Raw genomic sequence first — 72089 nt, 5'->3', positions numbered from 1 at the left:
AAAAAATTAGGAAGCATGCTCATATGAAATCCAAGTAATTAAATTACCATGTGTATATAAAAAAAAGAAAAAAATTTTAAAGGGTCAAAAGAATTCCCCTAAATGCAAAATAAAGCAATGCACATGGGACAAAATTCAAAAATAAGTTTGATACATGAGCATGTAATACAAAAGTGGAAAAAATTTGGGTAGCTAGGTAAAGAATTTTAAATTTTATAAAATATGTATATGTTAGGTGAGATCTTAGACTAATCAAGGATTCACTCTGTTAGCTCACTTAGCCTTATATGTACATCCTTACCTTTTCCTCAGCCCCATTACAACCCTGAAAAGACCTCATGATGTTTGCATTGGTATACCAAATATTTGTTGATTGGTTAGATGAAGAACAAAGTTTAGAAAGCATGATTAGAGAAGAATAGAGTGATTGACCCTAGACACTTGAGAGATTAGAGTGATATACACTACCGGTGAGGGTTCAATGCTTAATTCTATGTTCCCTACTTTCATTAGCTATCTTCTTACAAGTTTATTTGCTTTTTATTGTGTAATTTGAATTAGTGGAATTTAATTCATATTTGTCTTGAAGAACTTATTTACTTTTAACCAAGTAGGTAGAAACATTTTGCATATAGTTGCATTCACATTCATAGGTTGCATTGCATAAGTCTTGCCTTTCCCTACTCATTTATTTGGTCTCCTTGAGTTTAGAATGAGGACATGCTAATGATTAAGCGTGGGGAGATTGATAAACCACTATTTAATGGTTTACAATGTGTTTAATTGTGTGGTTTTATCATGGTCTTTACCCACTTATTCATATAATTAGCATGCATTTATATTTCTTTCCTAGTTTAGTTCTATGATTGAACACATGCTTCTTCGGTCTTAATTTAGCTAATCTTAATCCTCCCTTATTACCATTCGATGCCTTGATCTGTGTGTTAAGTGTTTCAGGCTTTATAGGGCATGAATGGCTTAGAGATTGGGAAGGAAGCTTGCAAAAATGGAAGGAACACAAGAAATTGAGGAGATGACCAGCGAAAAGTCACGCGGTCGCATGGCTCACGCGACCGCGCGAAAGGAAAGAAATCAGAGTGACGCGTTCGGGTGCCTAACGCGACCGCGTAGATTAGAAGCTGCACGAACGACGTGAAAGCATTGATGACGCACACGCATGGTACGAGAAATGCTAAGTGACACGAACGCGTGGACGACGCGGACGCATGACGTGTGCAATCTGCAGAATTACATAAGTCGCTGTCAGAGATTCTGGGCCGCATTTCAACCCAATTTTCGGCCCAGAAACACATATTAAAGTCAGGAAACATGCAGAGACTCAACATGCTTTCATAATTCATAATTTTATGTTTTAGATGTAGTTTTTAGAGAGAGAGGTTCTCTCCTCTCTCTTAGGTTTTAGGATTAGGATTCCTCTTAAAGGATTTAGGATTCAACTCTTCATTAGGTTCAATATTTTCTTTACTTTATATTTATCTCTTACTTTAGATACTTTAATGCTTTTATTGGTATTTGATTTATGTTGCCCAATTGGCTTATGAACTTTTCATGTTAGGATTAAACATTATTGAGATGTTTTCAGATTTATGATTTCAATTCAGCTTTCCACATTCTTGGCTTTGGTTAGGAAATCAGTAACTCTTGAGTTATCAAATTCAACGTGATCGATAACCGCTATCTTTACTAATTAGCTTGAACTTCTATAATCCCAACCTTTTCCTAGGAATTGACTAGGATTTGAAGATCAAACTAATTAGCCACTTGACCTTCCTTTGCAACAGCAGAGGTTAACTAAGTGGAATTAAGATTCAATTTTCGTCATCATTGATAAGGATAACAAGGATAGGACTTCTAATTTCTCATACCTTGCCAAGAGTTTATTTTACAGTCAATTATTTATTTTACTTGTCATTCATCATAATTGTTCTTCATTCTTAAAACCCCCAATTTACAAAACACATAACCAATAATAAGAACATACCTCCCTGCAATTCCTTGAGAAGACGACCTGAGGTTTAAATACTTCGGTTATCAATTTATTTAGGGATTTGTTACTTGTGACAACCAAAACGTTTGTAAGAAAGGTTGATTGCTTGGTTTAGTAACTATACTTACAACGAGAGTTTACTATTTCTTCAGCAACGCCCATTTAGGTGCAGCCAGAAGGAGCAGCACGTTGGCAACTTGGAAACCAAGTTGGCAACGTGCTAGTGTGTATCCAACAGAGTTGGCAGCTTAACCTTACCTCCTTCAAGGATGCATAACTTGAACCACAGAGATCCAATTGACATGCTTCTAGTTGTGTTAGAAAGTTGACATCATGAGCTTTTCAATGATATATAATAGTTCATAATGTAGCATGAAATGGAGGCTCAAATCAGAGCCATCTTTAAGCCCCAAAAACAAGAAAATGAAGTTGAGAGTAGAGGAGGGGCGTTGTCACAGGCGTGTCCAGCAACAACGTGGGCAGCAACGCCCAACAAGCCAAGTTTCCAAGGATGGGCATTGTCACTGGCGTGTCCAGCAACAACGTGGGCAGCAACACCAGGAAGCAACCAGAGAAGAAGGATTGCATGTTATTGCTGGCGTGTTTGGCAGTAACGTGGGCAACAATGCCTATGCAAAATTGGCAGCCTGACCTTGCCCTCTTCAATGGAGTATATCTTGAGCTACAAAATTTTAAATGAGGTGATTTTATTGGCATTGGAAAGTAGACATCAAGAGCTTTCCAACCATATATCATAGTATGGGATTGTAGTCCATTTGAAGCTTCAAAAGCTGGCTTCATTTAGAGCCGCAGAAATTGAGCATGTTGGCACAAGCGTGTTTGCCAAAAACGCCTGCGATTCTGGCAGGCTGACCATGTCTTCTTCAATGGAACATAACTTGAATTACAGAGATCTAATTAAAGTGCTTTCAGTTGCATTGAAACGCTAACATTCAGAGCTTTCCAACCATATATAATAGTCTATAGTGGAGCACAAAATTTAAGCTCAAACCAAGGGCAACTTTGGGCATCAAAACTGAGTTCTAGAAGAAGAGAGCCAAGTGTTTGGCAACAACTTGGGCTTGTGAAGGCGTTGGTGCCAATAACGCCCATGTGACTCTCTGGAGCTTGGTTTTGGTTCAATCAAATTACTTCAAGGTCCATCCAACCTCAAGCAACCAAAGCCCATAAATCTCAATCAATCAAGGCCACAAGAATCATCTAGAATAGTTAATTTTTATTTTGATCGTAATTTGCTTTTAATTTCATATCAATTTGTAATTTAGGAGAGCCTATATAAAGGCCATAGTTTCATAGAATAGAGAGGGGAAACTCTGGGCAGAACACACACACTTCATTGACACACTCCACTGGGAATGGGTCTTCGGACCCCTCTCCTCATACGCTCTTCTTCTATTTTCTCTTCTTTCTTCTTTAGTTTGTAATTCTCATTTATGAATCTTTAATTTTCAATTTTGAATTCTTAATTCTCACTCTTTATTTTCATGCACTTTAATTTCATACAATTTAGTTTTTATTAGAGAGCAATGATTACTTAATTCCCTTTGCATTTGGGAAAGAAGCTCTGTTTCAATTTAAATTGAATTGATGTTTATCCCTTTTTCTCTTCTTCACTCTATTTTCATACTTGGATAACTTTTAGAATCTTTGTAAGAGAGTTTTGTTCTTCAAAGATCCTTGGATCTATAGAATCCTGTTATGAGCCTCGAGAGAGGGATCATAGGATTCAGTTTAAGCTCTCTTGGCATAATGAAGTTGATTCTTCATTTAGAGTTGGTATGTGACATATAACCACTCTAATATTGGGGTCTTTGGATTTATGTAGTATGAAATTAGAAATCATGTTTATTTATCTAAGAGAGAGTCTTTTTGCTTCATAGATCCAATTACTACAGAGAGGAGGATTGGATCTACTTGAATTACATGTGAACCTTGAGAAAGGGATCATGGAATTCAGTTTGAGGCTCTTCTCTCATAATTCTCTTGATCAATACACTCTTAGTTGGTACGTGACATATAACCCCTTTGAGTTGAGGTCTTGAGGGTTGTGTGGCTCTAAGATTAGAAATTGAACTTCACCTCTTCTCATGACCAATTAGATCACGAAAGTGGCAATTGATTATGTTAAGAGAAATTAAATCACCAAGAGATTGGGGTTTAATTATTCATAATCCGCCATGGATCTATCTTACATGATTGAGAAGGAGTGAGACCCATTGATTCAATAGGAATCAACATCTCCAATCCCTCATGTCTGCCATCTTTACTTTCCGTCATTTACTTTCTTGCAATTTATTGCTTTCCTTTACTTTCATGTCATTTACATTTATTATTTGCTCATCACTCTAAAATGATTGTCTAACTAGAATAATCAACTAACTATTGATTGCTTAATCCTTTAATCCTCGTGGGATCGACCTCACTCTTAGTGAGTTTTATTACTTGATGCGACCCGGTATACTTGCCGGTAATTACGTGAATTCTAATTTTTTTGCGTATCAAGTTTTTGGCGCCGTTGCCGGGGATTAATTGTGATTAACAATCTACCGGTGGTTGATTACCTAGATTAGACATTTTTTTCTCTCTGTTTTAGTCATTTCTCTGTTTTTAATACTTTCTTTTCTTATCCCCAACTATTTGTGTTAATGCCTCACCAAGAAAACCTTACTCATGACAATCTTTTCTCTTGGTGATTGTGTTATTAACATACAACAATTTCTTTTGCTTAGTTTCATTCCAAATAAATGGGCATATGATTGCATTCTAAGTTTGGTGTTGTCTTGCAACAAATTGATTTTCAATCTTCACTAGGTACTTGCATTATTCTCAATTGAAAGTGGCATCCTAAGTTTGGTGTTGTCACTTATTTTTCATGCTATGTACCATACACACCACTTATTAATGCAATCACATTGTCTCTGTTTTACTTCTTGTGTCTTTATTGTATCCTTAATTTTGCTTGCTTAAGAACATGCATTACTCACATTTCATTGTGCAAGACACTCATGATCCATCATAGACCCTATCACCACTATTTTAATTGTTGCTTGAGGACAAGCAATCATTCTAAGTTTAGTGTGGGAATGGTAAGAAAATGAGGAAAAGGACAACAATAATGAAGATGAACTATAAGGTGGTAAAGTTCCTTTCTCCTCTTACTTATTTCCAGCACCTTAAATTGCATGACTGTCTTCTATTTTCTTTGTATGCATGTGTAATTACTCCTTGTGAATAAGCATAATTTGGTATTTGATTTGTAACATGTTACTATGATATCATGATTATCATCTTGAATTTTACTTGCACCCAATATCTCTAAGAATGCAACAAAGAAATAATTCTTTTGAAAGGAAAATGTTGAAGAATTTTATAAATCTTGGGGCAAGTAAAAGATTAAGAGGAGTGGAGGTTCTGATTGTATGATTGTGTATTGAGGCTACATGTTTGTGAAAACTTGCATGGAAGCTCATAGACAGGAAATGAAATTTAGAGAAGTATTATGAAATTTCTCAAACATCTATTGATCCAAGAAGCAGTAACAAAAGAAAACAAAAGAAAAAGAAAAACAAAGAACAAGCCCAAGGCTCTAACCATCAATTACTAGGAATAAAAAGAAAGAAACAAGAACTCAAATAGTTATTGTCCTAGTTAAATGCTTATGGTGGATTTGTGTCAAAGAGAGAGGCTTGAGCAAGTAAATCCTAAGGGGTGCTCCAACACCTAATACCTTAGACCAACTGATTTGGGCGTATTGATTGAAAGCTTATCTAAAGAGCCGCTTTGAGACATGACACTTAGAGTCGAGGTCAAAATCCAAAAAGGAAAAATTGTCAGAAAATAAGTGTTGCTTCAAGGTGATAATCTATAAAGAGACTTCCATATTATCATTTAAACAAAAGTCCTAAGTTCTAAGACTTCCAAAATGTGAGGACTAATGAACACTAAAATCCTTGCATGAGCATACAAATTAGAGTTCACCCCACTGTCACTTATTCACTTCACCCACTAAGGCAATTCTTCAATACATTCCAATTAAGAGAGTTCTATGTGCATAGTTCTTTTCTTGCTTGGGGACAAGCAAGATTTAAGTTTGGTGTTGTGATTCCAGGGCATCTTGGCTAGTTTTACTAGCCATTTTTTGTATGCTTTAGGTTGGTTTCATGCATTTTCTTAGGCAATAAGCAAGTATTTGGATGAGAATTGTATGCATGCATTGATTCAATTAAACATTGTTAATTATGTGCATTTTCATGAGATTTATGCAAGAATTGTTTGATGTTATGAATGATGCAAAATCTTGTGATTTAGCAAGGCTTTGATGCATGTTTTTGGTTGATGATAGGTGAAGCAAGAAGACAATGGAGCAAGGAAATCTTGGAGCAAGGAGGAACAGCAAGTTGGCAACTTGGAAACCAAGTTGGCAACGCCCATTTAGGTGTAGCCAGAAGGAGCAGCACGTTGGCAACTTGGAAACCAAGTTGGTAACGTGCTAGTGTGTATCGAGCAGAGTTGGCAGCTTAACCTTACCTCCTTCAAGGATGCATAACTTGAACCACAGAGATCCAATTGACATGCTTCTAGTTGTGTTAGAAAGCTGACATCATGAGCTTTCCAATGATTTATAATAGTTCATAATGTAGCATGAAATGGAAGCTCAAATCAGAGCCATCTTTAAGCCCCAAAAATAAGGAAATGAAGTTGAGAGTAGAGGAGGGGCGTTGTCACTGGCGTGGCCAGCAACAACATGGGCAGCAATGCCCAACAAGCCAAGTTTCCAAGGATGGGCGTTGTCACTGGCGTGTCCAGCAACAACGTGGGCAGCAACACCAGGAAGCTACCAGAGAAGAAGGATTGCATGTTGTTGCTGGCGTGTTTGGCAGTAACGTGGGCAACAACGCCTATGCAAAATTGGCAGCCTGACCTTGCCCTCTTCAATGGAGTATATCTTGAGCTACAAAACTCCAAAGGATGTGATTCTAGTGACATTGGAAAGTAAACATCAAGAGATTTCCAACCATATATCATAATATGGGATTGTAGTCCATTTGAAGCTTCAAAAGCTGGCTTCATTTAGAGCCTCAGAAACTGAGCACGTTGGCACAGGCGTGTTTGCCAAAAATGCCTGCGATTCTGGCAGGCTGACCATGTCTTCTTTAATGGAACATAACTTGAGGTACAGACATCCAATTAAAGTGCTTTCAGTTGCGTTGAAAAGATAACATTCAGAGCTTTTCAACCATATATAATAGTCTATAGTGGAGAACAAAATGTAAGCCCAAACCAAGGGTAACTTTGGGCATCAAAACTGAGTTCTAGAAGAAGAGAGCCAAGTGTGTGGCAGCAACTTGGGCAACAACTTGGGCTTGTGAAGGCGTTGGTGCCAATAACGCCCATGTGACTCTCTAGAGCTTGGTTTTGGTTCAATCAAATTACTTCAAGGTCCATCCAACCTCAAGCAAGCAAAGCCCATAAATCTCAATCAATCAAGGCCACAAGAATCATCTAGAATAGTTAATTTTTATTTTGATCATAATTTGCTTTTAATTTCATATCAATTTGTAATTTAGGAGAGCCTATATAAAGGCCATAGTTTCATAGAATAGAGAGGGGGAACTCTGGGCAGAACACACACACTTCATTGACACACTCCACTGGGAGTGGGTCTTCAGACCCCTCTCCTCATACTCTCTTCTTCTCTTTTCTCTTCTTTCTTCTTTAGTTTGTAATTCTCATTTATGAATCTTTAATTTTCAGTTTTGAATTCTTAATTCTCACTCTTTATTTTCATGCACTTTAATTTCATGCAATTTAGTTTTCATTAGAGAGCAATGATTACTTAATTCCCTTTGCATTTGGGAAAGGAGCTCTGTTTCTATTTTAATTGAATTGATGTTTATCCCTTCTTCTCTTCTTCACTCTATTTTCATACTTGGATATCTTTTAGAATCTTTGCAAGAGAGTTTTGTTCTTCAAAGATCCTTGGATCTATTAGAATCCTATTGTTAGCCTCGAGAGAGGGATCATAAGATTCAGTTTAAGCTCTCTTGGCATAATGAAGTTAATTCTTGATTTAGAGTTGGTATGTGACATATAACCACTCTAATATTGGGTTTTTTGGATTTATGTAGTATGAGATTAGAAATCATGTTTGTTTATCTAAGGGAGAGTCTTTGTGCTTCATAGATCCAATTACTACCGAGAGGGGGATTGGATCTACTTGAATTATATGTGAGCCTTGAGAAAGGGATCATGAAATTCAGTTTGAGGCTCTTCTCTCATAATTCTCTTGATCAATACACTCTTAGTTGGTACGTGACATATAACCTCTTTGAGTTGAGGTCTTCAGGGTTGTGTGGCTCTAAGATTAGAAATTGAACTTCACCTCTTCTCATGACCAATTAGATCCCGAGAGTGGCAATTGATTATGTTAAGAGAAATTAAATCACCAAGAGATTGGGGTTTAATTATTTATAATCCGCCATAGATCTATCTTACATGATTGAGAAGGAGTGAGATCCATTGATTCAAGAGGAATCAACATCTCCAATCCCTCATGTCTGCCATCTTTACTTTCTGTCATTTACTTTCTTGCAATTTATTGCTTTCCTTTACTTTCATGTCATTTACATTTATTGTTTGCTCATCACTCCAAAATGATTATCTAACTAGAATAATCAACTAACTATTGATTGCTTAATCCTTTAATCCTCGTGGGATCGACCTCACTCTTAGTGAGTTTTATTACTTGATGCGTCCCGGTATACTTGCCGATAATTACGTGAAATCTTAATTTTTCGCGTATCAGTACGCACATGTGGCAAAATCAGCAAGTGTGTGTACGCACATATCTGTGCATACGCACAGGTTCTTGCGCGTGACCTCATTAATGAAGCACGTGGCTTGATGACAAGTCATCATATACCCATTTTTCAAGCTAATTTTACTTGTTTTGTTAGTCTTTATGCACTTTCTTGCATCCTAAGTAATTGATTTGGAGTGAAAATGCATAACTTCTTTAAATCAAACAACCACCATGAAATTAATGTTAACTCATGAGGTTTAAGCTAAATTTAATTGATTTTTAATTGATTTATAAGCCTTGTGAATTTAGTGATACTTGGAGTGGGTGTTTTGGTTTATTGTAGGTGAAGAAAAGAAGAAAAGAGAAAAGTGTGGCCTAAGAAAGCGTGGCCTAAGAAAGCGTGGCCCAAGGAGAAGTGTGGCGCATAATGGAGGAAGCAAGCATTGCCCTCCACAAGGGCACACTGCCCTCTAGGAGGGCAACATAAGGGAGCAAGCCAAGAAGAGGTAACTCTGCCCTGCCCACGACAAGGGCAGAGCACAAAATAGTGCCTTGGATCAAAGGAAGGAAAAACCTTGCCCTGCCCTCCACAAGGGCAGTATCGGGCTCTCAAAAAGGAAAAATTCAAAGAAAAAGCCCACCATTGCTTACCACAAGAGTCGAACACGGAACCATGAGGAAACAAGAAACTAAGTCTCACTTTGGTGCCAAGAATATCAAAGAAAAGAAGTAGCGTGTGCGTCACTCAAGGATCGAACACGGGGCTTCAATTTGGAAACACTGCCCTGCCCTCCGCGAGGGCAGGGCAGCATTTTGTTGTGGCGCACCAAGGCACCACTCTGGCGCACCAAGGAGGCTTCGGCAGCATCAATCTGGCGCGCAGGCATCAAGAATGGCGCACCAGAAATTTCTGCCCTGCCCTCCGCGAGGGCAGGGCAGCATCCTGCGCACCAAGCTCGCACCACGCGCACGCACCATGGGCCAGCCGCATCAATTTTCTGCCCTGCCCTCCGCAAGGGCAGGGCAGCTTCCTGGAAGCAATTGATCTTTGGCCAAAAATTGAATTAAAAATCCAATTTAATTCATTTCTTCACCAAATCAAAAGCCCATCCAAATCCCAAGATCCAAGAATAGAAAGTGTATAAATAGGAGTTAGTTTGATGTAATTAGAACTTTTACATTTTACCTTTTACTTGACTTTTGAATTTAGCACTTTCTTGGGAGCTTTGAATTTTGCAACTTCTCTTGGTGACTTCACTGAGATTTCAGAGAATTGGGGTGGAGAATTGATCTCTCTTCTTCCTCGTTCTTGCTTGGGCACTTTTATTTTTCTTGTTTTGAGTTTTGGGTGTGAAGAATTGAGGAAATTCTGTCTCAATCTCCATTCAAAATCTCTTTAATTCCTTTCTGCATAATTGAGTTCAATTTCAATTTCCTTTACTGCTTCTTCTTCTATTTCTTGTCAATTGCTTTGTGAACTTGGATCCGGGAAGGCAATTGAGATCTAGGCTTTGCTACCTAGTCTCTGGAGTCCTGAGATCCCAATTTACTTTTGGTTCTTCTGTGAACCTCTGCTGCAATTACTTTCCTTACTGTTTGAGCTCTAATTGCTTTCAATTTAATCTCTGCTTTATTAATTGTTGCAATTCAGTTCCTCTTTGTTTAGATTCTGAGATCCCATTCCTCAAATCCCTTTTACATTCAAGCAATTTATATTCCTTGCATTTTAAGTTACTGCAATTTACATTTCTTGCACTTTAAGTTTCAGTCATTTAATTTCTTGTTCTTTAAGATTCTGCAAGTTTACTTTCCTGCTCTTTAATTTACTGCAATTCTCCCCTCTCCCTTTACATTCCAAGCAATTTAGCTTCTGTTAAATACAGACCACTCAACTAAAACTTAATTCGCTTGACTAAATCAACCACTAAACTAAAATTGCTCAATCCTTCAATCCCTGTGGGATCGACCTCACTTATGTGAGTTATTATTACTTGATGCGACCCGGTACACTTGCCGGTGAGTTTTGTGTCGGATCGTTTTCCGCAACATCAAGTTTTTGGCGCCGTTGCCGGGGATTGAAATAGATTGACAATGATTAAGTGAAGTGGAGGTCTAGATTAAGCACTTTTTCTTTTCTGTTTCTCTAACACACTAACTGTTTGAATTTTTGCTTAAACTAACTAAAACTTCATTCTAGCTATAGATTGAAGTTTTATTGATTTTCTGGATCTGTGTGTTTATTGTTGTGTGTTTGTATGTCAGGTACAGGAAGATCTTCCCCATCCTCTCTGAACTTGACCAAAGGACTCTTCGAAGAATAAGAAGAGCTGAAAGAGGAAAGAATGTTATTGGAGAGGAAGAATCTGAGGAGGAATTCCAAGAAATGGAAGGAGATCCATCAAATCCCAATCAACCAGAAGGAGGAGCCAATAATAACCAACGACAAAGAAGAGTACTGGCTTCCTACACATTTGCAAATGCTAGACACTGTGGGAGTAGCATTCTTCCCCCCAATGTCAATGCAAACAACTTTGAACTAAAGCCACAACTCATCACTTTGGTTCAAAACAACTGTTCTTTTGGAGGAGGACCATTGGAGGACCCAAATCAACACTTATCCACCTTCTTGAGGATTTGTGACACTGTTAAAACCAATGGTGTGCCTCCTGACAGTTACAAGTTGTTGCTCTTTCCATTCTCTCTCAGAGACAAAGCCACTCAATGGCTAGAAACGTTCCCAAAGGATAGCATCAACACTTGGGATGACTTGGTGAGCAAGTTCCTTGCCAAATTTTACCCCCCTCAAAGAATCATAAGATTGAAGACTGAGGTGCAGACATTCACTCAAATGGAGGCTGAGAATTTATATGAAGCATGGGAAAGATATAAAGCTCTATTGAGAAAATGTCCACCAGAGATGTTTACTGAATGGGATAGGTTGCAAAACTTCTATGAAGGACTTACTCTGAAAGCCCAAGAAGCACTTGATCACTCAGCTGGAGGCTCATTACAACTCATGAAAACTACAGAGGAAGCTCAAAACCTCATTGATATGGTGGCCAACAACCAATATTTTTTCGCTCATCAAAGACAACGCCAACCATCACAGAGAAGAGGAGTAATGGAGCTAGGAGTGGATTCAATTCTAGCTCAGAACAAGATGATGCAGCAGCAGATTCAACAACAGTTTGAGCAAATGGCCAAAAGAATTGATGGCCTGCAAGTAGCAGCAGTGAGCACCACGAGCCAACCATCAACCACATGGGTGCAAAGTGAAGAAACCCAAGAGGAGCAACAGTAAGAGCAAGTCCAATACATGCACAACCAAAATTCTGGAACAAATGAAGTCTATGGTGATACTTACAATCCATCTTGGAAGAACCATCCCAACCTCAGATGGGGAGACAACCACAATCAAAGCCAATAACCATGGCAAAGAAACTCAAGTCAGAACAATTGGAAAAGCACAAACCACAACCCCCAGCCAAACACTAACCAAAACACATACAGAAAACCACAAAATAATTACTCCAACTCTAACCATCACCTACCTAATAACCACCCAACTAACCAAAACACCTATCATCATCCATCAACACCCCAAAACCAACCAATCTCACAAGACTCTCAGAGGATCACTAATCTAGAGCTGCTCATGGAGAAAATGATGAAGAACCAAGAATTGACAACAAAGAACCAAGAAGCTTCCATGAAGAACCTAGAGAGGCAGATTGGGCAAATCTCCAAACAGATTTCTGTTGAAAAACCATCAAGCTCACTACCAAGTGACACCATTCCTAACCCAAAGGAAGAATGCAAGGTCGTGCAACTAAGAAGTGGAAAGATGTTAGTGGATGGTAACCAAGGAGCAACCAAGAAACTTATGGAGAATGACAATGAGCCAACAAGGAATGATGAAGCCATCAACAAGGACATGACAAGCAAGAATGTCCCAGAAAAACTCACAGAGGAAAATAACCAACCACAGAATCTGAAGAAGGGAAAGCAGATCATGGAAGAACCGATTCCAAGACAACTTCAAGGGGAGAAGAGCTTAACATCACCACTACCTTATCCACAAAGATTCCACAAAGAGACAAAGGATCAGCATTTCCACAAATTTCTTGAGACTTTCAAGAAGCTGGAAATCAACATACCTTTGGCTGAGGCATTAGAGCAAATGCCTCTGTATGCCAAGTTCTTAAATGAGCTCATCAACAAGAAGAGAAGATGGAATGAGAAGGAGACCGTGATGCTTAGTGAAGAATGCAGTGCACTCATCAAAAAGGGACTCCCTCCCAAGCTTGAAGATCCTGGAGGTTTCTTCCTACCCTGCACTATTGGAAGCCTATTTATCAACAAGGGGATGTGTGACTTAGGAGCAAGCATAAATCTAATCCCATCTTCTTTAGTGAAAAAGCTTGGCATAGAGGAGGTGAAACCAATACAGATGTCCTTGGAGTTAGTGGACCAATTAGTAGTATATCCTAAAGGGCTGATTGAGAACCTTCTAGTTAAGATTGACAAGTTCATCTATCCGGCAGATTTTGTGATCCTAGATTCTTCAGAAAATGGAAATGACTCCATAATACTTGGTCGACCATTTTTTGCCACTGCTAGAGCCATTGTGGATATAGAGCAGGGAGAGCTAACCCTCAGGATGCATGAGGAGAGCATCACCTTGAAAGTCTTTCCAGAATTACAAAGGAATGAAGAAACAAGCAAGACAAGTGGTGACTTCCTTCCAAAGCAAGCAACCGACAAAACAATAGAACAGGAGAGTGAGCTTGTACAAAGAGGAGAAGGAATTCAAAAAGAAGCCGGGATGATAAACAAAAAGGGGGGAATCATAACTCAAGTCACTGTCAAAGGAGACAGATCAACAAGGAAGAAAAAGAAGAAAAACAGGAAGAAGGCTTACAAAGGGTGGAAGAACAAGAAAATTCCAACTGAGGGATTTTCCAAAGGTGACAAGGTACAATTAGTATATCAACAGCTGGGAACAGAAGATTATTACACTGTCAACCAAGTACTTTCTCTTGAGCATATGGAAATTGAGCATCAAGGCACACAGAGAAAGCTTACAGTGAGAGGTGACAAGTTGAGGCATCACCAACATCAACCACCCTAAAGGGAGTTCAATGTCAAGCTAGTGACAATAAAAGAGCGCTTCATGGGAGGCAACCCATGATTTAAGATTTCTGTCTTCTCTCTCAATCTAATAAGCTATGATTTCCTGAGTATGATTTTGAACTTTCATATTTGATAAATGCATACATTGTTTTGAAGCACATGTCAAACTTCTAAGTTTGGTGTACCTTAAGGCAGACCCAAGTTCATTTTTCAAAAAAAGGGGATTATTCTTAGAACATATGCATAATTCTTTTGATGAAGCATATGACCAAACACTAAATCTGGTGTCTGCATGTGTAACAATGTTCAGAAGATCATTTCCCAATCATGGAATCAAAACCATACAGAAAGGGATCATGCATCAAATTTTTTTTTATAAAATACATCAATTGTAAAGAATGGTTTGCATTGCTAAGCCGTCCCCTCAATAAAAGATAAGTTTGGTGTTCACCAACTTTTAGCATCTTTAATTAAGGGACACAATTGACCATAAAAAAAATTTAAATAATAAATAATAATAAACAAAACAAAACAATTCTTTTCCTTTAGTACAAATCAATTGCCACGACTACATTAATGTTCTAAGGCTAGTTGTTTTGGTTCATGCAGGAAAAAAATTAAAACAAACACAAGGAGGGGCCACGGCTAGGATCAGCTATGTGAGGATGGTCACATGTGCCTAGAAGAATGCGCTCATGGGGAAACAGAATTTGCATGCATGCATCATCGAACACCTAAATGCATGCAGCCAATGGGAAGAGGATCCTCGTCAAAGCCTCAACAATGCATGCAGACCGTCCATTTCATGAATCCCTTAGATGAACAACTCAATCTCAACCCTTCATGAGCACAAACGAGTCCCTTTCTCACTCATTATGGTTTTGTTGGAAAGCTTGAAGAATCCACCTATCAATAGCCGTTGGCACCAAAACGGTCTACACACTCATTCAAGCCACTTTCATATGAAAGCCATAATCTCTTCTACTCCCAAAACCAAAATAATTCCCTTATCTCACACAACAGAACCGAACCAAAACTCATCCCAAACACAACACATACTTCTTCTATTCTCACTTTTTCTTTCTTCTTACCTCAAATCCAATGGGCTCCTCAAGTTCAAAAAGAAGGCCGGGAAAGGAACCTATGGTAGCCGAACCTCCATCATTTGATGCAACCAAATTTAGATCCCAATTCCATGAAGGGAGATATCATAGGTTCATGGAGACAAAGAATGTCATTTATGAGAAAGGCCTTGAGTTGAGAGACGAGGAATACCCCATCATGAGGCAAATGATGCTAGCTATGAACTTGATAGCTACGATTTAGGAAATTGCACGAACGGCAAAATTCCTTCCGGCAAGTGCACCGGTTATCGTCAAGTAAAAACTCACAATAGAGTGAGGTCGAATCCCACAAGGATTGGTTGAATGAGCAATTCGAATTAGAAGTTTGTTTAGTTGAGCGGAATCAACTTTTGGATGTGAATTGCATAAAGTAAATGTGGCAGGAAACGTAAATTGCAAGGAATTGAAATTGCATAAACTTAAATTGCGAGAATTAAGGTGCGAGAAAGTAAATTGCTGAAAGTAAGAGTGAATTGGGGTGATTGCATAAATTGAAATTTGCAGAATGTAAATAGAAAGTGGTAGATCAGAAATGGGGAATTCATTGGGTTTCAAGAGATATTGAGATCTCCGAATCAAAACGTTTTATCCCTTCCTCAATCAATGCATTCATTGAATTTTGCTTGGCAACCTTATATGATTGGATCACAATCCCTTGGCTCACCAATTCTCTCTAAAAACAAACAAATTCCCAATCCCTTGGTTTAAATGTTCATAAGAAGAGATGATGCTTGATCACTGATTATACCACACAGTTTCATGAACCACAATTTGGTAGGATTACATGTCACAATATCCATCCAAACCCCAATCCAATTCACTGTGAGAAAGCTTCTCTAGCATGAATCCATCATTCCTTTCCCAAGGTTCCGAAGGATTCCAATTGTGGGTAGTTTCTTTCCCAAGACAACTACCCAATGGAATTAGATCGAGAAGCTTTCTAACAAAATTCAAGAGAAAAGATTGAAGAAGAAGATAAAAACTATTATTGATTCATTGAATTACAATAGAGCTCCCTAACCCAATGAAAGGGGTTTAGTGAGTCATAGCTCTGAATTCAATTACAAGTATGAAAATAGCAAAATGATCCAAAGTTCCAAAGTGTCCCGAAAAGGTCCTTCCTAACTTCAATTCTATCCTATTTATACACTTTCTAAATTGAGCTTCTGTTGAGTTTCTTGGGCTTTGAGGCTTTTTCTTGATTTCCTTTTGCTTTGGGTTTATGATCCATGATCCTGATGAGGCTGTGATCCAATTCTGTAACATTCATTGAGCAAATTTAGTGATAAACAAGTAATGACACAAGACTCAACAAATTGAAGTTCCAGACTCATCAATTCTTCCGGCCCAATCCCATAAACCATAATATTCAATTGGGTTTCATACCATAATACGTTTAAGTTAATATTTGTGCTCAAATGCTAACTTAAACTTCAATATATTTGGCCCAGAAACCCTTTCAAAAGGTGGCGTTTAAGTTGAAGTTTAAGTTTCAGTTTAAGGTTAAACTGAAACTTAAACGTGGAATTGGAAGAAAGCAACCCAGGAGGGTAATTAATCGAACACGTTTAAGCTTCAGTTTAAGGTTAAACTGAAGCTTAAACGTGGTAATGAAGATTGCAACCCCTGGAGGCAATTTCTGGTCGAACACGTTTAAGCTCCAGTTTGAGGTCAAACTGGAGCTTAAACGTGGAAATGAGAAGGCAACCCTGGAGGAGTAAAAACGCCGAACACGTTTAAGCTCCAGTTTGACCTTAAACTGGAGCTTAAACGTGGGAATGAAGAAGGTAGCCCAGGAGTGTGAATGTCGAACACGTTTAAGCTCCAGTTTGAGGTCAAACTGGAGCTTAAACGTGGAAATGGCTTCCTGGAGCATAATGTGGTTCGAACACGTTTAACCTCCAGTTTAAGGTTAAACTGGAGGTTAAACGTGGAAATGCTCCCTTGGTGCCATTCTCATTCTGGCGTTTAACCTTCAGTTTAAGGTTAAACTGGAGGTTAAACGCCAGTTTCCTCTTTTCTCAGCTTTCATGATTCTGGTGTTTAACCTTCAGTTTAACCTTAAACTGAAGGTTAAACGCCATTTTCAGCTTTGGTGCATTTCTTATTCTGGCGTTTAACTTCCAGTTTAAGGTTAAACTGGAGGTTAAACGCCAGTTTCAGCATTATATGGCTTGGCACATGTGATCTTCAAGCTTCCTTTATTGATTTTGTTGCTTCTTTGCCTAGCCTCTTCTTCCCTGAAATCATCCAAACAATTGCATCAAAGTCTTGCAAAATTTCATGAGAATTCTTCCATTCATAGCATTCAAGTAATATAACTAAAACTCATGGAATTTGCATCAAAATTATACTGCTTGGATGATTCATTACTTTGTTGTTCATTTAACCATTCTTGGTTACTTTAAGCTCAAGAAAATGCATAAAACAACTAAAACTAACAGAAAAATGCTAGTGAAACTAGCCTAAGATGCCTTGGCATCACAACACCAAACTTAATACTTGCTTGTCCCTAAGCAAGTCCTGAGATATTTGAGAAGAAAGTATTAAACAGAAAGCAATGACATTGGCTATATTAGTAAGCATTTGAAGTTCATCAGAAGGGTTTTATGCGGAAAGTTGCAGCATCACTTTTTCATTCTTATCAGGTAGGATTATCACTTTTCCATTGCATCCATCAAACACTGCTATGGCCTCTTGTTATTCTTATGTCCTTGGCACTTTTGCCTTTCTTTGTTTTTCTTTTTCTTAGAGCTCCTTTGCTCCTTGTTTGCTCAGTGTCATGTGTTGCACAAGCCTTTGGCATTTTCTTTTTCTTATCAGTGCACTACACATATCCACTACAGGCATTTTAGTTCACATTTCTTCCTGAGACATTGGTGCCCAGCACCTCTTTGTGTGACTAAATGTTTTGTAGCTAGGTTGCTCTTGATAATGGACTTTTGGTTGATAATCCCGGGTTAGTTAACCCAAGTTATCAAGTGTTGAAACACTCCACAGAACCTATTCATCCAAGCAGATCCTAGTACATAAACACCACAGGCATATGTCTCAAAAGTTCAAACCATTGGTGCCTAGCTTTATTTTCTTAATTCTTTTGCTGTTTGGTTGCCCTGTTTCAGTGGCTTTTCTTCTTCTTTTCTTTCTTTTTCATGGCCAAAGACATTTATTCATCAAGATCCATAGACAGTATTCAACTTCTACACAGAAAATGATAATTCTACACTCAATTCCAGTGAGCTAACTAAACAATCAAGCATGCATACCACCACTTGATTCTACTTGATTTGTCACTAATTGAGCCAAGTTACTTTTGTTCAAACTTTTCTTTTTAATTTTTGGAAACAGAACAAGCATGGCAAGCATTTGTTTAAGAAGGGTGAGTTATATCCAAACATCTAGGCATTCACTTTATTCAAAGCAGTAAACAGACAAACATACTAAAACTTCACATTACAGAAAGATTCAAAAATTTCAGTTTAAACCAGAACAAGCATGCTTTTGTTTGCCTTTTAAAGAAAGGTCAAGGAACAACACCACCTTGTGAAATTTCTTGTTTTCTCTTTGTTGCCAGGAAACAATTTGATTTCTCCTTCTTCTACTAGTTATTGAATCATGTTCTTTCTAAGATCCTTGTTTCCTTTCCTGCAAAGAGTGACGAAGTTGCTTGTTTCTCAAGCACTTGAATGGTTAGCTCACTATATATGGGCAAGTGTCTGAGTCTTAAGTTGGTGTGTGAACACCAAACTTAGTCTCCTACTTACTCCTCTGCTCTTTGAATCCTTGAATTCTCCTTGGAATGAAGTTGCTGCTAAGGATTTTAAGCATTTCTGTGATTGCTTAGAATGGTTGTTCCTTTCATATAATTCAAAGGTTGTTGTGTTCAGTTAATCTGTATGGTGGAACACCAAACTTAGAGTCACACATTCCCCTTTGAATTATTGATCCACAAATTCATTGTTTGGTGTGAAACACCAAACTTAATTCTTTGCAATGCACAGAAACTACTTCACCTTTTTATTGAAACAAATAAAAGAAACAGCAAAAGAGTATTACCTCAGGTTGGGTTGCCTCCCAACAAGCGCTTCTTTAACGTCACTAGCTTGACGGTTGTCCCTCAGTTGAGGTGATATTTAACCTTGTCCTTCTCCTCCACATCTCCCAAGTAATGTTTGAGTCTTTGACCATTCACAGTGAAGGTTCGTTGTGATTTTTCTTCCATGATTTCTACTTGTCCATATTGGGAGACCTTGGTGACAAGGAATGGTCCAGACCACCTTGATTTTAGCTTCCCTGGAAATAGCTTCAGCCTAGAATTGTAGAGCAATACTTTTTGTCCCTCTTCAAATTTTCTTGGGGCTATGTTGCTGTCATGCTTCTTCTTTGCTCTTTCTTTGTAAATTTTGGCATTCTCATAAGCTTCAGCTCTGAATTCTTCCAACTCTTGAATTTGCAACATCCTTCTTTCTCTAGCAGCCTTGCTGTCTAAGTTCAAGAGTTTCAAGGCCCAGAATGCCTTGTGCTCCAACTCCAGTGGTAAATGGCAAGCTTTTCCATATACTAGTTGGTAAGGAGACATTCCAATTGGTGTTTTGAAAGCTGTCCTATATGCCCAAAGAGCATCATCTAGCTTAATCGACCAGTCCTTCCTTGAAGTTCCCACAGTCTTTTCCAGGATTCTTTTGAGTTCCCTATTAGATATTTCGGCTTGCCCACTTGTCTGTGGATGGTATGGTGTGGCTACCTTGTGTTTTACTCCATATTTTAGAAGCAATGCCTCTAATGGTTTGTTACAGAAGTGGCTTCCTCCATCACTGATGATTGCTCTTGGAACCCCAAAACGGCAAAAAATGTGTTTTCTGAGGAAGTTCATGACTACCTTATTATCATTGGTTGGAGTTGCTATTGCTTCAACCCACTTGGAGACATAGTCTACTGCTACAAGAATGTAATTATTTGAGTATGAGGTGGGGAAGGGTCCCATGAAATCTATCCCCCATACATCAAACAATTCAAGTTCCAGAATGAATTGTTGTGGCATTTCATTTCTTCTTGGTAGGTTCCCCGCTTTCTGGCATTCATGGCAGTGCTTCACTAGTTCCTTTGCATCTTTGAAGATAGTGGGCCAATAAAATCCACACTGCAACACCTTAGCTGCTATTCTTTCTCCTGCAAAATGTCCTCCATAAGTGGAACCATGGCAGTCCCATAAGACTTCCCTTCCTTCTTCCTCTGATATGCATCTTCTGAGTAGGCCATCAGAACATTTTTTGAACAAGTATGGTTCGTCCCAGATGAAGTATTTGGCATCATTTACCAATTTCTTCCTTTGATGCTTGTTAAATTCCAACGGCAAACTCCCAGTGGCTTTGAAGTTTGCTATGTCTGCAAACCAGGGTGCTTTGTGAATTATCATGAGTTGTTCATCAGGAAAGCATTCATTTATATGTGTGCTTTGTGTGCTTCCTTCTTCACATGGTATCCTTGATAAATGGTCTGCCACCTTGTTTTCTACACCCTTCTTGTCTTTGATTTCAATGTCAAATTCCTGCAATAAAAGAACCCATCTAATAAGTCTTGGTTTGGATTCTTGTTTAGCAAGTAAGTATTTTAAAGCTGAATGATCAGTGAAAACAATGACTTTAGATCCAATGAGATAGGATCTAAATTTGTCAAATGCAAAGACTATTGCCAAGAGTTCTTTTTCAGTGGTTATGTAATTCCTTTGGTTATCGTTCAAGACCTTACTGGCATAATAAATCACATGTACCAAATTGTTTTTCCTTTGTCCTAACACTGCCCCAACAGCAAGGTCTGATGCATCACACATCAGTTCAAAAGGTAGGTTCCAATCAGGTGGGGTAATGATAGGTGCAGAGGAAAGTTTTTGCTTCAAAAGTTCATATGCTAACATGCAATTTTTATCAAATACAAAGGGTGTATCAGAGACAAGTAAGTTACTCAAAGGTTTAGCTATTTTAGAAAAGTCTCTAATAAACCTTCTGTAGAAGCCAGCGTGTCCCAAAAAACTCCTAACTGCCTTGACATTACTTGGTGGAGGTAATTTTTCAATGAGTTCCACCTTAGCTCTGTCCACCTCAATGCCTCTATTAGACACTTTATGGCCAAGGACTATTCCTTCTGTGACCATGAAATGACACTTTTCCCAGTTTAGTACTAGGTTGGTCTCTTGGCATCTCTTAAGCACCAAGGCAAGGTGGTGTAGGCAGCTAGGAAAAGAATTTCCAAACACAGAAAAATCATCCATGAAAACTTCAATAAACTTTTCGATCATGTCCGAAAAGATGGACAGCATGCACCTTTGGAAAGTTGCAGGTGCATTGCACAATCCAAAGGGCATGCGTCTATACGCAAATACTCCATATGGACAAACAAATGATGTTTTCTCTTGATCTCTTGGATCAACTACTATCTGATTATAGCCTGGGTATCCATCCAGAAAGCAATAGTAAGCATGTCCTGCAAGTCTTTCAAGCATCTGATCCATAAATGGGAGTGGGAAATGATCTTTTCTGGTGGCTTCATTGAGCTTCCTGTAGTCTATGCACATCCTCCACCCAGTGACAGTTCTTGTGGGTATGAGTTCGTTCCTCTCATTTGGTACCACAGTTATGCCACCTTTCTTGGGAACTACATGGATGGGACTAACCCATGGGCTATCCGAAATGGGGTAGATTACCCCTGCCTGCCATAACTTCATGACCTCCTTTTGTACCACTTCTTTCATGACGGAATTCAATCTTCTCTGAGCTTGAATGGAGGGTCTAGCATCCTCTTCTAACAAGATTTTATGCATGCATATGGATGAACTTATCCCCTTCAAATCAGCTAGGGTCCATCCAATGGCATCTTGATGAGTTTGTAGCACCTTGATCAATTCTTCTTCCTGTTCTTGGCTCAGGGCAGAGCTAATGATAACAGGATAGCTCTCATCACTACCCAAGTATGCATATTTGAGATTAGGGGGTAATGCTTTTAGCTCAGGTTTTGGTGCTTCCTTCTCTTCTTTCACTCTCTCTGGCATGCTTGGCATGGTTGTCTCAGCAGCCTTGATGTCACTAACTTCAATATCCTTTGTGAACTCCTCCTCTGTCACTTCCTTTGTTGTTTCCTCAAAGGTTTCTTGTATTGCAATGTCCACTACATCCACCCTCATGCATTCCTTTAGTGATTCTGATGGATAACTCATTGCCTTGAATACGTTAAACACCAATTTCTCATCATGTAATCTAAGAGTGAGTTCACCCTTTTGGACATCTATGATGGCTCCAGCAGTAGCCAGGAAGGGTCTTCCCAGAATGATTGAAGCTTTGGTTTCTTCTTCCATATCTAACACCACAAAATCAGCAGGAAATATAAAATCTCCCAGTTTCACCAACAAATCCTCAACTATCCCATGAGGGAATTTAAAGGTTCGATCTGCCAATTGGAGGGCCATTCTTGTTGGTTTGGCTTCCTCAATCTTCATTCTTCTCATCATTGTTAGAGACATCAAATTGATACTGGCCCCTAAGTCACACAAGGCTTTCTCCACCATGACTTCTCCTATGATGCAGGGAATTTGGAAACTGCCTGGATCCTTCAATTTCTGAGGTAATTTGTGTTGAATGATGGCACTGCATTCTTCAGTCAACAACACCGTTTCTTCATTTCTCCAGCTTCTCTTCTTGGTCATTAATTCCTTTAAGAATTTTGCATAGAGTGGCATTTGCTCTATTGCCTCAGCAAACGGAATGTTGATTTGAAGCTTCTTGAAAATCTCCAAGAATCTGGAGAATTGGCCATCCTTTTCACTTTTCATCAAACGTTGAGGATATGGTGCTTTGGGTGTATAAGGCTTCAGGACCTCTTTTTCTTTTTCTTTTGTTGCAGACGGTGTAAGAGATTGTTCCTGTTCCTTGTCTCTCACATTTTCCTTTGCTTCATCCTCTGTGGTTTCCTTTGAGATCTCCTTTAGCTTCTTTCCACTTCTGAGGGTTATGGCTTTACATTCTTCCCTTGCAATAGCCTTGGTAGTATGAGAAACGCTTGGTCCAGGAGTTTGCTTAGACAAGTACTCAATTTGATTTTCTAGCTTCTGGATGGCAGCTCCTTGGTTTAGCAAGTTGGAATTTACTTCTTCCTTAAAGGCTTTCAATTCGGTTATGTCTTGACTCATGGTTGCAAGCATTCCTTCTATCCTGTTTAATTGATCTTGAAATTGTTGGTTCGGATTAGGTTGGGCAGGTTGATTATTTTGGCCATGATATGGTGGTTGGGAGTAGGTGTTTTGTGTGGCTTGGTATGATCTTTGGTTGGAGTTTTGGTATGTGGAATTGTTATGTTGGTTGTGGTTGTAAGGTTTGTGGTTTTGTGGTTGGGTTTGCTGGTTTTCCCACCCAAAGTTTGGGTGGTTTTTCCATCCTGGGTTGTAAGTGTTGGAATGTGGATCATATGATTGCCTTTGTTGATTTCCTACATAATTGGCCTCTTCCCAATCACCTCCTTCAATGCTTACTTCCTCTTGATCTTGTGTGTGTATTGCAGCCACTTGCTTTGTGTCTAATTTCCTTGTGAGCTCTGCTAGTTGCTTGGCAAACACCTTGTTTTGGGCTAGAATTGTATCAACATGGTTCAGCTCCATGACTCCCTTAGTGTTGTGTCTCTCTGAAGCATAGTAGTACTCATTCTCAGCTACTGTCTCAATCACTTCAATGGCTTCTTCCACAGTCTTTTTCCTGTTCAATGAACCTCCTGATGAATGGTCTACAGCCTTCCTTGATTCATAAGAAAGTCCATCATAGAAAATATGCAATTGCACCCAGTCAGGGAACATGTTTGGTGGGCATTTCCTTGTCAATTCTTTGAACCTCTCCCATGCCTCGTAGAACGTCTCACCATCTTGTTGTCTAAAAGTTTGAACCTCAGATCGAAGCCTATTGACCTTTTGTGGGGGGTAGAAACGTGCCAGAAACTTGCTTTCCACCTCATCCCAGGTTGTTAGGCTGTCCCTTGGGAATGATTCCAGCCACTTAGCTGCCTTGTCCCTAAGTGAAAATGGAAACAAGAGCAGTTTATAGGCATCTTCCTGGACTCCATTGGACTTCACAGTGTCACAAATTCTCAGGAATTTGGTGAGATGTTGGTTTGGATCTTCACTAGCACTCCCACCAAATGAACAATGATTCTCCACCAGTGATATTAGCTGTGGTTTGAGTTCAAAATTGTTGGCCTGAATGGGTGGTTTCTGAATGCTGCTACCACAATTCCCAGAGGTTGGGTTTATGTATGAACCAAGAACCCTCCTCTCAGGAATGGCATTGTTTCCATCAGCCCTCTCATGGTTGTGAAATTCTCTATCCATGTTGAGATCTAGAGCTTCCTCAAAGTTGTCCTCAGATTCTCCTTCAGATTCTTCCTCTCTCAGTACTCTCTTCCCTCTTGCTTCCCTTCTAAGTCTATGAAGGGTCCTCTCTGGTTCGGTATATGGAGGAGTTGATGTCTCTCCTCTTCTACCTGTCATACAAGAACACACCACATGCAACAACAAGTGGAATACTCTTGGTTAATGGAAGAGTATGGTTAGAGCAGTTGAGGAATTAATTCAAATAGTTAGTGGGTCAGTGGGTTAGTTGCTTGAATTTAAAGGCATAAAGAAAGAAGGCAAATAACAGAGTGCAGAAATTAAAAATTCAACAAGTAACTTGAACTAAATTATCAAAACAAAAAAAAATGCTCAATCTAGTTAACTTCCAATTTGAGAATTGTCAATCGAAAACCAATCCCCGGCAACGGCGCCATAAACTTGATGCTAGCTATGAACTTGATAGCTACGATTTAGGAAATTGCACGAACGGCAAAATTCCTTCCGGCAAGTGCACCGGTTATCGTCAAGTAAAAACTCACAATAGAGTGAGGTCGAATCCCACAAGGATTGGTTGAATGAGCAATTCGAATTAGAAGTTTGTTTAGTTGAGCGGAATCAACTTTTGGATGTGAATTGCATAAAGTAAATGTGGCAGGAAACGTAAATTGCAAGGAATTGAAATTGCATAAACTTAAATTGCGAGAATTAAGGTGCGAGAAAGTAAATTGCTGAAAGTAAGAGGGAATTGGGGTGATTGCATGAATTGAAATTTGCAGAATGTAAATAGAAAGTGGTAGATCAGAAATGGGGAATTCATTGGGTTTCAGGAGATATTGAGATCTCCGAATCAAAACGTTTTATCCCTTCCTCAATCAATGCATTCATTGAATTTTGCTTGGCAACCTTATATGATTGGATCCCAATCCCTTGGCTCACCAATTCTCTCTAAAAACAAACAAATTCCCAATCCCTTGGTTTAAATGTTCATAAGAAGAGATGATGCTTGATCACTGATTATACCACACAGTTTCATGAACCACAATTTGGTAGGATTACATGTCACAATATCCATCCAAACCCCAATCCAATTCACTGTGAGAAAGCTTCTCTAGCATGAATCCATCATTCCTTTCCCAAGGTTCCGAAGGATTCCAATTATGGGTAGTTTCTTTCCCAAGACAACTACCCAATGGAATTAGATCGAGAAGCTTTCTAACAAAATTCAAGAGAAAAGATTGAAGAAGAAGATAAAAACTATTATTGATTCATTGAATTACAATAGAGCTCCCTAACCCAATGAAAGGGGTTTAGTGAGTCATAGCTCTGAATTCAATTACAAGTATGAAAATAGCAAAATGATCCAAAGTTCCAAAGTGTCCCGAAAAGGTCCTTCCTAACTTCAATTCTATCCTATTTATACATTTTCTAAATTGAGCTTCTGTTGAGTTTCTTGGGCTTTGAGGCTTTTTCTTGATTTCCTTTTGCTTTGGGTTTATGATCCATGATCCTGATGAGGCTGTGATCCAATTCTGTAACATTCATTGAGCAAATTTAGTGATAAACAAGTAATGACACAAGACTCAACAAATTGAAGTTCCAGACTCATCAATTCTTCCGGCCCAATCCCATAAACCATAATATTCAATTGGGTTTCATACCATAATACGTTTAAGTTAATATTTGTGCTCAAATGCTAACTTAAACTTCAATATATTTGGCCCAGAAACCCTTTCAAAAGGTGGCGTTTAAGTTGAAGTTTAAGTTTCAGTTTAAGGTTAAACTGAAACTTAAACGTGGAATTGGAAGAAAGCAACCCAGGAGGGTAATTAATCGAACACGTTTAAGCTTCAGTTTAAGGTTAAACTGAAGCTTAAACGTGGTAATGAAGATTGCAACCCCTGGAGGCAAATTCTGGTCGAACACGTTTAAGCTCCAGGACCTCAAACTGGAGCTTAAACGTGGAAATGAGAAGGCAACCCTGGAGGAGTAAAAACGCCGAACACGTTTAAGCTCTAGTTTGACCTTAAACTGGAGCTTAAACGTGGGAATGAAGAAGGTAGCCCAGGAGTGTGAATGTCGAACACGTTTAAGCTCCAGTTTGAGGTCAAACTGGAGCTTAAACGTGGAAATGGCTTCCTGGAGCATAATGTGGTTCGAACACGTTTAACCTCCAGTTTAAGGTTAAACTGGAGGTTAAACGTGGAAATGCTCCCTTGGTGCCATTCTCATTCTGGCGTTTAACCTTCAGTTTAAGGTTAAACTGGAGGTTAAACGCCAGTTTCCTCTTTTCTCAGCTTTCATGATTCTGGCGTTTAACCTTCAGTTTAACCTTAAACTGAAGGTTAAACGCCACTTTCAGCTTTGGTGCATTTCTTATTCTGGTGTTTAACTTCCAGTTTAAGGTTAAACTGGAGGTTAAACGCCAGTTTCAGCATTATATGGCTTGGCACATGTGATCTTCAAGCTTCCTTTATTGATTTTGTTGCTTCTTTGCCTAGCCTCTTCTTCCCTGAAATCATCCAAACAATTGCATCAAAGTCTTGCAAAATTTCATGAGAATTCTTCCATTCATAGCATTCAAGTAATATAACTAAAACTCATGGAATTTGCATCAAAATTATACTGCTTGGATGATTCATTACTTTGTTGTTCATTTAACCATTCTTGGTTACTTTAAGCTCAAGAAAATGCATAAAACAACTAAAACTAACAGAAAAATGCTAGTGAAACTAGCCTAAGATGCCTTGGCATCAGCAAATCACTAAAGAAAGAAGGTGGGAACTTTTATGTGCTCCTCTTGTTGACATCAGTGCAGTCATGATCATGCAATTTATACTTGGTAATCAGACAATCATGCAATTTAAAGTGCTGTAAACAAATGAGAGAAAAAAAAAAGAACTTTACAACCTTGTAATTTATCTTCTCTATTGTTGTCCTTTTCCTCCTTTTCTTTCCCTTCCCACACCAAACTTAGAATGATTGCTTGTCCTCAAGCAACAATTAGAACCGTGGCTATGGGGCTAAGATAGATCATGAATGTCTTACACAATGAAACATTAGTAGCACATGTGTTTCAAGCAAACAAAATTAAAGATAACAATTAAGGCACAAGAGACAGAGACATTTTGATTGCAAACTTAAGAAGGTGAGCACAATACATTGCATAAAAGATAAGTGGCACACCAAACTTAGTGTGACACTTTCATTTGGAATTAATGCAAGTATCCAGTAAAGATTGGAAACAAATTTTGTTGCATAACAACACCAAACTTAGAATGCAATCATATGTCAATTTATTTGAATTAAAACTAAGCAAATGAAATTGTTGTATGTTAAATACAATCACCAAGCTAAGAATCTATCATGAATAAGGATCTCTTGGTAATGTATTAACAAAAACAGTTAATAAGCAAACTAAATGAAAGCATTTAAAGATAGAAAAATAACTAAAGCAAGTAAAATACAAAATTGTCAAATCAAAAGAGAAAACTAAAACTGCAGATGCATTATGATTATGCAGACAAGTAGTGTTGCTTGAATAAATTGCATAGAAAATAAATGGCACACCAAACTTAGAATCTTGGTGTGTCACTCTCATTTTTGATTTGATGCAATCATCCAAAAAGATTGAAAACAATTTGTTGCAAGGCAACACCAAACTTAGAATGTAACCATATGCCAATTTATTGAATTTAAATAAAACAAAGAACGAAAACAAAGCAGAGAAGAGAAATTATACCTATGGTTGACATATTGTTCACTTTCTTCCTCTTCTTCCAGTTTGTTAACAGGAATGACTTTAAGGGGGAAGAAGATTCAGCTAGTGTCCCCTGTCTTGGCCTCTCCTCAGCAAACTTTCTTTTGTTAATGGCTTGATTGAGCTTGCTTGCTGGATCATGGGGAGGATTGCTTGTGGTTGACCCTTTTTTCTTCATGAATATTGTCCTTGGTAGCTTGGTCACAATCCTCTTCTTGGTGCTTTTGTTAATTGCCTTCACTTCCTTGAATCCAAGTCTTGGTGGTTGTGTGATTGTTGGAGTCTTCTTTTCATCAAAAGCCTTTTGTATTGGTGGTTCCATGAGCCCTTCCTTCATGTGATTTTCTGCTTCACTTGAGTGTGAATTCTCTGGAATGACTTCCTCACGTTCATGCTCCTCCACTCCTTTCTTTGCACCCAACATTTGCTTTAATAGCTCTATCATGGAGGAGGTTTGTTGATCTTCCCAACATTTCTTCATCTCCTCTTCATACCTTTCAATCATGGTTTCAAGTGTTGAGGCGTTTTGGTCCAGGGAAGTTTGTGAGAGTTGTGAGTCTTCATGTTCTCTTGTCATCTCAAGTGCAAATTCAGGTTCAACCACCTCTACCTCATTTTTCATTGAAATTTTTCTTGACAAAGAGGCTTCCTCATCTTGCTTTTCCACTTCCTCACCCACAAATTTGTCTTCATCCGTACTGTTTGATGGTTCTAAGTTCCTCTTTGTTTGCTCTAAGGACCCATTTATCTGCTCGAGGATGGTTTTTTCCCAAGATGGGGATTTTGTGTAAAATTCCACTAGTTTTCTCTGTATTTCAATGCCTTCAAGGTATTCCTCATCTGTTAATTCAAGAGATGAAGGTTGAGAGTAATTTTGGTGACGTGAATGTATTGTGGTGAAGTTGTGTTGAGGGGTGTGGAATAAGTTGTGTGATTGATGGGATGACTGGTATGGATTTTGGAGGAAACTTTGTGTTGAGGCATAATCAAGTGGTGAAGAATTTTGATATGAAAAATTTGGAGATGAGGTTGGATAATTAAGAGGTGCTGGCTCATGATGGATGGGATAAGAAACATTGAATTCTCCTTGGTTTTGTCCTTCCCAATCACAATTTGGATAGTTGTCCCATTCATAGGAGTATGAATCATTTTGTGTTCTTGTGAAGCATCCCATTTGGTTTGATTGCTCAAACCCCATCATTCCTTGGTCTTGATTTTCCCAACCACAATAAGGATAATGATATGAATCATTTTGTGGTGGTGGTTGGTATCCCATATGATTCTCTTGCTCATCTTGTGTCTCTGAAGCAAATCTCCATGGATTGGAGTGCTCAGAATTTGTATTTTCTTGGTGATATTCCCAGCCACCATTAGAGATTGGTGGTGGTGGGTGATATCCCAGAAAGTTTGTTTGATCAAAAGATGAGGTAAACTCCATTTAAGTTTTGTAAAACACAATCACCAAAGCAATTGAAATTCATATCTCAGATGAGAATCTCTTAGTGAGGCAATAACACAAACACTTAGTGTCAAAAAGAAAACAAAAAGATTAAAAGAACTGTACAAAGCAAAAACAAAGAAAATGCTTAATCTAAACTACCATTCACTTAATCATTGTCAATCTTTTCCAATCCCCGGCAACGGCGCCAAAAACTTGATACGTAAAATTGAGTTCACGTATTTACCGGCAAGTATACCGGGTCGTATCAAGTAGTAAAACTCACTTAGAGTGAGGTCGATCCCACGAGGATTGGTAGATTAAGCAACTTTAGTTAAATGATAGATTTAGTCAAGCAAACATGGTTTTGATTTTATGAGCATTGTGACTTTTGAACATAATTGCAGGAATTTAAATAGCAAAGAATGTAAAGAACTAGAAGATAGAAATAAAGTGCAAGTAAATGACGGAAACTTAAAGTGCAAGAAACTTAAATGACATCAAAAATAAATTGTAAGGAATTAAAGGTTGCAAAAATTTAAAGAACATAAGAGTAAATAGCAAGAAGTAAATGAACAGAATGTAAATAACAAGAGTAGTAAATAGACAGAATGTAGAAGGGGATTGGGAAATGGGTAATCAAATAACTAGAAGCAAAAGAAATGAGAATTAATGATGGAGAGGATCATTAGGGATCAGAGATGCAAGTTTTCATGAATTGATGTTAGTCAAGTCCTTCTCAATCATGGGTATAGATCCATGGCAAGTGGGTAATTGAATCCCAATCTCTTGGTGATTCAATTTCTCTCAACATAACCAATTGCCACTCTCGTGATCTAATTGTTCATGAGAAGAGATGAGACTCAATTCTAATCCAGCCACACAATTCCCAAAATCTCAACCATGGAGAGTTACATCTCACATACTAACCAAGGTATATTGATTGAGGGAATCATGAAAGGATGAACTCTAAACTGAATTATGTGGCTCACTCCTCAAATTCACCACATAATTCTCATAGATTAACCCCTCTCTCGATGGTGGTTGAATCTTTGAAGAACAAGAGTTTCCTCTTTGGATTTACCACTTGAATTGAGGAGGAAAAGAGGAGTTCATCAATGCATTGTAACAAGCAGAGCTCTTCCCCCTAATGAATGTGGGGTTTAGTGAATCATAGCTCCAATTGAAAACTAAATTGCATGAAACTAAAGTGCATGAAAATAAAGAGTGAGACTTCAAAACAGAAATTGAGAATTCAAGAATTCATAGATGAAAACTACAAATTAAACTACACTACTACTAAGGAAGAAGAGAAGGGGAAGTGAAGAAGAGTGTATGAAGGGGAGGGGTCCGAAGACCCACTCTCAATGGAGTGTGCCAATTCACAGAATTTCAAATTGGTCTCCTCCGTCCCCCCTCCAATCCAACCTCCTAATGCTATGAGACTATGGCCTTTATATAGGCTTTTCTAAATTACAAATTGAAATGAAATTAAAAGCAAATTACAATTAAATGAAAATCAACTATTCTAGATGATTCTTGTGGCCTTGATTGATTGAGATTTATGGGTTTTTCTTGCTTGAGGTTAGCTAGCTCATGAGTGGAGTTGCTGCCCTTTTAAGGAAAACAGAGGAAGCAAAGCTTGTTCACATCAATTCTGGCCCAGTGAACAAGCGTTATTGGCAAACACGCCAATGTTATTGCACGTTGGCAACGTGCTCATGGGTTTCCTGGGCTGGGGCTTGGTGATAGGCGTTGCTAGCCCAAGTTATTTGCCAAACACTTGGCTCTTCTTCTTGGTTTCACTTTTCATGCTTAATGTTGCCTAAACTTTGAGCTTCAATCCTTTGCTTAAATATGAACTATGATATATCATTGGAAAGCTCTTGATGTCTACTTTCCAATGCCACTGGAATCACCTCATTTGGACTTTCCTAGCTCAAGTTATGCTCCATTGAAGATGGTAAGGTCAGGCTGCCCTGGTTGGGCGTTTTTGTGGATAACGCCACCAATAACGTGCTCAACAACGCCCCTAGCCCAAATTTCTTGGCCTGGGCGTTGTTGCTGAAGTTGCCAAGGAACACGCCAGTTCATTTTGGCCCTGGCAACGTGTTCGACTCCCCCTCCTTGGCCTACTCATGCTTCCTTGAATTTCAACCTCATTTTCTTGTTTTTGGGGCCTAAAGATGACTCTTATTCGAGCTTCCATTTCATGCTCCACTATAGACTATTATATATGGTTGGAAAGCTCTAAATGTCAGCTTTCCAATGCAATTGGAAGCACTCAATTTGGACCTCTATAACTCAAGATATCTTCCATTGAAGAGGACATGGTCAGGCTGCCTTGTTGGAGTTGTTGTGGATAACGCCCCTACATTCCAAGTTAGCAACGTGCATCACAATTTCCTCACCATCCTGGCGTTGTTGATGAACACTCCTTCTCTTCAGCGCGTTGGCAACGTGCTCGAGCCTTTCTCAAGGCTCCATGTTTGCTTCCTGGCGTTGGCAACGTGCATGGCAAGGCTTATGGGCGTTAGCAACGTGCATGGCATGGCTTATGGGCGTTGGCAACTTGATTGGTGCCCTTCCTGGTGTTGGCAACGTGTATGGCAAGGCTTGTGGGCATTGGCAACTTGGTTGGTGCTCCTCTCTTCATTTTGGGCGTTGGCAACTTGGTTGGGCGTTGCCAACTTGGTGAGCAATCCAGAAACAATACTTTCCATGTTTGAGGCTTTAAATGAAGCCAACATTTGAACCTTCAAATGTACTCCAATTTCATATTGTGATATATGGTTGAAAAGCTCTTGATGTCTACTTTCCAATGCCACTGATTTCACCTCAATTGGAGTTTTCTAGCTCAAGATACACGTTCTTGAAGAGAGCATCCTCAAGCTGCCTGGGCATTGTTGCCCAAGTTGTTGGTAAACACGCCAGCAACAACGCCAGGCTCTTCTTCAACTTGGCTTGGGCGTTGCCAACTTGGTGTTGGCGTTGGCAACGTGCTACTCTTCCCCTGGTGGCTTCCCCTGATGGCTCCTGGCGTTGCCAACTTGCTGCTCAAGTTGGCAACTTGCAATGCTTCATTTCCTTGCTCTTAGGGCTTGAGTTTCCCTCTGATTTGAGCTTCCATTCCTCGCCACATTATGGACTATTATATATCGTTGGAAAGCTCTTGATGTCAGCTTCTCAACGCAATTGGAATCATGCCAATTGGATCCTTGTGGTTCAAGATATTCATCCTTGAAGAGGGGGAGGTCAAGCTGCCAACTCTGCTGGACACACACTAGCAAGTTGCCAACTTGATTTCCAAGTTGCCAACTTGCTTGTTCTTCCTTTCTCCAATATTTTCTTGCTCCATTGTCTTCTTGCTTCATCACCTAACATAAACCAAAGAACTTTCCTCAAAGTTTTGCCATCTTATGCAATAATTTTCCAGGGAATCATTCACATCAACTTGTATATAAACTCCTTGATTTATTTGCATGAATTATGCCAAATTTCACTTAATTCTTGGTTCATGGATGCATGGAGGAAAACTCACAAAATTGCTCATTTATTTCAAAGAAAGTGAATGAACCTAAGCTAAAACTAACTAAACTAACTAGTTAAAATGGCAAATATGCGAATGCATCAGAGTTCTATGCAAATGCTGTAAAAGAAAACAAAGATAGTGCTCCTTACACAAGTTATGTCAGAGGAGTTGAAGTGAGTTTTAGCCCAGTTGCCATCACAAGGGCCCTCAAGTTGAGAACCATAACTTATGCAGAGCCCAGTTATGAAACCAGATTGCAGATGGAAAACAATCCTGATGAGATCTTGCATGGGTTATGTGTGGAGAATACAGATTGGGAAAGAGATTCAATGGGAGTTCCAAGTCACTTGAGAAGGATAAATCTCACTCCTGTGGCTAAGGGATGGTATGAAATAGTGAGGAGATCTATCCTTCCTACTGGAAACGCCTCTTGGGTCACAATCAAACGAGCACTCTTGACATACTGCATCTTGCACGGAGGTGAGATCAACCTCGCACAACTCATAGCCGACAGTATTCAAGAGATGGCCAATAGCACAAGCAAATCAAGTGGTCTTGGACATCCAAGTACCATCCTCAGGCTATGTGACAAAGCTGGAGTAATCTTTGAAGATGAGGACATAGAAAAAGTGAAAAAGGGAAAAGGGATCACTAAGAAGAGTATGGAAGGAATAAATGAAGAAGATGATCCAGAGGGGGTGGTAGCTCCCAGACAAAGGAGATCACAAAGAGAGGAAGGACGAAATCAAGCTCATGATGCCATAGACATAAGCCAGCTACACAGAGCAATAGAAGAGCTATCTCAACAACTCATGCAGACTCAACAAGAGCAAAATCAGGGGCACCCAGCGCAATATCTAGAGCCCCATCCAGAGTTTAGGGAGCAATATCTGAAAGATAAAGAGGAGAGAGAAGCTTGGCAGCGTCGAATGGAGGAGAAACAAAAGAGATGGCAACAGCAAATGATGACTCAGCAGCAAGAATTTCAAGCACAGATTCTTGAAGGACAAAAAGAGCAATACAAAGAATTCAAAGAATCATATGATAAGCTGTATTTTAGTCAAGCTAAAGCAGGGGAATACAGTCACAACTTGTATCAATGGAAGAATATTCATCACACCATGGGAGAAGTGAGATATGCACAAAGAATGGAGAATGATGAAAACATGCAAGCAAGGTTGGAGTACTTGACCCATAATTTGCCAACACTCAATCCTCAGATCAAGCCATTTGAGCAATGCCCTGAATTTGAAGCCAAGCAACAAGCAAGGTCTCGTCACTATACGGAGGCAACCTTTAAAAGATTGGAAGACGTTGGGCTCTCAGGACTCTTAGATTCTGTCTGGGGTAGAAGATGTCCTGGTGAAGAGATCCGAGATTATTCCAAGCTAGGGAAGAGAAAGAAGAAAAAGGGAGAATCAAGCAGCAGCCACGACCAATAGAAGGTGGCAAAGTTCTTTCATTCCCTTTCTTTCACTCTTTCAATAAGGAGGAGCATGTCTGAAACATGATATGCCTCCACTGTTTATTTCCTTTTTATTTCTTTTTCTTGTACTTTCCTTTGTTCAATAAGTAGCTAGAGAAATGATCTGCATAATGCTTGTCATTCATCACTTAGCTTTAATTTTGTTTTGTTTCCCATATGCTTGAATAAAAGAGATTTTGTTTGAATTGAAAAGTGAAATATCCAATGTTGCATAAGTAGAATGGAAGTTAATGGTGGTATATATGTTTGATTAAATGCATAACTCATGAAATAATTGTTGCATAATATCATTCTCATTTAAGTGTGAGTTAGCTTGCTGTTATCAAGACCCTTACCAATAAAGAAAAAGCCCTTGAGAACAAAAACAGAAAGAAAAGGAAGAAGAAAAAGCCAAAGTGGCAAGAAAAGCAAAAAAATAAAGGTTGGACACCAATAGCTTGGACCCTAGGACATATGCCTGTGGTGTTCTTGTACTAAGATATGCTTGGATGAGTAAATTCTAAGGGGTATTTTAAAACCCGGTCACTTAGATCAACTGATTTGGGATGGCCAATTGAAAGTCCACAATAAAGAGCAACTTAGATACAGAACATTTAGTTATCCAAAGAGATGTTGGGCATCAATGATCCTAGGAAGAAATAGTGAGCCATGTGTCTGTGGTGGAAAGATGTTGAGTAAAAGAAAGAAAACAATAAAGCCAAAGGCTACTACTGCAACATTAGACACCAAACCTCCAAAAGAATAAGCTTGTTAAGCATTATAAGAAAGAAAAGTTAGCAAGGGAGTAATTAAATAAGTAAGTCTTATAATAGCAAGTTTAGCAAGCCTTTGATGAAAAATGTATACTATGTAACAGCAAACAATAACTTGAGTTATCATTGTCTGCTTAAAGACCCCATAAATCAAGTTCTGCTATATGCCTAATAAGGATATGTGTTCTTTTCTTGTTCATTTCAATTTCTCTTAGTTTTGATGCTTGCTTGGGGACAAGCAAGATTTAAGTTCGGTGTTGTGATGACAAGTCATCATATACCCATTTTTCAAGCTAATTTTACTTGTTTTGTTAGTCTTTATGCACTTTCTTGCATCCTAAGTAATTGATTTGGAGTGAAAATGCATAACTTCTTTAAATCAAACAACCACCATGAAATTAATGTTAACTCATGAGGTTTAAGCTAAATTTAATTGATTTTTAATTGATTTATAAGCCTTGTGAATTCAGTGATACTTGGAGTGGTTGTTTTGGTTTATTGTAGGTGAAGAAAAAAAGAAAAGAGAAAAGCGTGGCCTAAGAAAGCGTGGCCCAAGGAGAAGTGTGGCGCATAATGGAGGAAGCAAGCATTGCCCTCCACAAGGGCACACTGCCCTCTAGGAGGGCAACATAAGGGAGCAAGTCAAGAAGAGGTAACTCTGCCCTGCCTACGACAAGGGCAGAGCACAAAATAGTGCCTTGGATCAAAGGAAGGAAAAACCTTGCCCTGTCCTCCACAAGGGCAGTATCAGGCTCTCAAAAAGGAAAAATTCAAAGAAAAAGCCCTCCATTGCTTACCACAAGAGTCGAACACGGAACCATGAGGAAACAAGAAACTAAGTCTCACTTTGGTGCCAAGAATATCAAAGAAAAGAAGTAGCGTGTGCGTCACTCAAGGATCGAACACGGGGCTTCAATTTGGAAACACTGCCCTGCCCTCCGCGAGGGCAGGGCAGCATTTTGTTGTGGCGCACCAAGGCACCACTCTGGCGCACCAAGGAGGCTTCGGCAGCATCAATCTGGCGCGCAGGCATCAAGAATGGCGCACCAGAAATTTCTGCCCTGCCCTCCGCGAGGGCAGGGCAGCATCCTGCGCACCAAGCTCGCACCACGCGCACGCACCATGGGCCAGCCGCATCAATTTTCTGCCCTGCCCTCCGCAAGGGCAGGGCAGCCTCCTGGAAGCAATTGATCTTGGGCCAAAAATTGAATTAAAAATCCAATTTAATTCATTTCTTCACCAAATCAAAAGCCCATCCAAATCCCAAGATCCAAGAATAGAAAGTGTATAAATAGGAGTTAGTTTGATGTAAACAGAACTTTTACATTTTACCTTTTACTTGACTTTTGAATTTAGCACTTTCTTGGGAGCTTTGAATTTTGCAACTTCTCTTGGTGACTTCACTGAGATTTCAGAGAATTGGGGAGGAGAATTGATCTCTTTTCTTCCTCGTTCTTGCTTAGGCACTTTTACTTTTCTTGTTTTGAGTTTTGGGTGTGAAGAATTGAGAAAATTCTGTCTCAATCTCCATTCAAAATCTCTTTAATTCCTTTCTGCATAATTGAGTTCAATTTCAATTTCCTTTACTGCTTCTTCTTCTATTTCTTGTCAATTGCTTTGTGAACTTGGATCCGGGAAGGCAATTGAGATCTAGGCTTTGCTACCTAGTCTCTGGAGTCCTGAGATCCCAATTTACTTTTGGTTCTTCTGTGAACCTCTGCTGCAATTACTTTCCTTACTGTTTGAGCTCTAATTGCTTTCAATTTAATCTCTGCTTTATTAATTGTTGCAATTCAGTTCCTCTTTGTTTAGATTCTGAGATCCCATTCCTCAAATCCCTTTTACATTCAAGCAATTTATATTCCTTGCATTTTAAGTTACTGCAATTTACATTTCTTGCACTTTAAGTTTCAGTCATTTAATTTCTTGTTCTTTAAGATTCTGCAAGTTTACTTTCCTGCTATTTAATTTACTGCAATTCTCCCCTCTCCCTTTACATTCCAAGCAATTTAGCTTCTGTTAAATACAGACCACTCAACTAAAACTTAATTCGCTTGACTAAATCAACCACTAAACTAAAATTGCTCAATCCTTCAATCCCTGTGGGATCGACCTCACTCATGTGAGTTATTATTACTTGATGCGACCCGGTACACTTGCCGGTGAGTTTTGTGTCGGATCGTTTTCCGCAACATCATGGCTTGCAATTTTTGGGACTCTTTGGCCCAATTTTGGAAGTGCTGAAGCCATTTTGGAGTGCTATATGAAGGGAACTCCAAAACATATCAAGGCATTAGCTTAGGAGAGCTCACTTTTAGATAGAAAAACATAATTAGGAGTAAGAGTAGTGTAGAGTAGTTTTCTCTCAATCCTCTCTTAGGGTATACTAAAATCTCATTATAGCATTCTATAGTTTCAATTTTGGTCTTGGATTTTACTTATCTCATTGTAAGTACTCTTTAATTTCCTCTTTAATTTCACTACTCTTGCTACTTTTTCTTCTATTTCAAGTTACTTGTTAATATATGCAATTTTGATTTCTTGAAGGTTTGGTTGGTGAATTTTGTCTTTTATGATTTTTATTTGCTTGATTGCAAGTTTATTGTTGATTTTGTGAATAGTTTTTTTTCTATATTTTTCATTTTTCTTTGCAAATTCTTATGTTTTGCTTTTATGCCAACTAAGTGTTTGTGAAAATGCCAACTATAGATTTTGAGTAGATTTTCACACCTTAACTTGGGAAATGAGTTCCTAAGATACTAGAGTTATAATGTCCGACATTTAGTGGTAATTCTTGGGTAGTTAGTTGGCTCTTGTTTCCATTGACACTAGCTTTTTACTAAGAAATTAGTAAGTTAGCTAGGACTTTTGGACTAAGGTCAATTATGCTTGCTTGACTTACTCCTCGATGTTAGGGGTTGACAAAGTGAGATTGACTCATCATAGTTATCATAGCTGTGGTTATGGCGATGATATGATTCCTTAATTCTCATTCCCAAGTCAAGGCTCTTTTTATGCATTTATCGCATTTTCACTAAGTTTTGATCTTGTTTCCTTTTAATTGCATTAATTCCCTTTTTTATCGTTTCTTAGTTCTTATATTGCTTATTTCTTTTAATCTTTCGTTCCTTGATTCAAAATTCCCTTTTCTTCAAAACCAAAACTGCAACATCTTAATTGCATTGTCCGAAGGAGATGACCCAGGACTTAAAACTCTCGGTTTTTATTGGTTTCTATTGTGACAAACAAAGTTAAACTTTGATCAGGAGTTAGTTGTTGGTTTGGACTATACTTGCGATGAAGAAATTCTATTGAGAAATTCGAAAGCAACATTAATTCTCACATCAGATACTGTGGAAATTGTCCTTAATTGTATGGATTTGGATATAGCTCTTTGAGAGGAGAAACCCACTTTCACTCGAAAAATTTTCAATGAGGTTAAAATAGAAAAGTGGAAGGGATCCAATCGAATGAGTTTCATGATTATGAAATGCTCAATTCTTAAGACGTTTCGGGACTCAGTTACTGAGAATACAGATACCAAAATATTCCTAAAAGATGTTGAAAAATTCTTTGCTAAGAATAAAAAAGCGAAAGTAAGTAACCTTTTGAGCAAATTTGTCTCCATGATATATAAAGATAAAGGGAATATAAGGGAGTACATTATGGAAATGTCTTATCTTGCTTCTAAATTGAAAGCACTAAAGTTAGAGTTGTTTGAGAATTCACTCATGCATTTTATTTTGATCTCTCTTTCTGCATACTTTAGGCAATTCAATGTGAGTTATAACACTCTAAAGAATACTTGGTCCTTATATGAGCTTATACCTCACTATGTACAATAAGAAGAAGAGAGGCTACAACAAGATAAGATTAAAAGTGCTTATGTGGTTTCATCTTCTTAGTATAAAAGAAAGCGTGATACTACTACGAATACATCTTCTCAGCAGAAAAAAACTAAGAAACATGATCATGCTTCAACCTATTTTTTTCGGCAAAAAGATTGGACACATAAAGAAGTATTGTACTAAATATGCCACTTGCATTGGTGTGCAAAAAAGCGTATGATTTTTACTTTCATTTATTCTGAGGCTAATTGAAGTTATGCACCTATTAATATTTGGTGGATAGATTCTGCTGCTACTACTTATGTAAGTGTTACTATGAAGGATTGCTTGTGGAGCCGACTGCCAAATGATGCTGAAAGATATATCTATGTAGTAGACGGTAATATAGTTGCAGTAGAAGCTATATGAACTTTTAGATTACGTTCTACAAGTAGATTTTACTTGAATTTATTTGAGACATTTTATGCACCATCGTTTAGACATAATTTAGTTTCTATTTATTGTTTGGACAAATTAGATTAGTTTTGTTCGTTCGAAAATAATATGTTAAAAAAAAAGTTAATTTTAATTTTAAAAATCAAATTTTGAATTAATTAGGTTTAAACATAATTTTGAATTTTTTTATTTTTGTCGCAAACGCTCTTTTTGTAATCCTGTGCCACCGCTGCAGCTGCTGTCTCATTACTTGTTTCTTATCAATTAATTCAAATATTTATTTTACTATATATATGGATGGTTGAGAGAAGGTTATCATCAGTCTAGAATTTCTTCTCAATAAAAAAATTATTTCGTTGCAAGTACAGTTTCAAACCGACAAACAACCCTAAATCAAAGTTTAATTTTGGTTGTCACAAGTTCAACCCAATAAAAATAACCGAGAAAATTAGTCCCAGGTCATTCTCCCTAGGAATTATAATCGAGTGCTCAATTATTGGTTAAGAGTTTCACTGGGTTGGGTTGATGATAAGACACGAAATTAAAAAGACAAGAATTTAAATGACAATAAAGTAAAGAAAACAATTAAAGATAACAACTACTAAAAAAAGGCATTCATGGCAAGTATTGAAAATCTAGATTTTTTATCATAGTCATTAATCATAAGATAATAATTAACAATATCTAATCCTATTTTGTTATCTCCAACACCGGGAGAAAATCAAATAAGACTTGTTAATCTCAATCCATAAGTAGCATCAATGAAAACAAGATCAACTAACAACTCTAGCTCACCAATCTAAATTGGGTATTAATGACTCAAGATTGCCTAATTTCTCTTTCCAAGCCAAGAATGCTAAAAAACTACTCTAAACCTAAGCCAAGCATTTTGTCAAACACTTAGAAGGCTTAAAAGGAAAGCATGGTAAAAGGGAAAGAATAATAAAATCTAAAGCTACCAAATGCAAGAAAATAATAATAACAATTCAAACAAACAACAAGAAACATAAAAACACATCTATTGCATTAAAGAAAATGAAAATTAACCAGAGTTCATAAAACTAAAAGTGACATAAAAAGAAAAATTAAAGCAATAGAACAAGGAAAGGTAAAAGAAATTAGATGAAAACAAGAATTGAAACTTAAATCTAAGAGACAATTAAACTAAAAACCTTAATTTCTAGAGAGAAAAGGAAGCTTCTTTCTCTAAAAAACTACCTTAAAACATGGTTCTAACTTATACTAATTGCTACCCCCTTGATCCTTCTTAAATTTGGCCTTTAATAACTTCAGAAATGAGTTAGATTTGGGCCTGGATGGCTCAGAAACTGCCCTTAGCTTGTTGCCTTTAATGAGGTCACGTGATGCCTGTAAGACCCAGAACTTTTGATAAGGTTTATTATAAACTAATTTCAAATTATATTACTTATCTATAACTTTAATTTCAGAAATTTCTTTACCAAAAATAATTAAAGCAAGTTTTGATTAACTAAGTTTAAAATAAATTAAGATTCTTATCCAATTTTATAATTATTGATTTATTTTCTATATTTAAATTATAACGTCAACAGTTATGTAATCATAAGAATTTTATATGATTTTGGGTTAAATGATTAATATTTTATAATTTAATACTTATATTTTGACCAATAAAAAAATTAATTATATCATCTCTAATTCTTAGATTTGAGTACTTAATTGAAAATATTTTACGAAATTGATGAACAAATAATATTTTAAACATAATTACTGTTGAATTAAAAAATTATTTCTAATTTTTATATTATCCCTATTTTTATTTAAAATTACCAAATTACCCTAAAACCAAATTTTACCCAAACCCTAATTTTCAATACACACCACAGATCCTCACCCAAGCCGCCCACCCCCCTCCTCCCCCGACCCCCACATTTCCCTTCTTTCCCCTCCAGTAAACACACATCAGGAAAAAGAAAAAAAATAAAAGAAAGAAAGGGGGGAGCAGAGGGAAGAGAGGAGAACGGAGAAGAAGGAGAGGAAGAGGGGCACGAGCCAGCGCCGGTGGGCCTCGCTGTCGCCACCGAGCTGCTCGCCGCCATCGCGAGGAGGAGGTGTCGCCCTCCAGTGGAGCCGTGTAACCGTCGTCACCGCGAGGAGCATCACGCCACTGCTGTTGTCCGTGCCATTGCCTTCGCCACTGGTCCAGCATGGAGCCGCCGTCAAAACTGAGTCACGGAGAGAGATGGCTCGCAAGTGAGGGGTGGTCGTGGGCTTGGAGCTGCCGGGCCTTCGTCGCCGCCGTCCAACGTGAAGCCAGCTACTGTCGTCGCTTCTCTCAGTCGTCCCTGCCGCCGCCATGCCGTCGAGGAGGGGGCCGTCAGGTCGCACAAAGTGAGAGAGGGAGAAAGCACAGGAGCAGAGGAGAGAGAGGAGAGACCTGCGCCGGCCACCGCCGCTTCTGCCGCTCGGAATCCTGCTGCCGTCGCCGGAAGACTCTATCGGTAAGGGTCTTGTTATTAGTTTTGGTCTTTTTTTATTTCTGGGAATAATATTGTCACTAAATGTTGCTGCAGCCGCCGTCTAGGTCGCGTGGAGGGAGGAAGAGCCACTGGGTGTCGCCGCACCTTGCCTCCACCGCCCCTATCGCCAAAAACAACCACTGAATCCTCTGTATTGGTAAGCGTTTCTGATTCGAAAGGCCTTTTGTCACTGCTCTGTAAACTTATGCTGAGGCGTTGCGGTGTTGTCTGTCATATGGTTGCGTATTCGTGCTTGCATTCCGTGCTCGGAGTTTGCAACTATCTCGTTTTGTCTTTTCAGTAAGTATTTATGTTTCGAAAATTTCCGTGTTAGTGTTCTGTAAGTGTATTTAAGTCCTTGCGATATTAATGTTCTTAGGATTTAGTAACCGGGGTTGCTTGTTGTGATTTATAGTTGTTTATGCTGTTGCAAAAGTGTATGAGGCTGTGCTTTGAAGCTGCCGTTGATTTTGGGTTGAAGCTAAAGGACATTTGTGAGGCGTTTGGGATATGGTTTCGCATATTGAGGTAGGGGCCTTTTTAGAAAAGCATATTTTATAAATTGGAATTATTATATATGGATATTATGTGGTAAAAATGTATCCTTGAGTGATTGTATAAGTGTTATGTAATGTTGGTTGTCATGGATGAATATCAAATCTTGGTTGATTTGATTATTATTTGGTTTGTGAAACGGACGGTTTTGAAGTGTTTCTTTAAAGTCGCTTTTTTAAAGTTTTGAAATCATGCTTAATCTGTTGAAAACTGATTTGAGTTTGATTTGGCTTTCTTGAAATATGAAAAATGGGATTTACCCTTGGATTCAGTTGGATTTTGAGCTGATTTGATTTTGGACCCTTTAAACAGGGTTTTGGAATGGTTTGGATGGGACCCGGAAAGGGTGACAAAGTCCAAGTTTCAGTGGAAGTGCTGTCGAAATTCCGATGGGATCCGAGGCTTTATCGAAATATCATTTGGAAAATTATGAGCTTAAGACTTTTACTATGTTACTTGAATCATTTAAGAAAGTTATGAATTATGTTTTGAAACGAATTATCAAAAATAGAATTATGACTTGGCTTTGTTTTCTAAGAAAAATATCATGTTTGGATGGGAGTTGTTCGGAAGAGTTTTTGCTTTAAAGCTGTTTCAAAGGTGAAAAGGGTTTATATAATTGAATTTAATTTAAAGATTTTTACTTAAAGGAGTTTTAGTGACTTTGAAAGGACTTGATTTTCGATTGATAAATTCTCGTTTTTCTTTGACATTTTAAGAAAGGTTTAAGTATCCTTAGATTTCTGGTTTAGGAAAAACTAAAATGATTTACGAGTCGTTGAAAATGTTTCAGATTTTAATATGGGGTTGAGATTGGTTTGGTTTAAGTACAAGAAATGGTTTTGAAAATGTGGGTGGACAAATTAATTACACAACTCGATTTGGTTTAGATCTCTATTTTATTATTCACATTAGGAATCCAAGGTTTTAAGGATTTTAAACGAATTGGAGGAAATGAATTATGTTATTTTCTCCTAAAGACTTAAGACTCTGTTGAGGAACCTTTGTCACCAAATCCTGCTTTAGGATGAATGATTTTGAGTCTCTCAAAAAAAAAAAATTTGATTTCGTGTGGTTTTTGAAGTATTATGGAAAGATGTTGAGGAATGTGACTTTATTTTAAAACGAGAAATATACGTTTGAAGAAAAGTGGCTTGTGAGCCTGTAATGATTATGAGAAATGGGGAGTTTAAAGTTAAGGCTGGAAGGAATTGATTTTGATTTCGAAGTAAAGAGATTTGAGAAAAAGTTATTTATGGCTTAAACGATGATTATATGTTTCATGATGTTGGATGGTGGAAGTGCTGTTATGCTATGAGCTGGATGACTGTATATAATAATGAAATATGGCTGTTTGTGGAATATGTTATGAGCCGGATGGCTAAGATGAATATGAATAAGAATTGACTTGATAAAGTGATTGTTGCACTTCCAACTATCTGAGATACGAGTTTTCTTGGGTGAAGGCAGTGGCTAGCCACCACGTGCTCCAAGTTGAGACTCGATACTCTGTTGACCCTATGTCGTAAGTGTGACCGGACACTGTGAAAGTTCCGGATGAGCTCGTCCCCGTGGATAAGCACCAGTGTGGGTATTGTATATATATATATTGGTAATTATGATTGTGGATAACTCGAGTTGGGGATGCGCGACAGAGGGACAGTCCAATGGTTAGCTACCAAGATTTGTCGAGTTGGCTTTATAATCGACAGATGAGACTCATCAGCCATTAGGACAGGCATGCATCATATGCATTTATGTGACATTGTTTGGGTGTGCATATTGTACTTGGTTTGCCTATGTGATTAATTATATTTAATTGCTATTTGCTCTACTTGAAGTAACCCTTTGTCTGTGCTTGAACATTCCTACTTGTGTTTGTAACTAATAAATTGGTTGGATTGTGGTGGATGGGCTGTTGTTTGGATTGTTTGGGCCTAGGGCCGTGGTTGATTAAAAGGTGGGTCGAAGCTCGTGTTTGATTTGTGTTTTTGGTCTAGGAAAGTATGAAAAACTAAACTGGTTTAGAATAGACTTAATGAACCTATGCTTGGAACAGCTTGGTCATTCATACTGTCTAGGAAAGACTTTTCGAAGGGCTTTCGGATTTTGAAGAATTGACAGTTGTCTCTTTCAGAAATCATTTCGGAAAATTGATATTAAATCTTTGGTTTTGAAAAGATGTATAAGGTGGTTATTAATCACTGTAACGATTTTATCTCGTGTATCCTATTATAGTAATTCTGCGACCCTGTAGTGAGAACCCTTTCTAGGATGATGTTCTCATTCCCCTACAGGTCTTCTCTTTTTCAGGTTACGGACGACGAAGTTTAGAAGAGCTTATTTCTTTTTCTGTTAGACGATATTTTTGTATTGTTTTAGTATTTATGTTTCGCTCGCCTTTAACTTTGCAAGTATTGTAAGAGGGATAGGATTTTGATATGAGATGCTTGTAAATTAATTTGTATATGTAAATATATATGTAGTTCTTGTGAGTATTGTAATTTATATTGTAAGCATGAATGTATGTTTTTAAAATATTCGGTTTAAGTTTTAAACAGACTCATATTTTATTATTAAATATTATAAGAATCGTCGTAATACCCGAACTATCAGAGTGGCGTAGCTGGAAGCGTGACATTTTGATAGTTAGGGTGTTACAACGCCTGTCACGGGTACGCATGGGTCACACGTGCGCGTCGCCTGGCAAATTTCCTTCCCACGCGTATGCGTAGGCCACGTACACGCGTCGCCATGAACTCTGCGAATGCTCATTTCTTCATGAATTCTCCACTTTACATGCTTTTCTTTTCACTTCTTCCACCCAATCCTTGCCTTATGAGCCTGAAATCACTCAAGAAGCATATCAAGGCATCGAATGGAATTAAAGTGAATTAAAATTAGCGATTTAAAGGCCTAAAAAGCATGTTTTCACTCTAAAGTGGATTTAAGCACAAATTAGGAGGAATTCACAAAACCATGCTATTTCATTGAATAAATGTGAGATAAGTTGATAAAATCCACTAAATTTAACACAAGATAAAGCACAAAATTAGGGTTTATCAATGGTTCTTTTCATTCTAAAGTGGATGTTTATTTGGATATACCATTGGTATTTTACTTAATTTGCTTGATTCTGTATGCACATGCTCTGAAGGATGTTCATTTTACTATGTATGTAGAGATTTTTTTCACTGGGATGTAGATGTTCATTATTAAACACTTGTCAAAGAAAAATTCTAGTTTTTTCTCCCTCCAATATATAATTTGAAAAAAGGAACAAGTACGCAATGACGAACCGAGTCGGGCTTGGCTGCTGAAGATGTGCGGCAGGGAGAACAATCAGCACTGAGGTTGTGGCTGTGACCACGCTAGGCAGGGACGCGGCGTTGGGGAGGACGCTGGGCAAAAGTACTTCGGGGCAGCAGCGGAATAGAAAAGGAGAAGGCATGGCTTCGTTGCGGTGACGGTGGGCGAATGCGACACTGAGATGCTTCATGCCAGTGACAATTAGCGGTGTCACAAGGGAGGAGGCAATGAGCATTGTCACAGGGGCTATGACGGTGGAATGGTTGTGCTGAAATTAGGGTTGCAGGTGTAGCCCGTTGTTTACGTTGTTCACAATTCTCGTTGTCTTCCTAGTTGAAATGAGTGGGAGTAGAATTTTTACATTTTTATGAATACTTTTTTATTTTTTATTTTAAAAGAATTTATTTTGAAAGTTAGATATTAAAATTTGAAATAAATTAAAAAATTATTTTCAGACAAGTTTTCAAAAAAAATTAAAATATTTTTGAACACACACAACAAATGCATTTTAAACTATTGAAATTTTATTGTATTTAGATTACTGGATATCACTCATCACAACGGTATAATTTAGGAGATGCAAAGGACATGAGTGAGGTCGAGGAGGGAAGCTTCTAAAAGATCGGGACCTCAATATTGAAGACTAAAGATCTGTGATCCGAAACGCAGATAAGACGAATGTGATGGCAAAGGATGATATGACATGACAAAGATGAACATAAGGGGAGCATATATGGAGGGGGAGAGAGAGGCTAGAAGTCGCGATATTGACGTTGGAAGATGTGGCTAAGGGAGGTTGTGATGACGACAGCGACATTAGATTTTAATGTAGAGAGAGAAGAGAGAGAGCAAATATTAGCGGTGAATGGGGCTCGGATATAGCCACAATTTGGATCCGATCCATACTAAAATCATCGGATCGGATTGGATCCAATATCCGCAGTTTTTCAGCTTGAATCCAATCCGATCTGCATATTTGCGGATCGGATTGGATTGGATCGGATATCAGATATATATTCAAAATACAAAAATATTTTTAAAAGTTTAATTTATTAAAAAAATATCAATAAAATTTATTTTTTATATTCTTTTAAATATGTTTACTCTTAAAATAATATTAAACATATTTTTCTTAAATAATAAATTAAAATAATACAACATATATGATCATTATTAATTGAAATAAAACATAAAAAAATATTAACTTATTTATTCCTTTATTTTTGCGGATATGCGGATATGAGAATACTTACACAAAATCTGTAATCCGATCTTATTAGCATGTGGATCTGATCTGATCCGATCCCACAGTCTCGCGGATCAGATCCATATCCGTAATTTTTGAATTGAATTCGGATAAATACCGCGGATATGCAGATTGAATCTGATCTATGAACACCTCTAGCAAAGATTTGAGAGGCTAAATTTTTTAGATATTGGAAAAAATGTTGATATGCATATGTATGAGTTCATTATGCGTTTTTACAGATTTAGAGAACCGTAGTGCAAACTAACAAATTGTCGGTAGTGATTTGCATGCTGGACAAAAAAAATTTGGAAGGAGGAAATTGCCCTTGACTGTTTGTGTACGTCGGGTTCCTTTTAATAAAATCGGTATCGGCGATTTCATTTTGTGAAAATTAAAAATAATTTTTAAAATCAAAAAGTGGGGCGATATCTAAACACGATAGAGAAAAAAGTTGCACGTGAAACAAAATGCTAAGAGCAATCTGACAATCTCTATTAACGATTTCGACAATGTTGTGGAAATTTTCTAAAAAAATAATAAAGTTGAATTTAAATAACGAATATTATCTCTAAAATTACTATAAAAATGATAGTAATTATCCATACATAATACTAAATTTAATAAAATTATTTACTAAAAAAATTAATCATAAATTTTAGTAACTTTCAGTTTTTTATTCCTAAAGATTTTACAAAACAAAATAAAAATTACAATAAATTTAAAGCTAATCACATATATTTTGTAACATATAATTTATTAAATTACATTAACATGTATACTAATTATTCATACATAAATTATTACAACTAAAAAATTACTCTAAAAATTATACTAATTGTTCATACATATTATTAAAATTTAATAAAAATATTTTTTAAAAAATATTAATTATAAATTTTAATATTTTACACTTAGTAATCAATCGATCCTACGCAAATTTACATTTATCAACAAAAAAATTTGCTATAAGTATCAAATTAGCACCAAACAAAATTACTAAATATAACAAAAACCTTACGGTAAATTTAAGGCTAATCACATACATTTTATTACTGATCTTGTCTGCGAAATAGATTGGCTTCAACTATCTGGTGTTAGCCGAGCTATATCCTTGGAGGCTGAACATCCAACTCTTGAATCCGAGCTTTTTTCTTATATTGTGGTGTGAGAGCACGAGCAATGAAGAGGAGGAGGAGTGTACCTGCAAAGGCACTCCAAAACTTAAGTTAGTATATTGTCTTGTTCGAACTTACTCGAGAGATACTTTACATTTCTTTATATAATGGGTTTTTTTCGTCCGTTACGTCCTTGGTCGTAACGTCGGTTTTGGAATGGTCAATAATGCCATTGATTACTAAGCCGTTTATACGTCGGTTATGATAAAATGGTGATGTTACTGAGCTGTGGCTCATAAAATCTGAGTTGTAACGGGTGATAATGAGTTATAGCTCATATTGATGATGGTTATGAGGTCGAGTTATAACTCGTATTAATGACGACCGTATCACAGCCCCCAAGCTTAGCCTGAGGAGAGGTTTTTTAATGAAGCAGGTTGAGCTTTGTGATGAGCTGTAAGTCGGTTGAGAGGGTTGCTGAGTGAGCCCCCAATTCAACATACTTCATTAAAAGAAGTTTATTATTTGTGACGTGGGGAGTCGTGTCCCATTTTTTATTGAGGAGAGAGAAATATTAGTAATTATATTAAAGGTTTGTTGGTTTCCAATGTTCCATTCGTTGTTTGATGTAACTGAGGGAGTGATTTTATCATCTGGAATATTTTTTTGTCTTTGGGATTATTAATTCTGCTGCTTGGAGTCATACCTTGATATTTTTGGCATTTTAATTTTTTGCTTCTTTGTGAAGAATGAGTAAGAGAGGTATGGTTTTGTCTCTCTGCTTCTGATTTCCTTCTTCATTCTTCTCTGTTTCTATTTGCATTCTAGTTTTTGTTTTTTAATGGGTTTTGAAAAGGAGAAAAAGGATAAGATAGACTGGTCCTATGACTGGGTTGGGGAGGATGTGAAGTCTTGAGTCTCCTTATTCCGTGATGAGGCTGCTGTGAAAGAGGTGAATGTAGCAAAGGTAGTAAGGGTTGGCTCTGGAGTTCAAGTTGAGTTGTTGCCATGTAGTGTTGATGATAGGGTTTATCACCGAGGAGGGGGTTCGAGTTTTTCTACATGCACAACTGTGTTCTTGAAGAGTTGAGAGTAAGGTTGCCGTTTACAGATTTTTTGAGTGTCAGTTTTTAAAACAGTTAAATTGCACTCCATCACAGCTTCATCCTAATGGGTGGGCGTTCCTTCGTTCTTTTGAAATCCTGATGGAATTTCTTGAAGAAGTGCCATCTGTTGATCTGTTCTTTTCTTTATTTCAAGCCAAGGGGGTGTGGAAAGGTGGTTGGATAAATTTCAATAGCACCCCAGGGTTTGGTATTTTCAGGCTGTATAAATCCTCTTTTAAGGATTTTAAGAAAATGTGTTTCAAAGTTAAAGGCTTGGAAAAAGATTTCCCTTTTTATATTGATGAAAATATGGCTGAGAAGTTTCCATTGTTTTGGTGCTCGAAACCTCAAAATATACTCGGATCGGAGGTTATATCTCCGAGAAATGTTTGTTTGATTGAGTTCGTGGTTGAAAATATTGATCGTAAAGATCTAATTTCGATATGTGAGTTGCTGAAGTGGGAAGAGGATAAAGATGTTGTTTTAGAGTATTTTGGTGAGTTTTGGGATTTTCTCTGATGTGTGTGTTATTCTTCTATGGATGCCTAACATGTTGTGTTTTTTGCAGGTGGTAAATATCCAGGTGTTTTAGCTGCGTCTTTGAGGTCCCGTTTTAAGAACAAAAATTTGGAGAAGGAAGTGTCATCTTCTAACCCTGAAAAAGTGACTGTGACTGGAGAAGTCACTCAACCTCCTCGGGGTCAGACGAAAGTGATTTTGAAGAAGAGGAAGTCAGACGCGGTTGAAGTGTCTGAAGATTTTGGTCAAAAGGAAGAACGGGTCCCTTTGGAAGAAATACAGGCTTTTATGGGTAATCATAAGAAGCTTCATGAAATTTCCGAACAAAGTGAGTGCTTTTCTGTGTGGGAAAAGGAGTATCCTTACATGGCTATGGTGGACGAGTACTACCAATCCTCGGCTGATGTTTCTCTTGCAAATGAGGTCAGCGACATGGCGATTAGACAGTACATGCAGGTAGTAGCCGACCTTGTTGATACTGTTGTTGTTTTAGGAAAATGTATATAATTCTTCTTATTATTTTTTCTAGGTTGTTGGCTTGCGTCTGGCCAGTCTTGGGCGTAGCCAAGAGTTGAAGCATAAGAAAGTTTCAGTGGAAAAAGGTGAGGTTTCTCTGTTAAAAGAAGAATTGAGTAAGAGCAAAAGTGTTGTTGCCGAGCTACAGACTCGGTTAACTGATACTGAGAAGTTGTTAAAGGAGACGAAAGACAGTTATGCTAAGGATGTGGAGGATTTGAAGAAAAAGGAAAGTGATTTGGCGAGCATGGAATCTCGCCTAATTGAGAAAAAGAAAACCGATGAAATTCTGGACTCTTTTGTCGAGGGGTTTGAAATAGCACGCTTACAGGTAAGGTTTTTGGCACCAGAGATTGATCTGTCCGAGATGGACCCCGGGAAAATCGTTCGTGATGGCCAGATGATCGAGGATGATGGTGACGCTGAAGATCAGGCTGATAATGTGTAGTATGCTGAGTTATTTTGTTATAGAGAATTTCATACGCGTGTTGAATATTTTGTTGTTTTGCATATGTAATAGCTAGTAGTTTGTGACGCTTTTGAACTTTTATTGCGTTTAATGGTATTGCTTTTTATTTAAGAAAAAGCTGTGTTTGATTGATCGGAAATTAATTTGGGAATATTTCATTTTTGTTTGATATGACTGCCGAGTATTGGCAGGTTGTAACCAGACGAGTCGTCGTCCGAGCTATATGGATAATAGATAGAGTTGTATTTGACTGACAATATAATTCGCATAGTTGTTGGTTAAACAGAACGAGATAATTTTTATTTCTCATCTTTGATAAATTGGTGAACCTTTGAATACAAAGGTGCAGGTAGGCTAGCCTCATTAAAACCTCTCCAAGCAAAACCCTTTGGGATAAAATCTTGGTAGTAGGAAAAAGAGTACAAGCCTGTCCTTGACTTTTAACTATAAAATTTCTTTAGGGAGGAAACATTCCAAGTATTAGGCAGAATTTTACCCTCTATTGATTCTAGTTTGTACGCTCCATTGCCGAGTACTTCTGCTTTTCGGTATGGACCGTCCCAGTTTGCTGCGAGCTTCCCATGTGATGGTGGTTTTCGAGCAGTGTCTGTCTTACGAAGTATTAAGTCCCCTTTCACGAATGATTTGCTTTTTACCATTTTGTTGTATTGGCGAGCTAGTGCGTGTTGTGCCGCACTTTGTCGTAATGTGGCGATGTCTCTTATCTCTTCAATGATATCAAGTTCAGATCTCCGAGCGTCTTCTTGATTGCCGAGCTGTGTTCTGATCGAGCTCTGGGAGATCTCCAGTGGTATCATAGCTTCTGAGCCATATACTAGTCTAAATGGTGTTTCTTTTGTTGATGATTGTGGGGTTGTATTGTACCCCCAAAGGACTTCAGGTATTAGCTCGGCCCAGAGTCCCTTGGCGTCATCTAGCTTCTTCTTTAATGCATGTAAGATGACCTTATTTGCGGCCTCGGCTAGCCCATTCGTTTGAGGGTGTTCAACTGAGGTGTTCAACGGCAAATAATATTTTTCCAAACGAAAGAAATGATTTGTTGGGATGTGATTCTTGCCAAAGGTTGGGCTTCCACCCATTTTGAGAAGTAATCGATTCCGACTATGAGAAATTTTACCTGGCCCGGTGCCGTGGGGAACGGACCGAGTATATCTAACCCCCATTGGTTGAAAGGCCAACTGATAACAGAGTGATGCAGTTCCTCGGCGGGAATGTGTATCAGTGGTGCATGTTTCTGGAAATTGTTGCAGGTCCAAATTTTCTGTTGGCTATTGTGGTGTAAAGTCGGTTAGAAGAAACCTGCGCAGAGGACTTTTGATGTTAAGCTCTGAGCACCAGTGTGTGTTCCACAGATTCCCTCATGTGCCTCAGATAATGCTACATCAGATTCGGGCTTGTTGAGGCATTTTAGCAATGGGCGAGTGTATCCTCGTCTGCATAGAGTTCCGTTGAGTAATGTGAAGTAAAATGCTTGTCTTCAGAATTTTTTTGTATTTTCGACCTCTGCTTGTATATGACCTGTTTGTAAATATTGTATGAAGTCGTTCCTCCAATCTTTTTCCTGTGTAACACTTAACGCATTTGTTAGAGTAACACTTGGAGATGTTATGGTGAATTGATGCAGTGTGGATAAGTCGGATTGTGTGCTGCCGAGCTTAGATAAAATGTCAGCCCTTTGGTTTTGTTCTCGTGGTATATGTTGTTGATAAACCCATATTTTATGATATATTTTGTGCTGAATTTAAGTGATTTATTCAATCCTTCACCCACTTATGCATGTGAAATTGCATGGTTTTACTTTCCCTTCCTTATTATGTGATGTATGTGAAAAATATGTTTCCTAGGCTTTAAAAATATTAATTTTAATTACCTTGTATTGTCATTCGATGCCGTGATTTGTGTGTTAAGTATTTTCAGATCTTCTAAGGCAGGAATGATTTAAAGGATGGAAAGGAGACATACAAAAATGGAAGGAAAGCATAAAATGGAGTTTTTGAAGAAACTGGCAGTGACGCGTCCGCATGGACGACGCGAACGCGTGGTTCGCACAAAAAGGAATCGACGCGAGCGCATGGATGAGGCGAACGCGTGACTTGCGAAATACAACTAACGCGGGTGCATGACTGACGCGACCACGTGGAAGAGCAACACTCCAGACGATGCGACCGCGTGACCCACGCGGACGCATGACGTGCGCGTTCTGCAGAATTTGCAGAAGTCGTCTTCAGCGATTTCTGGGCCCTTTTTGGCCCAGATCCAAGCCCAAAGAACACAGATTGAAGGATTATAAATGGAGGAATCCACCCATTCATAAGGCATATAGAGAATACACACTTTTTCATAGCTTAGATGTAGTTTTTAGTGAGAGAGGTTCCCTCCTCTCTCTTAGGATTAGGATTAGGATTTTTAGAACTTAGGAATATTTTTATCTCATCTTTCTATCAGGTTCAATATCTTTTTATTTCGACTTTTCTTAATTGTTGATTATTGATGTTGATTATTTGGCTTATGACTCTTCATGTTTGGATTGATTTTATTTTATTAATGCAATTGAGGTATTTCAGACTTATGATTATTTTCTCTAATTTATGTTATTGATGCTTGGGCTCTATCCAAATTATTTTCATTCAAGTAGATTTTATTCCCTTTTAGCTTTGGTCGATTAATTGGTAACTCTTGAGTTGTCAAACTCAGCAGTGGTTGAAATTGGTAGATTCTAATTGATCTAGATCGCTCTAAAGCTAGTCTTCCCACAAGGATTGACTAGGACTTGAGAATCAAACTAATTAGTCCACTTGACTTTCCTTTGCTTTAGTAAAGGTTAACTAAGTGGGATTAAAACCCAATTCTCAACACACTTGATAAGGATAACTAGGATAGGACTTCCAATTTCTCATATCTTGCCAAAGTTTATTTTATAGTCATTTATTTATTTTTCTTGTCAATTAAATTACTTGTTCAACCCTTTTTAAAACCCCAAAATATACCTTTGCATAACCAATAATAAGAACATACCTCCCTGCAATTCCTTGAGAAGACGACCCGAGGTTTAAATACTTCGATTATCAATTTTAAAGGGGTTTGTTACTTGTGACAACCAAAACGTTTGTACGAAGGGATTTTCTGTTGGTTTAGAATCTATACTCACAACGCGACTATATTTTTACAAAATTCTTTACTAGCAAAAAATCTTAATGTCAAAATGGCGCCGTTGCTGGGGGATTGCAAACGTGTGCCTTATTATTAGTTATTGTAAATTTTTTCTTTTACTTGTTTATTTGTTTTTGTTTTTCCTTCTTATTTCTAATAACTACTATGAATTTTCACCCCTCTCGCTTTGAGTTTGGTTCTACTTTTGTTGCAAGGAATGGAAGCTATAACAGGACTATGCATCAAGGTCTAAGCAATCAAAGATGGATGGAGCCAAGAGGATCTGATCACTCCTTTAGGCAACAACACCCTCCTAGATATCATAGATAGAGACCATTATGCAATGCATACCAAGCTGATGGATATGGTGGACCGCCTTGTAGCTACCAACAAGCCCCACCCTATGCTCAGAGACCATCTTTTCAACACAACCTCAACCCATCATACTCACAAGCTTCTTTTCACCATTCGCCATCATATGATCCTTATCCTCCCCAACGCCAATCCAATTACTCCCAAGAACCACCACTCTCCTACACACCATATCCATATCCATCAAGCCAAGAATCACAGGTTCGCTTTGAAAAATCAGTAAACCAATTCAATGCAACCCTTCATCAACTGGAGCAAGCAATAACTCAATTATCTTCCAGACGTTCAGACACTCAACAGACTCCCATGGCTTCATGTGTAGAATATAATGAAGAATGTATTATGAAGAAGACACGAGAAGCTCCATTGGATAGCATAGAGTATAACTTCGTACTAGAACAAGTAGAGGACGCTATCATTGTAGAAGAAGAAGAGTTGGTTGAAGATTTAGGAGATGCTGAACCTCCGCAGGAATGCAGAGTTGTGGAGAATTCCGTCGAGGGCGTTACAATTAATGCTAAGGAGGATAGTGCACAACCCCCAAGGCAGATATCTTATGAGGAATTAGACGGAATAAACCAAGACTCAATTTTTCCTGATGATGATAATCACCACTAAAGTTATCTTAATAATGAACTTGCATCCGCAAGTGAATTCTTTGAGACAGAAGAATCTTCCCCAAGTGAATACGAATATGTTGCAGAGTTGACTTTTCACAACCTCCCAATTATGGCTCAAGTGATGAGGAAGATATCAGTGACTTTGATCAAGACATGGTTGAAATGGAAGAAATCTGCCAAGAAGTGGAGGAATTCACAGAAGACCACAAGGGAGTAGAGCTTGCAAAACCACTGAAAACACTGAACCCAAGGCCACTACCACCCAACACAAACTTCAAGTGGGTAAAATCCTTAACATTTATCTTCAATTTTCCACTTGAATATGGTTTGCTTGAGACAGATGGCCAGCTTAGAGCTCTTTACGGCTTTAAGAGAAAAAGGGAAATGACTCGCACTCAGCACTGGTATGCAAGATTCAATGAGGTTTCGCACTTCAATTTGAGGTGCAAGAATTGGTGTTAAGCTCAATTGAAAGGATCTCGGAAGTTGTTTGGTCACTGCAGTGAGAATTCAGATTACTCACCACCCGGCTGGAAAAATGCAGATCAAGACAAAGATGGGTGTAAAAGTAGAATCTGGGATCCTGGAATCTATTCCGACATTCAACACTCCGGGAGCCTGGAAGCCTGTTTGAAACTGCTCAAATGCTTTACGTACCTTGTTTGGGACCCCGGAGGATGTTGGCATTCCAAACATTGGTAGAGATTTCTGGATGAATTCAAGCACAAGCCACCATAGCAAGAAGTTCATCAAATGTCCAACTTAAGGACTTTAACTAAAAGTGCTAGGTGGGAAACAACCCATCATGGTATGATCGTTCCCCCTCTATTTTTCTCTGTTTTTGAATTTTGTTTGAACCTGAAGTTTTTGCGTGACATTCACTGCATTTTGCATTCTGCATACTGCATAAAAAAAGGGAGAGAACACACGACACGACAGCGTCGCTGACGCGTCCGCGTCACAAGTGCATTAAAAGAAAAGGAAAGTGAACAGAGAGTCATGCTGAAGCAAGGCTGGAGGCGTGCCTTTAACACAATTGTTCCACGCGACCGCGTTCCCCACTGAATGCAAATGCTTAGTTCAAACAAATCAACTCCCAAGAGAACATGTGTAAGCACAAGAGCTAGGGCAATAGGAATTAAGTCCAAGCCACAATTGTATTGAAACTTATCAAAAGAAATTCAAGCTTGCAAGAATATAGATAATATGGGTGAACACATGTAATTGAACTTTCGAACCCTCACCGAATGTGTATCCGCTCTATTCATTTGAGTGTTCAAGGGTTAATTCACTCAATTCTCTTCTAATCATGCTTTCCAAAATTTGATTTTCTTCTAACAATCAACACCTATTCAATGCATGCATACATTCATCATGAGGTTTTTCATTTAGGTTGTAATGGGGTTAGGGTCAAGGTAGGATCATTTATGGTTAAGTGGACTAGAGTTTAGATCTTGGATTAGCATAGACTTTCCCACCTAACCTATATAATGACCTATACAAATTCAAACTACTCTAACTACCCATTCTTCACCTTTTCTTACATATTCATGCATTCTATTCATTGAGTCATAACACTTATGCATTGATTCCTTTTTATTGAACTTCACCTTAGGGCAATTTGTCCCCTTTGGTTGCTTCCTTTTTATTTTCTTCTTTCTTTTTTTTTTCATTTTATTTTTCTCTTTCTTTTTATTCCTTTTTTTCTTTTTATACTTTGTACAAGGACATCAATTGCATAAGGTCTTATACATTCAATCATTACATGAATATATTCCCAATTCCTAAATATGAAAGTGTACTACCCTTTTTATCCCATCCAATGTTCCCAAGCCTCACCATCTTTGAATAATAAACACTCTCACTAGCCTAGGCTAATCAAAGATCCAAACAAGGACTTTCATTGGTTTTCCGCCTTGGGCTTGTAATGTGCTAAAATAGGAACAAGTTGGTTAAGTGTAGGCTCAAAATTGGCTAACAATGGAGAGTAAAAGGTAAGCTATTTGGGTAAGTGGGCTAATGAAATAATGGCCTCAATCATACAAATGCATGAATACAAGAAATAAATGGACATATAGAATCAAGCAATTCAAGGATCACAATCATAGATAGAGAACAATTGCACACAAGAATGGAAAATAAGTGGTTATAAAATGTAACCACATCAATAGGCTCAAGTCTCACAAGCTTGTGTTCTTAGTTCAATACATGCTTCACAAAATATGAAATTCAAGCAAGTTACATAAAGATATAATTTCTTCAATCAATTGGGTTGGTGCCCTATGCCCTATAATTAAGTTTCTTGGAAAATCTCAATATTTGACTAAGCATTGTTGTGATTGAAAAATTCAAAAATTTCCCTTAGTTTACCCTTTCCTTTTTCACTTAAAATAATTTCTTATGCAAAAAGGGTGACTAAGTTTTTGCAAGAAGGATATGCAAAAGTATATAAAGAGAAATCCAACTAAAAGTATGGAGTCTTGCATCCAAAGTATCTAGAATATCCAAGAGCATCCAAAACATCTAAAATCCACAATACGCAGTAAAGGTATCCAAAACGAACCAAAATAGTAAGAGTATCCAAAATAAACTCAAAATGCATCAAATATATACAAAGGTATGCAAAGTAAGATAACTAGGAAAGTGGCCAAAATGTTCACCGGTCCTCTAATGATGCTACCGGTGACCTCTCCACACTTAAGATCGAGCATCGTCCTCGATGTTAAACCGGAGGATCAGGAGAAGGTACAACCGTAGGTGTTGACTCTGTCTGAGGCTATGGGACCGGCTCCTCATGGGGCTGTGGAGTCTCTGTGGCATCAGGTGCAGCTGGAGGTGCATCCTGCTGAGTCGGCTCATCAACATCCTCCTCCTGATGATCCTGCTCATTGGAGGCCGGAGAGTCTGGGAGCGGAGGTAACTCAGCACCCAGGGAGATGAGTGCCTGATCCATCCGATCCAGTCGGCGCATGATCTGGTGCTTTTCGCGCTCCAAAAACCGAAACAGATGCTGAACCAGTAGGTAAGTTGGCTCAGGTACTGAAGAAGGGGCTGTCGAAGAAGATGGGGCTGCTGCTGTAGAAGAGGACGGGGCTGCTGAAGGTCCAGCTGTCCCTACCACTGCTCTAGCCCTAGATCGGCGTCTAGCCGGGGGCTTCTCGTGCACCCAACCACCCCAAGGAATAGTAACCTCCTTGTCATCGTCATCTAGGGGTGGTGGTGTCACATCATCATCCAACCAGGGGACCTCAGCTAAGGCGGCCATACTGGTAACCAAGGTGGGAAACGAAAGTAGGCCACGAATATGTGCTCGCCACATACACTGCCGGATCAATCGAGGAAAATAAACCTCCTTTCCCTCCATAACACAACCAATCAAAAGTAGCATCTTCATAGGGATCTCAGAAAAGTGAGTGGTGGGTAAGACATAGTGGGCAAATATCATCTGCCAAGTCTTGGCCTCTCTAGTCAGATGAGCAAATAGCATCCCCTTAGACTTAGTGTTGTTCGCATCCATGACCCAAGTGGCATCTGGTAAACCAATCACGCGCCTAAGCGCCTCATAGTCAAAGGTCATGCTGTGAATAGCTATCTCAGCCTGCTGATGAGCGCAGGTGCCATCAGTAAGATGTCGGCACTGCAATGCCTCCTCTATGGCTGACTCAGTGATCATAACCTCTCTACCCCTCAACTGAACTGAATCTAAAGTAGGACGGAAGAAGTTGCAATAGAATTCCTTAACCCAAGAAATGTTGATATCTCCCAAATCTCTATCAACAAAGTCCATACCCAACTCTAGGATGCGACTAGTAATTGCTCGTCTCACATCAATGGGAAGGACAAGCTTCTTCTCAGTATTCAGTTTCGTCATCCGATACTTGGAAAGGCAAAGCTCACAGTAAAGATTGGGAAACTTGGTTGGATCGGTAGAAGGTAGCAACTGATTTTCCTTTTCCTCGTCATTCAATGGATTCTTAGCATAATTCTTGTAAATGGCGGGAATAGAGGGTGTAGAATGTTTTCTTTTCTTGGAGGTAGTGGCTATGGCTTTTCCTTTATCCGACATCCTGAAAATATGATAGAATATAAACAATGAAGCACTTAGCATAAAGCAAAGAAAGCATGTTCAGAATATCAATTGGCTTATACACAATCACGATGTAAACTGATCTTTGAAAAAAAATTGGTAAACAAGTAAGCATAAGTGAACAAGTAAACCAAGAATGCAATGTTCACGAAAGTCAACAACTCTTACTCATTAAGCCATAAAATCATCATACTTTTGAAAGAATGGTTAAAGAGGGTTAAATGTGAGTAGAAGTTAAATGGTTAAATAAATTAGTGAGTTAGAAAGGTGGATTAGTGGTATGATGATATTTAGGCTCAACAAAAGAGGAGTTGTGGCTAGACATAGAAATCATGTTCACAATGATTGGTGCAATTCCCGGAAGTCAAAAGGAAACGGAAATTAGCCCAAATTTGCAATAGAGACTAAAAATGAAAATAGATTTCTTGAAAATTGGGCAGCATCCCGGCTTAAAATTGGACGTTCTCGGGTAGCAAAGTAGCACAAACAGCAAGAAGGCAACATCAATTAAGTACAGCAGCAGTGGTACAGCATTCAGGCAACACAAATTGCATAAAAAGTAGTCCAAAATTAGCATACAACACCCAAGTAAACAAACAGCGGCTATGCACAAACGGAGCACTTATTAGGCCTAGAATCCTCTATCCAGACCTAGCTACCTAACCGCAGTTATTTCTAACTAACCTAACATGCAAAATTTCAATTCTAACTAACTAACAGAAAACTAACAGTAGCTAACAGGAACGAAAAATTAATAGAAAGCAGAGTTAGAGCAGGAACCTGGGAGCAGAGACGAACTAGAAATGGAAAAGAAAATTGGGATTGGAACGGAAGCAACAGAATCAGAGGGCCGCACCGTCGTGGATGGTGGCGGTTATGGTGGAGTGACGGCGGTGGTGCTCGGGAGAGTAGAGGGCAGAGTGAGTGGAGAAGGTGAGATGAGAGATGGAGAGAGGTGGGTGAATGAGAGCGAGTGATAAAGGTGAATGGGGTTAGTGGTGTGGTGGCAGCGAATGCGGCCGCTGGTGGTGGCTGAAGGGAAAGGGGAGGAGAAAGAGGCGAGGAGAAAGGAGAAGAGATGTGCGCTGCTGCGCAGTGCTCTTCGCGCACTAGGGTTATCCCCTTTTTCGAATCGATGCGAGCGCGCACTGTGCGCGTCCGCGTACATTGATAAAATTAGGGACCTACGCGTGCGCGTACAGCGCGCTCAAGCGTGGATGGGGAAACTATGCAGAAGCGCGTGCGCGTACAGCGCGCGAACGCGTACATGGAGTTGGGCTAGAGGCTTGGAGTGGGCTCAGCGCGCGCCCAACTTTCTGGACAAAGGCCTGGAATGGCGGCATCAGCTAAGGCGCGCACGCGGCGAGTGCGCGTCTGCGCGAGATGAGTTGGGCTGGGGGCTTAAAGTTGGCCCAGATCCAGCGCAACTCTCTGGATATTGGCTCAAAAGTTGCAGTAGCAGATTGACGCGGACGCGGCAGGTGTGCGTCCGCGTGCACTTCCTTGTAGCTGTATGGACGCGCACGCACGTAGTGCGCGTCAGCGTGGGTTGTGTTGGTCTCAGGGCATATTGTTTGCCCAAGAGAGGCCCAACTCTCTGGAATTTGCGCGCGTGGGTGAACCTTTTCAGATTGTGACTCAGCTTTGCTAAAGTCCCCAATTAGAGGTGTCCAGAGCTCTTAAGCACACTCTTTTTGCTTTGGATCACGACTTTAACCACTCAGTCTCAAGCTTTTCACTTGGACCTGCAGGCCACAAGCACATGGTTAGGGACAACTTGATTTAGCCGCTTAGGCCTGGATTTATTTCCTTGGGCCCTCCTATCCATTAATGCTTAAAGCCTTGGATCCTTTTTACCCTTGCCTTTTGGTTTTAAGGCCTATTGGCTTTTTCTGCTTGCTTTTTTTCTTTTTCTTTCTAATTTTTTTCACCACTTTTTTTTCGCAAGCTTTTGCCTTTTCACTGCTTTTTCTTGCTTCAAGAATCAATTTCATGATTTTTCAGATTATCAATAGCATTTCTCTTTGTTCATCATTCTTTCAAGAGCCAACAATTTTAACATTCATAAACAACAAGATCAAAATTATGCACTGTTCAAGCATTCATTCAGAAGACAAAAAGTATTGTCACCACATCAATATAATTAAACTAAATTCAAGGATAATTTCGAAATTCATGTACTTCTTGTTCTTTTGAATTAGAAACATTTTTCATTTAAGAGAGGTGTATGATTCATGGAATTATTTATAGCCTTAAGACATAGTTACTACATACTAATGATCATGAAGTAGAGACACAAAAGATAAACACACATAAAGCATAAAACCCGAAAAACAGGAAAAATAAGAACAAGGAATGATTCCACCTTAGTGATGGTGGCGCTTTCTTCTTGAAGAACTAATGATGTCCTTGAACTCTTCTATGTCTCTTCCTTGCCTTTGTTGCTCCTCCCTCATTGCTCTTTGATCTTCTCTAATTTCATGGAGAATGATGGAGTGCTCTTGATGTTCCACCCTTAATTGATCCATATTGTAACTCAAATCTTCAAGAGAAGTGTTGAGTTGTTCCCAATAGTTGTTGGGAGGAAAGTGCATCCCTTGAGGCATCTCCAGAATTTCTTGGTGATGAGCTTCCTCATGCGTCTCTTGGGTTCCATGAGTGGGCTCTCTTGTTTGCTCCATCCTTTTCTTAGTGATGGGCTTGTCCTCCTCAACGGGGATGTCTCCTTCTATGATGACTCCTGCTGAGTAACATAGATGACAAATAAGATGAGGAAAAGCTAGCCTTGCCAAAGTAGAGGGCTTATCGGATATTTTGCAAAATTCAAGGGAGATAACTTCATGAATTTCTACTTCCTCTCCAATCATGATGCTATGGATCATGATGTCCCGATCCACAGTAACTTCAGATTGGTTGCTAGTGGGGATGATGGAGCGTTGGATGAACTCCAACCATCCTCTAGCCACAGGCTTGAGGTCCAGTCTTCTTAGTTGAACCGGCTTGCCTTTGGAGTCTCTTTTTCATTGGGCTCCTTCAACACATATGTCCCTAAGGACTTGGTCCAACCTTTGATCAAAGTTGACCCTTCTTGTATAGGGGTGTGCATCTCCTTGCATCATGGGCAAGTTGAATGCCAACCTCACGTTTTTCGGACTAAAATCTAAGTATTTCCCCCGAATCATTGTAAGATAGTTCTTTGGATTCGGGTTCATACTTTGATCATGGTTCCTAGTGATCCATGCATTGGCATAGAACTCTTGAACCATCAAGATTCTGACTTGTTGGATGGGGTTGGTTAGAATTTTCCAACCTCTTCTTTGGATTTCATGTCGGATCTCCGGATACTCATTTTTCTTGAACTTGAAAGGGACCTCGGGGATCACCTTCTTCTTGGCCACAACATCATAGAAGTGGTCTTGATGGGCTTTGGAGATGAATCTTTCCATCTCCCATGACTCGGAGGTGGAAGCTTTTGTCTTCCCTTTCCCTTTTCTAGAGGTTTTTCCGGTCTTAGGTGCCATTAATGGTTATGGAAAAACAAAAAGCTATGCTTTTACCACACCAAATTTAAAATATTGCTCGCCCTCGAGCAAGAGAAGAAAGAATAGATGAAGAAAAAGAAAATATGGAGGAGAGGGAGAGAAGGTTGTGTTTCGGCCAAGGAGGAGAAGAGGGGTTGTGGTGTGTGAAAATTAAGGAGAATGGAGGGGTTTATATAGTGAGGGGAGAGGGAATAGGTTCGGCCATTTAGGGTGGGTTTGGGTAGGAAAGAAATTTTGAATTTTGAAGGTAGGTGGGGTTTATGGGGAAGAGTGGATGGATGTGAGTGGTGAAGGGGATAATTGAGAAGAGAGATTGAGGTGATTGGTGAAGGATTTTGGTGAAGAGTGTTTATTGGAAAAAGAGGATGAATGTTGAGAAGAGGGGAGAATATGGTAGGTGGGGATTCTGTGGGTCCACAGATCCTGAGATGATTCTGTGGGGTCCACAGATCCTGAGGTGTCAAGGATTTACATCCCTGCACCAATTAGGCATGTAAAATGCCTTTGCATGCAATTATGGCGTTTAAACGCCGAAGTGATGCATGCTCTGGGCGTTCAACGCCCATGTGCAGCATGTTTCTGCCAGGATGTTGCTTGTTTCTGGCATTCAATGCCAAATCCATGCTCTGTTCTGGCGTTGAACACCGGCCAGATGCTCCTTACTGGCGTTTAAATGCCAGTAAGTCCTTCCTCCAGGGTGTGATTTTTCTTCTGCTATTTTTTATTCTGTTTTTAATTTTAATAATTTTTTTCGTGACTCCACATGATCATGTACCTAATAAAACATAAACGAACAATGAAAATAAAATAAAATTAGATAAATAAAAATTGGGTTGCCTCCCAATAAGTGCTTCTTTAATGTCAATAGCTTGACAGTGGGCTCTCATGGAGCCACACAGGTGATCAGGTCAATGTTGTAGACTCCCAATACCAAACTTAGAGTTTGGATGTGGGGATTCAACACCAAACTTAGAGTTTGGCTGTGGCCTCTCAACACAAAACTTAGAGTTTGATTGTGGGGGCTTTGTTTGACTCTGTACTGAGAGAAGCTTTTCATGCTTCCTCTCCATTGTTAAAGAAGAAGATCCTTGAGCCTTAAACACAAAGTAGTCCTCATTCAATTGAAGGACTAATTCTCCTCTGTTAACATCTATCACAGCTCCTGCTGTGGCTAGGAAAGGTCTTCCAAGGATGATGCATTCATCCTCCTCCTTCCTAGTGTCTAAGATTATGAAATCAGCAGGGATGTAAAGGCCTTCAACCTTTACCAATACGTCCTCTACCAATCCATAAGCTTGTCTTACTGACTTGTCTACCATTTGTAATGAGAATAAGGCAGGCTGTACCTCAATGATCCCCAGCTTCTTGATGAGCGGATAATTTGTACGCTTTTTGGCATTGTTTTTAGTATGTTTTTAGTATGATCTAGTTAGTTTTTAGTATATTTTTATTAGTTTTTAGTTAAAATTCACTTTTCTGGACTTTACTATGAGTTTGTGTGTTTTTCTGTGATTTCAGGTATTTTCTGACTGAAATTGAGGGTCCTGGGCAAAAATCTGATTCAGAGACTGAAAAGGACTGCAGATGCTGTTGGATTCTGACCTCCCTGCACTCGAAGTGGATTTTCTGGAGCTACAGAAGCTCAATTGGCGCGCTCTCAACGGAATTGGAAAGTAGACATCCTGGGCTTTCCAGCAATGTATAATAGTCCATACTTTGCCCGAGAGTTGATGGCCCAAACTGGCGTGGCAATTCAGCCTCAGAATTTCCAGCGTTTAACGCTGGAACTGGCATAAAACTTGGAGTTAAACGCCCAAACTGGCATGAAAGCAGGCGTTTAACTCCAGAAAAGGTCTCTACACATGAAAGCTTCAATGCTCAGCCCAAGCACACACCAAGTGGGCCCGGAAGTGGATTTTTCTGTCATTTACTCATTTCTGTAAACCTTAGGTTACTAGTTCACTATTAATAGGATCTTTTGACATTGTATCTGGACCTCATGACACTTTACACGTTTCTTTGTGTACTTTCCACGGTATGAGTCTCTAAACCCCATGGTTGGGGGTGAGGAGCTCTGCTGTGTCTTGATGGATTAATGCAATTACTACTGTTTCTTATTCAATCATGCTTGCTTCCATTCTAAGATATCACTTGTTCTTAACCCGGATGAATGTGATGATCCGTGACACTCATCATATTCTCAACTATGAACGTGTGCCTGACAACCACCTCCGTTCTACCTTAGATTGAGTAGATATCTCTTGGATTCCTTAATCAGAATCTTCGTGGTATAAGCTAGAACTGATGGCGGCATTCAAGAGAATCCGGAAGGTCTAAACCTTGTCTGTGGTATTCTGAGTAGGATTCAATGATTGAATGACTGTGACGTGCTTCAAACTCCTAGCAGGCGGGGCGTTAGTGACAGACGCAAAAGAATCAATGGATTCTATTCCGGCCTGACCGAGAACCGACAGATGATTAGCCATACTGTGACAGAGCATAGGAACGTTTCACTGAGAGGATGGGAGGTAGCCACTGACAACGGTGAAACCCTACATACAGCTTGCCATGGAAGGAGCTTCGCGTGTTTGATGAAGAAAGACAGTAGGAAAGCAGAGATTCAGAAGATGGAGCATCTCCAAAACCTCAACCTATTCTCCATTACTGCATAACAAGTACTTATTTCATGTTCTTTTGCTTTTCACAATCAATCCTGATAATTTCTGATATCCTGACTAAGATTTACAAGATAACCATAGCTTGCTTCAAGCCGACAATCTCCGTGGGATCGACCCTTACTCACGTAAGGTATTACTTGGACGACCCAGTGCACTTGCTGGTTAGTTGTGCGGAGTTGCAAAGTGTGATTGCAATTTCGTGCACCAAGTTTTTGGCGCCGTTGCCGGAGATTGTTCGAGTTTGGACAACTGACGGCTTATCTTGTTGCTTAGATTAGGACTGTTTTATTTTTGTTGGTTTAGAGTCTTTTAGTTGAGTCTAGTTTCATATTTTAAGTTTGGTGTCAATTGCATGCTTTTGTTTTTCTTTTAATTTTCGATTTTGCATGTCCTTAATCCCTTTTTGATCCGTAAAAGTTCTAAGTTTGGTGTCCTCTTTGTGTTTTTCTCTTAAAAAAAAAAATTTTCGAAAATTAGTGTTTGATTTTCTAAAAATTTTAAGTTTGGTGTCTTTTTGTGTTTTTCTCTTTCCTCTTTTCAAAAATCAAATCTTTTTCATAAAAATTTTTCAATCATATCTTTTTAATTGCTATTTTCAAAATCTTTTTAATTACTTAATTGATTCAGTTCTCAATTTGCTTTGATCTTATTTTCTTTTTGATTTTCGAATTTTTATTTTAATTTTCTTTTGTTTTATTTTATTTTTTTCGTTTAACTCAAAAAAAAAACAAAATTTATCTGTTTGCAATCATTATCATTTCCCTTTTGTCCATTATGGACCTAAGTGGGATTGATCAGTCCAAAAGGACTCTGGGGTCATATGCTAACCCCATTACAGCTGCATATGGGTGTAGCATCTGTACACCTCCCATCAAAGCAAGCAGCTTTGAGCTAAATCCTCAACTCATTATCATAGTGCAGCAAAATTGCCAGTATTTCGGTCTTCCACAGGAAGAACCTACTGAGTTTCTGGCACAGTTCTTACAAATTGCTGACACAGTACATGATAAAGAGGTGGATCAGGATGTCTACAGACTATTACTGTTTCCATTTGCTGTAAAAGATCAGGCTAAAAGGTGGTTGAATAACCAACCTACAGCAAGCATAAAGACATGGAAACAGTTATCAGACAAATTCCTGAATCATTTTTACCCTCCAAAGAGGATGACACAGCTAAGGCTGGACATCCAAGGCTTTAAACAAGAGGATAATTAATCCCTTTATAATTCCTGGGAGAGGTATAGAGGTATGCTAAGAAAATGCCCCTCTGAAATGTTTTCAGAATGGGTACAGTTAGACATCTTCTATTATGGGCTTACAGAAAAAGCTCAGATGTCTTTAGACCACTCAGCTGGTGGATCTATACACATGAGGAAGACAATTGAAGAAGCTCAAGAGCTTATAGACACTGTTGCTAGAAACCAATATTTGTATTCTAGCAATGAGTTCTCTCCAGATGAGGAAGTCATGACAGTAGTCACTGACCCTAATCCTCAAGAACAGATGATTGAGCTTAATCAACAATTGCTCCTGATGACAGAACAGTTAGCAGAATTTAAAGAGATGCTCTATGAAACTAAAGTTGCTAACAAGAACATAGAACTGCAATTGAATCAAGCAAAACAGCAAATATCTAAACAGATAACAGAGGAGTGTCAAGCAGTTCAACTGAGGAGTGGGAAGACACTGAATACCACTGCTCAAAAGAGCAAAAAGCCAAACAGGGAACAATTGACAGAGGATAACCAAACCACTGTTCAAAATCCCTCTGAGGACAGTAAGAGCCCAGAGAGGAATGTTATTGGCGTTCAAACGCCAGAAAGGGAAGGAAAGTTGGCGTTAAACGCCCATTCCTTGCCCAGTTCTGGCATTCAAACGCCAAAAAAGGGAGAGAAGTTGGCGTTTAACGCCCAATCTTCACCCATTCCTGGCGTTCAAACGCCAAGGAAAGATCAGACACCTGAGAGTGCTGACAGTAATCCCTCTAAAAAGGCTTCTTCAACCACTTCTGTAAGGAATAAACCTGCAGCATCTAAGGTTGAAGAATATCAAGCCAAGATGCCTTATCCTCAGAAACTCCGCAAAGCGGAACAGGATAAGCAATTTGCCCGCTTTGCAGACTATCTAAGGACTCTTGAAATAAAGATTCCGTTTGCAGAGGCACTTGAGCAAATACCTTCTTATGCTAAGTTCATGAAGGAAATCTTAAGTCATAAGAAGGATTGGAGAGAAACTGAAAAAGTGTTTCTCACTGAAGAATGCAGTGCAGTCATTCTGAAAAGCTTACCAGAAAAGCTTCAAGATCCTGGAAGCTTTCTGATACCATGCACATTAGAAGGCGCTTGCACCAAGACAGCCCTATGTGATCTTGGAGCAAGCATCAATCTAATACCTGCATCCACTATCAGAAAGCTTGGGTTGACTGGAGAAGTCAAACCAACCAGGATATGCCTCCAACTTGCTGATGGCTCCATTAAACATCCATCAGGCATAATAGAGGATATGATTGTCAAGGTTGGGCCATTTGCCTTTCCAACTGACTTTGTGGTGCTGGAAATGGAGGAGCACAAGAGTGCAACTCTCATTCTAGGAAGACCATTCCTAGCAACTGGACGGACTCTCATTGATGTACAAAAAAGGGAAGTGACCCTAAGAGTCAATGAGGATGAGTTCAAGTTGAATGCTGTGAAAGCTATGCAGCATCCAGACACACCAAATGACTGCATGGGCGCAGACATTATTGACTCTTTGGTGGAAGAGATCAATATGACTGAAAGCCTAGAATCAGAGCTTGAAGACATCTTCAAGGATGCTCAGCCTGATCAAGAAGAACCACAAGAAACAAAGGAATTTTCGAAAAATTCCTCAGGAGGAGGATAAGCCTCCCAAACCTGAACTCAAACCACTACCACCTTCCCTGAAATATGCATTTCTGGGAGGGGGTGAAACTTTTCCAGTGATTATAAGCTCTGCTTTGAATCCACAGGAAGAGGAAGCACTGATTCAAGTGCTAAGAACACACAAGCCAGCTCTTGGGTGGTCCATAAGTGATCTTAAGGGCATTAGCCCAGCCAGATGCATGCACAAGATCCTGTTGGAGGATAATGCCAAACCAGTGGTCCAACCACAAAGGAGGCTAAATCCAGCCATGAAGGAGGTGGTGCAGAAAGAGGTCACTAAATTACTAGAGGCTGGGATTATTTATCCTATTTCTGATAGCCCCTGGGTGAGCCCTGTCCAAGTTGTCCCCAAAAAGGGAGGCATGACAGTGGTTCATAATGAAAGAAATGAACTGGTTCCTACAAGAACAGTCACAGGGTGGCATATGTGTATTGACTACAGAAGGCTCAATACAGCCACCAGAAAGGATCATTTTCCTTTACCATTCATAGACCAAATGTTAGAGAGACTAGCTGGTCATGATTATTACTGCTTTTTGGATGGCTATTCAGGTTACAACCAAATTGCAGTAGATCCTCAGGACCAAGAGAAAACAGCATTTACTTGTCCTTCTGGCGTGTTTGCCTACAGAAGGATGCCTTTTGGTCTGTGCAATGCACCTGCAACCTTTCAGAGGTGCATGCTCTCTATCTTCTCAGATATGGTAGAGAAATTTCTGGAAGTCTTCATGGATGACTTCTCAGTATATGGAGACTCATTCAGCTCCTGTCTTAATCACCTAGCACTTGTCCTGAAAAGGTGCCAAGAGACTAACCTGGTTTTAAACTGGGAGAAATGTCACTTTATGGTGACTGAGGGAATTGTCCTTGGGCACAAAATTTCAAGCAGGGGAATAGAGGTGGATAAGGCAAAGGTAGAGGTAATTGAAAAATTACCACCACCTGTCAATGTTAAGGCAATCAGAAGCTTTCTGGGGCATGCAGGATTCTACAGAAGGTTCATAAAGGATTTTTCGAAAATTGCAAAACCTTTAAGTAACCTGCTAGCTGCTGACACACCATTTGTGTTTGACACACAGTGTCAGCAGGCGTTTGAGACCCTGAAAGCTAAGCTGGTCACAGCACCAGTCATCTCTGCACCAGATTGGACATTACCATTTGAATTAATGTGTGATGCCAGTGATCATGCCATTGGTGCAGTGTTGGGACAGAGGCATAACAAACTTCTGCACGTCATCTATTATGCTAGCCGTGTTCTAAATGATGCACAGAAGAATTACACAACCACAGAAAAAGAATTACTTACAGTGGTCTATGCCATTGACAAGTTTAGATCTTAGCTAGTAGGATCCAAGGTGATTGTGTACACTGACCATGCTGCTCTTAAATACTTACTCACAAAGCAGGATTCAAAACCCAGGCTAATAAGATGGGTGTTGCTTCTGCAAGAGTTTGATATAGAAATAAGAGACAGAAAAGGGACAGAGAACCAAGTAGCTGATCATCTGTCCCGAATAGAACCAGTAGCTGGGGCGTCCCTCCCTTCTACTGAGATCTCTGAGACTTTCCCAGATGAGCAACTCTTTGCCATTCAGGAAGCTCCTTGGTTTGCAGATATTGCAAATTATAAAGCTGTGAGGTTCATACCCCAGGAGTACAGCAAAGTGCAAAGAAAGAAATTAATTTCAGATGCCAAGTACTACCTCTGGGATGAACCATATCTCTTTAAGAGATGTGCAGACGGAGTAATCCGCAGATGTGTACCCAGAGAAGAAGCACAAAAGATCCTATGGCATTGCCATGGATCACAGTATGGAGGGCATTTTGGAAGTGAGCGAACAGCCACTAAAGTCCTCCAATGTGGCTTCTACTGGCCTACTCTCTATAAAGATTCCCGAGAGTTTGTGCGTAACTGTGACAGTTGCCAAAGAGCTGGTAACTTGCCTCACGGATATGCCATGCCTCAACAAGGGATATTAGAGATAGAACTGTTTGATGTATGGGGAATTGACTTCATGGGTCCATTCCCACCATCATACTCAAACACTTACATTCTGGTGGCAGTGGACTATGTATCTAAGTGGGTAGAAGCAATTGCTACACCCACTAATGATACCAAGACCGTGCTAAAATTCCTCCAGAAACACATCTTCAGCAGGTTTGGTGTTCCCAAAGTACTAATCAGTGATGGGGGCACTCATTTCTGCAATAGACAGCTATACTCTGCTATGGTTAGATATGGAATCAGCCATAAAGTGGCAACTCCGTATCATCCACAGACAAATGGGCAAGCTGAAGTCTCTAACAGAGAGCTAAAAAGAATCCTAGAATGGACTGTGATAGCCCGAAGAAAGGATTGGGCAAAGAGTTTGGATGATGCTCTGTGGGTATACAGAACAGCATTCAAGACTCCTATAGGAACCTCTCCATACCAACTGGTGTATGGGAAGGCTTGTCATCTGCCCGTAGAACTGGAGCATAAAGCCTACTGGGCAACCAGATTCCTAAACATGGATGCTCAGTTAGCTGGTGAAAAAAGATTGCTCCAGTTAAATGAGCTAGAGGAGTTCAGACTCAATGCCTTTGAAAATGCAAAAATTTATAAGGAAAAGGCAAAGAAATGGCATGACAAGAAGTTGTCAACCAGAGTCTTTGAGCCAGGACAAAAAGTTCTGCTCTTCAACTCTAGGCTCAAATTGTTTCCAGGAAAACTCAAATCCCGGTGGAGGGGTCCGTATGTGATTACAGGAGTGTCACCATATGGATATGTTGAGCTTCAGGATATTGATTCTGACAAAAAATTCATTGTTAATGGACAGAGAATCAAGCATTATCTTGAAAGCAATTTTGAGCAGGAACGCTCAAAACTGAGACTTGAGTGATTCTCAGTAAAGGTCCAGCTAAAGACAGTAAAGAAGCGCTTGCTGGGAGGCAACCCAGTCATTAGGAGGTTATATGATTTGTTTTTACAGAGGCAAGTATCAAAAATGAAGGAATTCACAGAGTTACAGAAGGATTCAGCTCAAAAAGCAGAGAAAAAGAGCTTACTGGCAAAAAAAATGCCAGTAAGGGGCATTTTGGGCGTTAAACGCCAGAATGGGCACCATTCTGGGCGTTTAACGCCAGTAAAGGTGCCATTTTGGGCGTTAAACGCCAGAATGGGCACCATTCTGGGCGTTTAACGCCAGGTGTGCAGTATCCTGGGCGTTTAGAAAAACGCCCAGTGATAAAGGAATTCTGGCGTTTAACGCCAGCCAGGGCACCTGGCTGGGCGTTAAACGCCCAAAAGGGGCAACAAATGGGCGTTAAACGCCAGAATGGGTGCCATTCTGGGCGTTTAACGCCAGAAAGGTGGGGGGATCACAATTTTGTTTTCAAACCAAATTTTTTCAAACATTCCTTTTCTTACCCATACTTTTCTACAAAATCACACTTCAACCATTCATCATTCACTTTCAAATCTTCAAAAATCAAAACCATTCTTCAAATCTATTTCAAATCAATTCCAAATATTGTTCAAAAACTCACCTTTCTCTCAAATTCTTTCCATATCTTTTCAAATCTCTTTTCAAACTTTTCTTTTTTTCGAAATCTCTCCTCCCCACCTTATAAATACACATTTGGACCCCTAATTACCCACACCATTCGAATTTGCTTCTCCTCTCTCTCTCTCTTCCTTC

At 39.0% G+C, this 72089-nt stretch overlaps 2 protein-coding genes and 1 non-coding gene across 10 annotated transcripts; 2 read left to right on the top strand and 1 right to left on the bottom strand.

Moving 5' to 3' along the window:
- The first annotated feature begins 23922 nt into the window (after window positions 1-23922).
- Window positions 23923-24026, top strand: LOC130953664 (small nucleolar RNA R71). The gene has a single exon (XR_009075825.1). It is a non-coding gene; the product is annotated as a small nucleolar RNA R71 (small nucleolar RNA).
- A 17566-nt stretch (window positions 24027-41592) lies between these two features.
- Window positions 41593-45272, top strand: LOC130947881 (uncharacterized). Of its 8 annotated transcripts, none has more exons than XR_009072846.1 (5): window positions 41593-42183; window positions 42256-42358; window positions 42474-42501; window positions 42617-42729; window positions 45054-45272. XR_009072846.1 is itself a non-coding variant. In XM_057876597.1 (5 exons), the coding sequence occupies exons 1-5, from the start codon at window positions 41890-41892 to the stop codon at window positions 45088-45090; spliced, it is 564 nt and encodes a 187-aa protein (XP_057732580.1). In that variant the 5' UTR covers window positions 41593-41889; the 3' UTR covers window positions 45091-45272. The 8 variants fall into 8 exon arrangements, 2 of the variants coding, with proteins under 2 accessions (XP_057732580.1, XP_057732579.1); XM_057876597.1 differs by having other exon boundaries at window positions 42267-42358; XM_057876596.1 differs by having other exon boundaries at window positions 42267-42358; window positions 43069-45272.
- Window positions 45273-51479: 6207 nt separating this feature from the next.
- Window positions 51480-52223, bottom strand: LOC130949519 (uncharacterized). The gene has a single exon (XM_057878212.1). It carries the CDS (start codon window positions 52221-52223, stop codon window positions 51480-51482), a length of 744 nt encoding a protein of 247 aa, XP_057734195.1.
- Between the last annotated feature and the right edge of the window lie 19866 nt (window positions 52224-72089).

The sequence above is a fragment of the Arachis stenosperma genome, chromosome 9 (genome assembly GCF_014773155.1).
Source record: "Arachis stenosperma cultivar V10309 chromosome 9, arast.V10309.gnm1.PFL2, whole genome shotgun sequence".
Taxonomy (NCBI): Eukaryota; Viridiplantae; Streptophyta; class Magnoliopsida; order Fabales; family Fabaceae; genus Arachis; species Arachis stenosperma.
This window is presented reverse-complemented; position numbering and strand designations above follow the sequence as displayed.

Excerpts from the sequence above, each read along its gene's own strand:
- LOC130949519 (XM_057878212.1), bottom strand. The coding sequence starts at position 52,223 with ATGGGGGTTAGATATACTCGGTCCGTTCCCCACGGCACCGGGCCAGGT.
- LOC130947881 (XM_057876596.1), top strand. The coding sequence starts at position 41,890 with ATGGAGCCGCCGTCAAAACTGAGTCACGGAGAGAGATGGCTCGCAAGT. Across the intron at positions 42,184-42,266 it reads GTCGCCGGAAGACTCTATCG|GTCGCGTGGAGGGAGGAAGA; the intron begins GTAAGGGTCTTG and ends GCCGCCGTCTAG. Across the intron at positions 42,502-42,616 it reads TATCTCGTTTTGTCTTTTCA|TTGTTTATGCTGTTGCAAAA; the intron begins GTAAGTATTTAT and ends TGTGATTTATAG.